This window comes from Populus nigra, chromosome 1 (genome assembly GCF_951802175.1).
Source record: "Populus nigra chromosome 1, ddPopNigr1.1, whole genome shotgun sequence".
Classification (NCBI taxonomy): Eukaryota; Viridiplantae; Streptophyta; class Magnoliopsida; order Malpighiales; family Salicaceae; genus Populus; species Populus nigra.
This window is the reverse complement of record NC_084852.1, coordinates 26,583,400-26,655,488: the sequence shown is the minus strand read 5'-3', so window position 1 is coordinate 26,655,488 and position 72,089 is coordinate 26,583,400. Positions and strand designations below refer to the sequence as shown.

The 72,089-nt window shown below is 31.4% G+C and overlaps 4 protein-coding genes across 11 annotated transcripts; all 4 read right to left on the bottom strand.

Annotated features, from left to right (window-relative positions):
* Positions 1-8,080: 8,080 nt before the first annotated feature.
* LOC133673711 (vacuolar protein sorting-associated protein 26A-like) lies at positions 8,081-15,116 on the bottom strand. Its single transcript, XM_062094585.1, has 12 exons — positions 14,705-15,116; positions 14,480-14,538; positions 14,317-14,391; positions 13,561-13,635; positions 13,382-13,454; positions 12,530-12,574; positions 12,170-12,281; positions 11,296-11,362; positions 10,175-10,219; positions 9,638-9,693; positions 9,366-9,541; positions 8,081-8,615 (listed from the first exon to the last, which is right to left on the bottom strand). The coding sequence occupies exons 2-12, from the start codon at positions 14,480-14,482 to the stop codon at positions 8,437-8,439; spliced, it is 906 nt and encodes a 301-aa protein (XP_061950569.1). The 5' UTR covers positions 14,483-14,538; positions 14,705-15,116; the 3' UTR covers positions 8,081-8,436.
* A 5,816-nt stretch (positions 15,117-20,932) lies between these two features.
* Positions 20,933-28,098, bottom strand: LOC133668051 (CBL-interacting protein kinase 32). 7 transcript variants are annotated; one of them, XM_062087823.1, is made up of 15 exons: positions 28,078-28,098; positions 26,329-26,557; positions 26,017-26,079; positions 25,418-25,489; positions 24,966-25,073; positions 24,778-24,858; positions 24,358-24,411; positions 24,129-24,254; positions 23,958-24,047; positions 23,045-23,167; positions 22,796-22,909; positions 21,966-22,082; positions 21,821-21,877; positions 21,648-21,722; positions 20,933-21,408 (listed from the first exon to the last, which is right to left on the bottom strand). In XM_062087823.1, the coding sequence occupies exons 2-15, from the start codon at positions 26,497-26,499 to the stop codon at positions 21,334-21,336; spliced, it is 1,326 nt and encodes a 441-aa protein (XP_061943807.1). In that variant the 5' UTR covers positions 26,500-26,557; positions 28,078-28,098; the 3' UTR covers positions 20,933-21,333. The 7 variants fall into 7 exon arrangements, with proteins under 7 accessions (XP_061943807.1, XP_061943794.1, XP_061943786.1 ...); XM_062087810.1 differs by lacking the exon at positions 28,078-28,098 and adding an exon at positions 27,711-28,005; XM_062087802.1 differs by lacking the exon at positions 28,078-28,098 and adding an exon at positions 27,483-27,638.
* A 14,036-nt stretch (positions 28,099-42,134) lies between these two features.
* Positions 42,135-47,818, bottom strand: LOC133684251 (COP9 signalosome complex subunit 2-like). 2 transcript variants are annotated; one of them, XM_062106825.1, is made up of 12 exons: positions 47,661-47,818; positions 47,466-47,558; positions 46,699-46,777; positions 45,462-45,702; positions 45,313-45,387; positions 45,073-45,207; positions 43,983-44,170; positions 43,330-43,398; positions 43,136-43,226; positions 42,899-43,033; positions 42,595-42,707; positions 42,135-42,457 (listed from the first exon to the last, which is right to left on the bottom strand). In XM_062106825.1, the coding sequence occupies exons 1-12, from the start codon at positions 47,668-47,670 to the stop codon at positions 42,367-42,369; spliced, it is 1,320 nt and encodes a 439-aa protein (XP_061962809.1). In that variant the 5' UTR covers positions 47,671-47,818; the 3' UTR covers positions 42,135-42,366. The 2 variants fall into 2 exon arrangements, with proteins under 2 accessions (XP_061962809.1, XP_061962810.1); XM_062106826.1 differs by having other exon boundaries at positions 47,466-47,552; positions 47,661-47,810.
* Positions 47,819-65,687: 17,869 nt separating this feature from the next.
* LOC133700170 (beta-glucosidase 12-like) lies at positions 65,688-67,983 on the bottom strand. Its single transcript, XM_062123719.1, has 8 exons — positions 67,932-67,983; positions 67,703-67,780; positions 67,488-67,575; positions 66,947-67,321; positions 66,592-66,806; positions 66,345-66,479; positions 66,122-66,230; positions 65,688-65,996 (listed from the first exon to the last, which is right to left on the bottom strand). Exons 1-8 carry the CDS (start codon positions 67,981-67,983, stop codon positions 65,765-65,767), a joined length of 1,284 nt encoding a protein of 427 aa, XP_061979703.1. The 3' UTR covers positions 65,688-65,764.
* Between the last annotated feature and the right edge of the window lie 4,106 nt (positions 67,984-72,089).

Genomic DNA, 72,089 nt, shown 5'->3' with positions numbered 1-72,089 from the left:
ATGATGTTTTATGTTTGGTTTGAGAAATATTGAATGAGAATATGATGTTTAACATAAAAAGTATGTTTTGGGACTAAGGATAATTGTAATGGGTTTAATGATGACGGAAGTGTTTGGGAATTATTTGTGTTGTGTTTGAGTCATGTTTGATGTGTTGATAAGTGATGGTATAGTTAAATTCTATAAAAAAAAAATAGTGGTGGATTAATACTTTGGTTGTGTTGGAATTGGAAACATGATATGGGAAAGTAGGTTGGGATAAATTGAAACTAACTTTGGAAAATTAACCCCTATTATGGTTGGCTATGTTAGTTAAATAGACGCTGGAATGTTTGGTAAATTACGTGTCTTGATGAAGAAATGGTTGTGTTGGAATTGGAAACATGATATGGGAAAGTAGGTTGGGATAAATTGAAACTAACTTTGGAAAATTAACCCCTATTGTGGTTGGCTATGTTAGTTAAATAGACACTGGAATGTTTGGTAAATTACGTGTCTTGATGAAGAAATGAATGAGAAATCATAGTAAGGGATGTTGGAAATTGAATTATGATATAAGGAATCATTTTGAGTATGCTTTGAAAAACCAAATTTGGCATGTGTAGTCATTACTGGAATTTAAGTTAAACTACATTGTTTGGTGATAGATTAAATGTCTTGGGACATTAGAAAATTATCAGTAATGAAAAGTCATGTCCTTTGGACATTGAAAATCATTGATGAAGAATTGAGTTAAATGGACGTTAAGTGTTATTATAAATGAATGCTAATTTAATGAAATGAAGTGATAAATAAAAAAGAGTTTATCCATGAACTTGTTACGAAACTAAATGGGTATGTGAATTAATAAATTTGATGAATGGATCAAAAAGACTTGAGTACTTATTCGGGATGTTTGATTGGAATGTAGGAGAAGCATTCGGAGTAGCACATGACTTCTCGAGAACATGTATAATAGGAGTTCAAGGTAAGGGTCGCCACCTTGCTTCTTTAAATCATTTAAGTTCTTGCAATGCTAGTATGTGATAGACATTATGCGTATTTTGTACTACTGTGTAACATGAGAAATATTGCTATGTGAACATTGCCTACGGACAGTATAAATATTGTTGCGTGAAAATTACCAACAAGTAGAAGAAATATTATTATTATGTGAATGTTGCCAGTTAGTAAGAAATGTTATCGTTGTGTGAATATTTCTAACAAGAAAGAGAATTATTATTATTATTATTATATGAATGTTGCCAACGAGTAGGAAATACTACTATTGTGTAAATGTTGCCAACGGGCAGGAAATATTATCATGTGAGTGTTGTTGATGGGAAGGAGAATATTATTATTTCGAGAACATTGCCTACGAGCAGGAAAAATATTATCGTGAAAATATTGCCTCCGGGCAGGAAAAATACTATCGTGAAAATATTGCCTCCGGGCAGGAAAAATACTATCGTAAAAATATTGCCTATGAGTAGGAAAATAAAATAAAAATAAATACTATTTCCATAAGAATGATTGATAAGATTAGTTTCGACTAATGACATCCAAGTTGGGATGACCGGGAATGATTGATAAGATTAGCTTCAGCTAATGGCATCCAAATTAGGATGACCTGGAATGATTGATAAGATTAACTTCAACTAATGACATTCAAATTGAGATGACCGGGACTAATTGATATGATTAGCCTCGGCTAATTATATTCATGTTAGGATGACCGAGAATGATTCATACGAAGTAGCTTTACATTCGTGTTAGGATGTCTAGGAATGATTCATAATAGTAGCTTTGCATTCGTGTTGGGATGACTGGGAATAATTGATAAGATTAGTTTGACTAATAATAATACCCACGTTGAAATGACTGGGTCTAAATCAAGATGTCAACTCCAGGCAAAGAGTTTAACTGATATAAATGAGCATCCAATTACAAAAATTAAGAATGTCTAAAATGATTCACGATGATCACCAGAAATTGGTTTTGGAAAATTAATGAATTCCTATAGAATATGAGGATGAGGATATATGTTAATTATATGCATGCCTTTAAATATTTAGATCTTATTTCTTATGTTTTGTATGCTCATGTAAATTAATGTTGAACATGACCTTCTTACACCCAAGACGCCTAATAATCTTCTAGGACATTACTTTTAGTAAAATTATGTAATATAAGCTAATTAATGGTAGTTATAGCAAAAATTCATTACATGTAGAATCTTGTAAAAATAAATGGAATTTACAATGCATGTCATGTATATTATACTTGTTTTATAAAGACAATGTACTTAATTTAATTTGTATATGTATTCATCAAGAAAAACATTTCTGTAGTTAATCTTTAACGTGCTTCTTATCCATAAATATTAATCATGCAAATGTGAGCAATTAATTGTGTGTGATGGTTGATGAGATACAATAGAAAGACTAATTAGTGCAATGAATTTACGATCCAGGATGATTGGATCGGGAATTGCTATGACGGGTGTTGTGTGAAAAGATGTTTATGAAGGGTTAATGCATATTCGATGATTAATGTGGATACTTGGAACGTTAAAATAAAAAAAAAATGCCCAATTTTTTTTAAGTACCAAATCATAGGGATTAATTATAAATGCTTACGAAATCGTCGATCGTTACAAACATGCGACCCAAAGCACTTGGACTTAACAATCAGTCAAGCCCAAGGTAACGTGGGTCTGACAAATATGTCAGACTCAAAGCATTTGGATTCAACCATTGCCAAGTTCTAAGGCTACATGTCTGATTCTAAACAATCCTCTAAAATAAAAGTATTAAAGACATGATAAATCGTCATGTTTCTCAATCTAGAATAATCATTCATATTGATGTAATGATTTCTTTATGCTAATAGGTGTATACAAGGTCTCTTAAAGGATCTACCATACTTTTATCTTATCAATGATATGTAAGAGATATTTGTCTTCTATTAATGCCACCGAAATCAGAGGACTTTGCAGTCCTTCTTTTCTTTGAAAACAACAAGATTTAGGGGGTATAAATACCCGCTAAACCATTTAAGTAAAGGTTCAGAACTTTTTATCTCTTAAGATAAACTCATATAGATTTCAGAGCATTAACCAACATAAAACTCAAGAACAAACATCTTTGTTCCTTGAGTTTAAAGCTTTTTTAAGTCATTTATTATTTTTTCCCATAAATATATTGACTTCATTATTGGGGGTATTTAAATCTTCCAATTGTGACTGTTTTTGCAGGTACTCAAGCTTATACCACAAGCCGGGAACTCCTTAAACTAAAGAGAAGAAATCCAAGTACTCGAACATATTGATTAAACACTATACCAAACACTAAATAACTCATTGTTTATATATCTTGGATTTTAGGACATTATCAGTGGCGCCGTATGTGGGAAACACTTATAAAAAGTCATAAATAGCTTTGTTATTTTGTTGTTTTTCTCTAATTATCATTATCAATGGCAGATAATTAGGACACTCCTGAAAAAGTCGAGTTACTAATCTCCCTGCCACAACAGATACTCTAGCCTCCACACAACCAATTCTTTAACAACTTATGGAACATATACAACTCCTCACTCAGGTAGTGTTGGAAATCAACAAGTAAAAGAAAATCCACCTAAGCAAATCTCAGTCCATACTCAGCAAGTTATTGCATCTCTCCACTAACATTCACGACAACAAGCCCCACCTAGTATTCGTAGATGATTACACTACCAATAAGAATGCAGACAAAATGATCTAGTAGAGGGTCTTCAACCTTAGGGGTAATCGATTGAGACTATTTTTGCAGGTACTCAAGCTTTTACCATGAGCTTGAAATTCCTTAGACTAAAGGGAAGAAATTTAAGTACTCGAACATATTAATTAATCATTGTCTCAAACACTAAATAACTCATTATCTACATATCTTGGATTTTAGGACATCATCAAACACTAATCAAATGTAACTAGAAGTCGCTCTCCATTGCCACATGTCTTCTTCGGTATTTGAGATATAAATCTGCGTAGAGACAGTGAGGATATCGGTGGTTGCATTCAAATTGAGAAATCTTCTAAATAAGAAATCGAGTGTTCATAGATTAAATGGAAGTCTGTTGTGTTTGAATATTTTACAAGATACTTATATTAGTGTTTAGTTACTTACTAGATATCGGCATATGCTACGTTATGGGTTAGATTATTATTTTTTTTAACATAAAAAGATTATCCAAGCAATGTAAATATGTTTTCTCATTAAACAAGTTAATCATAAACTTAAAATATAATGCATATTTGACTATATATTTTTTAAATATTGATACAATGGCATATTAAATGATATATTTTTTTTCAAATATTGAGATTAAAACATATTGGATCGACCTAATTAACTTGTCAAATCTATGATACGGGTCATAAGATTGTGATAACTATATAAAAATAAATTATAAACATCAATTCCTAATCAACCCAATGTTTAAAGATGGAATTGAAAAAAAAACTATTAAATTAAAAAAGGACTAAAAAACCTACTCGGGTTAACCTGTCGAACACACAACTTGAGTCATGAGATCGGGATAATCTCATATAAAAAAAACAATATAAAACTCAATTTCCAACCAACCCAATATTGAATGTTAAAATAAAAAAAAAATCAATTATAAAAGGTGGCTCAAAAAAATAACCCGAGTCAACTCGGGTTAACCTGTTAAATCTGTGATTTAGGTCATGAGATTAGGATAAATTCATAAAAAGCAAGTCATAAAAATTTATGAAGCCCTACTTCCAACATATCTAATGTTGAAGGTTGAAATACAAAAAAAATTAAATCCATGAGATTGATATATAACTCAACACAAAGGAAATAAAAAAAAAAGTTACAAAGCATAATTTCTTAAACAACCTAGTATTAAAGGACATTATTGAAAGAAAAAAAAGTTAAATAGAAAAAAAAAATTGGAGTTTTGAAAGGTTAAATTAAAAATTAAAAAGAATAAAGAAAAAACACAAAACATTATTATAATGAATAGTGTTTTGGGTGTGGCTACAATGATTTAGCCATACCCTTTAGATAGCGTATGGTTACTATCCTGTGATAGAAATAATAAAAATAGTGGAGACATAAATGTGTTTGGTTGAAAAGATAGAAACATAAAAATAAATGTGTCTCTAAGAAAATTTTGGAGTGAATTTTTATACTTTCAAAATAGGAGGTATAGAGAGAGGACATGTCTCTAGAGACAATATTCATTATTTTTTATTTCTACAATATTTGTTATAAAATCTCAATTTCAAAATTGTCCAACTAAGACATGTAAGGATAAAAATGATTATTATCATAGTTTTAAAACTTGACTTAAGTGTCAACTCAGGGCAAGTCACGGGTCACAAATCTGAGGGTCAACACGAGTTGACCCAGATCAATATAAGGATAAAAATTGTTATTATCATAGTTTTAAAACCTGACTCGGGGGTCGATCAGGGTAAGGCCCGGGTTACGGGCCGGGAGGGTCAACTCAAGTTGACTCAAGTCAACGTATGGATAAAAGTGGTTATTATCATAATTTTAACTCGACTTGGAATTCGACCTGAGACAAGATTCAAATCCACGGGTCAAGAGAGTCAACTTGGTTCACCCATATTTTTTTATAAAAAAAATAATCAGAGTAAACCTTATTTTGACCATAAACAAATTACAAAATAATTTAATGGTTGTTTGACCTATGTTTTATCTCGGGTCAACCTGAGTTTTTCATTGGGTCAAATAAAGTCAATTTTTTTCTCTATTTTTTTGTAAACTCGGACCAATCCAGACCCTAAATTAGCTTGATTCCAAGTCAACCTGTCAAGCTAGTCCTGGTTTTATAAGTATGATTATTATAATATTATTAATTTCAACTCTCAATATAAAATAAATTAAAAAAACAATATCTAGTTATTTTTTAAAATATACAAGTTTGATAATAATACATATTAAGAGCAAATTAGACTTATTTATATTTATTATGTCTTATTCATCATAATCAAACAGGATACAGAGACAATCACTCTGTTTTGTACATCACTACCAAATACAATTATGTCTCTGTCTTTTCTTTTTGCCTTGTCTTCCTTCTCTCCACTTTCTTTATATCTTTTGCCCCGGGATAGCAATAACAAGCTACCTTAGTGTTTTGTTAATATTGTTGGAATTCTGAGTTGCAATAAGTTCGTATGTAAGACAAAGTGCATGCAAGAATTATAAAAAACACTAAAAGGTGTGTTTTTTACTATAAATAAACATTGTTCACACACTAAAAAATTATTATGGAGTTATAATTCAATTTTTAATAATTCATTTTTATCTTCAAAGTTTTATTTTGGGTGATTGATCCTAATTGAAGATCAATTACTTTTGATTTCTTAGGTAAGGTTGGAATCGGAAGAAGAGAGACCAAAATGAAAAAGGCATCAAACATGGGTGGCATGCTAGAGATTTTATGAAAAAATACACTTAGGTCCTCCATCTTTAAAAATAATTCAATTTATACAATTTAGATCCCTTTAAATTTCAAAAATTCACTTTTGGTATAAAAGTTTATTTGTATTATTTTCCAGTCCCTGATTAGAAAAAGAAAAGAGAGGTTGTTGGATTTCAGTGATGAGAGAGAGTGCTTGTTCAAGCCATATCTGACCATAAAAATGGTTTTTCTTAGTGTCCACAGGCTCTATGCTATGAGAAAGGTTTGATGATAGTGTTTTAGAGCCTCAATATTTTCTAAAAAAAATTAAGTCAAGGAAAATAAATCTAACCCAGTTTGATTTCGGGTATTTGAACCCTTTTTTAGGTTTTTTCGGGTTTATGAATTGATTTGTAGGTGTTCTAAAAGTGTTGCTACTGGTTTTTAGGTTGAAATGACTTAAAATTAGGTTTTTTATTTAAAAAGAAACATTGCTCTATTTTTTTAGTCACTACAGTGGTGGCTAGAATTTAGGCTTACAGACAACACGTTGCCAGCTTAAATTTTTTTAAAAAAATAAGGGATGACACCTTTCAAAAATAAATAAAAAAAATAAATCAAGCTCAGGCACGCTAACTTGGGCTTGAAAGCCCACCCACACACCTAGGTTTTTCCTTGTAATGGCTTCTTTTTGGGCCCACGCTTATGGGCTCTTTTTTAGTTCTCTTTAGTTTTTTTTTATTATATTTAGGTTAAATATAATTTTTTTAAAAAAAATTTATTAACCTAGTTGAGTTCATCGTGCAGATCACAAATTTGATAAGTTAAAACACAACACTCATGCTATTTTTTTGTAATTTTGCTTTTTTTAATTAATACTTTTTAAGATCTTTTTTTAAATAATTTTAAAATTTATGTTTTGATTAATATCCCTTATCTGTAAAAAATTTTCTTATATAACCTTTTTTGTATAGAGATTTTTTTAAATTATTTTGTGCGTTTAATTTTTTAAAAGATTAGATTCATCTATAATTGTTTTTTATATATTTTATATAGATGAACTTTATTTCTAAAAATATTTTTTTTATTTTTACATAATACTTCTAATATATTCAGACTTACATAATATTTTTTTTTTTTATTTTATTCAATCAATTTAATGTATGTCTATTTTTATTATCACTTGATAGAATAAAAAAAATATTTTAATAAACAAATTCAACAAATATAACTGGATAAATATCTCATTTTGTAAAATTAAATATTTTAATATACATGTCTTTTAATTTTTTCAGTTTTATTTTTAGTTATTATTAATAACTTCTTTTTATTTATTAATACATATATTTCTTGATTTATTTAATTATATATATGTATAATTATTTTTATTTGCACTTAGAATTTTTTTTATCACAAGTGAAATAGATTTTTTTTTAATCTATAAAAACACATCAAAAAAATCATAATATACAATACTTTTATAAAAAATTATTTGACTTCAATTCAAATGACAAGTCAAATAGATAGTTATTACAATCACGGTTGCACGGATATAAAGAAACCTGACTAAAGAAAGGCCAAATAAAAAAAACCGATTTTTTTTCAAATTCAGAGCATAGGATAACTTCCATGTAAAGGGAAACATGAAGCAAGCTAAACCTAGAAAGAAAAATTTCACAGCACATTCTATGAGGGTGAAAAAAAAATGTCAATTTACAGAATAAAATACAAGTTGCATTACACACTGTCAAGGGTAGCCTTGAAAAGCAACCAAATTAGAACAATGGAAATATTGCAGTTCCAAGTATCTCAAACATGGAAAGGTTTTTGCCATCAGATGTGTTTCACTGGTCAAAATCAAGAAGGGCATCATCAACATGAAAACAGGGAAATCTCTCTCCATGACAAATCTGAATCCTTGGTCCTTCAAAAAAGCAAACTACTTGCTAAGATACTGCTCCTATTTTCCTTTCTGTCATGATAAAATTTCTGAGCTCCTCTAAGATGGACACTCATTCAGGGAGTTGGAAGAAGCCGATAAACTGTGATTTCTTGCTGCTTAAAATACCGTCGATCTTCTTCATCAACTAGAACAAGATTCAAGTAGTACTTCACACTGAATTTGTTATTAATGTTGCGATATGTGGGTGTCAACTCGTATGGACTCAGGAACAGTCTTACTGGAATCGATTCACCTGTTAGGGCATCAGTAATTGCATCAGTGTTATAATCCTCTGAAATATGAATAGAGACCAGTATTCAGCACACAAACAGAGATGAATAGATGCAACACATCATCAAATTTTCACATTTTCTCATCAAGACTTGGTGCATAAATCATAAAATAAAGGTATTATAGAAGCGGTCTGCATATGGATGACATGCAATCACATAATTCTGAAGTTGTAAAATAAAGCTTGCATGTGTATTTCATGCACAAGGTAACCATACTTTACAGTTTAGCTAAACTTCCAATAATGAGGTGCAATTCCTTTAATTTTGTTTGTCATTAAAATACGATTTGTTTTCTGTGTCTAGTTCCTACTTTTCAAAATTTTCCATTCTGGCATCTTTATTTCCTAGTGTTTCTACAAGTGTCCTTACTTCATAGGCAAAAAAAAGTTTGCCACATGGTAAAGGAGTGTTTGACAACCTTAAATAAACAAATAAGCCTCAAAGGCATCTACAGTGGTCCTACTCTGCTGCCAGAACATTTTAAAAATCTCGCAACACTGGTAACTTATAACAGATAACTAAATGTGAGGTAAAAGTTAAGCCATATCAAGATCAAGTTAAAATTCAAGCATGACAGGCATGATTTTAATGGTCTATAGGAAAGTTGAAATTCAGATGCGTCACTCAGATTTTCTGGGAGTGATTTGTTAAATGCAATCATGCATATTATTGGTGATAAAAAAAAAAAAAACTAAAATACTATGATGTACCTCTGACAGGAGCACCATCCATCAATTCAAATTTTGCAAGGGTCTCTGTCTCAACATATGTATTAGGCCCTGATCCCGTCGACTCACGGCGCCTGATCTCAAGCTCCATATTCTTAATCTTAATTCTCACCAGAAGAAAGTATATTTTGCCAACGATGACATCCTTCAAGTGGTACCTGATTCATTTGAACTCAATAAGACGACATAAAGCTCCCTTCCAACTTAACTCATCACGTGTCATTTTATTCACTATAAGCTTCATTTAGACTTACTTGCTTTTACTGTATTCAAATTCAATATGAAGACAGTCCTCAATTCCAACTTCCATCTAAAAGTACCACCAAGAATAGCACACAGGGATCAGGATCAATTTTTAGAATGAGCTTGAGTGCTAATTCATGATCAACAGCCATGTTTTGTAAGAATAATTCATATATGTCATGACTTGCCTTCACAAACATCTCAACCCAATATGTCAGGCATCTAGCTGAGTAATTTTCGAGTCAAACATGTGATGAGACAAAGGATGTCCTCAAACAACAATTAGGGAAAAAAAAAAGGATGAATTAAGGCTATGATTCATAATTCTCAAGGCCTAATAAAGCAGAAGAAGAGATGAGTTGTATTGACAAGATAAACAAACATTTGAAGGAAGTTTAATGTGAAAAAATGTGCTTTCCCAGATAGAATTATTACAAGTAAACTGTCCACATAAAGAGCAATCAAACAATTGCAAAGAGTTATTGTTTTGACATGTGGATGTCCACAAAATAATAGACATGCAGAAGAGGAATTATTTCAATCCTGACCTTGATGCTGTTATTGATTGATGGAAGCGGAGTGTAGTTGTGAACCTGAACAAGAGTATTAAAGTTAAAACAAAACAAAACAAGCTGTTATGTGACCCTCTCAAGACTATTTATATTGACAAGACAATCAAACAAATAAAAAATAAAAAGCATTAGAACAAAGACTTGCCTTTCAAGAACCTTACATCAAAAAGAAAAATGAATTATCAGAATACCAATTTGCAAGACTGATTTTGAAACATAAATAGATGATATCCTGTGTATAATTTTAACATGAATATGCAAAACTACCTATGCATTGAGCAATTATTTGACTAGCCAACCTTATTAATTGCTTCTTTATTAGTTGGACGTTGTCTGACTGCACTTAGTTTTTTCTTTAATAGGAGAACGACAATATCTACATAATTGCTCTATCCATTTGTATGGGAGTTTCTCAAACACTCTCACAGCATCCACTTCTGCGAGACCAATAGCAAGCACTGGCCCTTCTCATTCTGTCAGTGAAGATTCCGGAATACTAGTTAATTTATCAATCCTGGTCCTTAGCAGCAACCACTTCTGCTACAATGTCTCTAGCTACCATTCTCCACAATCAGGAAACCAGTAAATTCCTTTCACTGTTTAAATGATCCTTCATGTTACCATTATCGAACAAATTCACACCCTATTCTCCATATGCTTTACAACTATATCAGACAGCCCCAGAATTCAACATCCCCTCCAACACATTCCTCTATAAAACAATGACAGCTACACAGTAAAGATGTCAACTTTGTGAAACAGCTCACCTATTATTTCCAGTAGATACGTTTGCAACCCCCCCCCCCCCCTTTTTTTCCCCTACAGACTGCACAATAATGACGAATGGTCTAACTGATTAACTTCTTCCAACTTGAGGCACATGAAAGTGCTCAAGAAATATGAAAGAGGTGTATAAGACAGAAAATCCTACAAGTTGCTATTCGAACACATTAATGTCACATGTAATGCAAACCATATTCTTAAATCAAGAAATAACACAAAAGCATATATATATATATATATATATATATATTGTTTGTTGCATCACTTGTTAATATGACAACCGTAACAACAACAGAGCAATTATTCATTATTACCACAAAATCCTGGCTCTCGACAATGTTGCTGACATAATTTCGACTGATTGTCACTTTCAATATATACCTGTAAACAACAATAAAGCTTGCGTTGGATTTTATGCTTTTTAAAAAATATAACTTATTTTAGTTTCAAATTTCAAAATTATACAACAAAAGCCATTATAATTTCTAATACTGTTTGCAGTCTAATCTAAAAGTACAAAGAATGAAATGGTGAAAATCACTTTGAACTCACAGGGAGCACAAAAATCAAAATGGCCATATGCCTCTCACGATCTCAAAAAATTTCTACTAATATATTATAGTTTGTTGCCCGCATAACATCCAGCTCTCTTTAAATAAATAAATTCTGCTAAAAAACCTACAGGTAAATGCTCTAGCTCCAGTATTAAAACAGGCAAGATTGATCTTTCTAAACAATGTTTATATGCATAACCAATCAGCCAAAATCTGGTTTTCTTACACGTGTCCGTGTGTGTGTTAATGCCTGGAGAATCAGCAATTGTCCCCACTTTATAGAACTACTAAAAATCATTTAGTAGCAAATGCCAAACTATGAGAATTCTTTCACATTGAATTTATAACAAGAAGAGAGAGGGAGAGAGGATCAGGTAACCTTTGCAAATCATAAGAATCTATAAACAGTGAAGGTGAAAAAGCATGAAAGAAATAGGAAACAGATGAAGAAACAAGGGGTTTACATATCTAGCCTGACAACCATAGGCAAGAGTATTGCTGGGTGCAAGTTTGATCATTGGTCTTCCGATGAAAATTAGGGTTTGATTGCAGTGTTGGGAAACACCCCCAAGCATGCTTACAAATTACTATCAATTACATAATTAAACCAGTGCAATTCAAAAGGATACCCTACCTAAGCCTCACATTCACTCCATTGTAGGACTCATACGGCATTTCCACAGTTGAAAATTCAAAGGGATATGTCTTTCTTTCATATAATTCTCCAGGTACATCAAGTTCACGCACTGCACATGACAGGATAAGAGTTCATCATGGATAAAAAAAACTACCTTCACTAATTGATTAACAACACCAACCACAAAACTAATAGAAGGTACGACAAAAATTTTAACTTACCATGTATTTGAAAAATAATGAAACTATTATACACATATAAACTAAAAAAAAAATCGATGGCTAAACATGTTATACCATATATAGCCCTTCATTAAGTGACCAATTCTACAAGAATTAAAAGTTTAGGTGCACTCACCAAGAGATGTAAAATCATAATAGTTGCCTCGATCAAAATACAATTCTGCAAAGAGGGGAAGAAATATGTCATGCTCTGAAATGTGATTTCCTCATGTGATAAGCCAATAAATGTAGTCCTACAATTTAATGTTAGCTTGAATCAAAGAAATATTCACCCTATAACTACCCCAAAGGGAAACAATCAGTTACAAAGAAAACAAGAAAGGGAAAAGAGTTATATCAAATTATTAATTATGTCATTTTTTTAATCATACATAACGGATGCATTCTACCTTTTTATCTGCTATTTTTGTCTTCTTAAGTCTTTTCTTATATATCATTTTATATTCTTCTCCAAATCAAAATTCTTCACAGAAAAAAATATAAACAATCTTTCTTAAATATTACTATTTTGTGTTTGACAATAAGAGATAGCCACCATTCTTCCCTTGAGTCACCCAACCTTTGGTGGAGACAGCATTTAACCCAAAATCTCAAGTAGAACACAAAGAGACTCTGTTAGCATAAATAGTGAGACCAATGACAAGCTATAGAGATCAGTTATAGGCTTGGACAACTTATGCAGGAAGAAGAAGCTCTCAACACTGCTTTCTTTTCACTTCTCTTCTAACTTTTAAGGGCATTGATAATGCTTTCAAATCCTAAATTAGACACAAGCATTACAACTCCCAAATAATTCAGCATGTAGATTTCCAGCATTGCCTGCTTCCAGATCTTATCTTTACTTATCTCGTTTATGTTAGAATTTTCCACATAATTGAATAGATAATAATAATAACAATATGAACGTGATCTTCCAGATATAAAATACAAGATCTAAATATCAGAAATGGAAGCGAATTCAACACACCTATTTGACCAAGCAGCTCGATTTTAACACCATTGTGTTCAACCTTCTTCCCTTGAACTGGTTCTATGACAACCTGAATATGAATATAGCAATAATAAAATTCAATTTCAGTCTCAATGACAATATCACCAAATATGTAACTTGTAAGATTAAGAAAAAACCAAAAATTCAGTAATTACCTCCCCAACAATGTTTTCTTGACTTTGGAAGAGAGGAACCATGACCGTTTGGCCATTTTCCTTCTTTAATGGAACCTATTGAAACACATAGAAGCAATAGTTATATGCTTGACTAAAATGATTTTTAGACAGCCTCTCAACAAAATCCAATATTTCACTACATGCAAACATATCTAGGAAAAACTCATTAGTTCACTGAACCAAACTCCATGTTCTATCTCATAAAGAACACCACCCAATGTTGTCGCCCAATTGCTTAACTGATGTCTGACCACATATGATGTTTAGAATATCAACCCTTTCATTGAACTCAATATGTTAGTAGCCATTGATGTAATGGATTTTCATACGAAGTTACTTCAATTTTGGGGAAAAAAATATAACCAACATGACTGAAATGATAAACAGGGAAAAATAAAATTACTTTCAGACTTATTGCCCAAAAAATATTTGCCTCATATTTCCTACTATTCAGCATTCTTGCAATGGTGGTTGGATTCATGGGTCACCTAGAAATAAAGTGGCCCACAAGGCCCTTCTTTTATGTTCTTACATTCATATCCTAATCCAGACATCAAAAATCCTAGAAATCAAATTTAGTAAACACAAGGCTTTAGCCTCCATCTCTACACGAATAACAACAGAATTCCTCACATTATACTACAGTAACAATTAACGAAAACGTAAATGTTGGACAACAATAATAATACAGAAAAAGCAGAAGACTTGAGCAATGTTACCAGATTAACAAGGTACCTGTTTGCGTGTTCTTCCATCAGCAAAAATGATAGAAACACTACATGGTGGTTTAAAAGCTCCAACTAAGAAATTCTGAAGCACCAAAAATACATAGCTACTGCTTTAAAAGAAATTAATGCAAACCAAACAAGTACTAAGACAAAACCCAAAATTACTTTACCATGATGATCTTTTGGTCAAATTCAGCACCGTATTGTTACTTTGTCAAACATGAAGGACCTTAAAAAAGATAAATTAATTCCATGATTGAATCAAATCTTCTTATATATCTATTGAACCAGAACAGAAAAAAAACAAAAAAAAAACCTTTGAAACTCCATAAAAACTGAAGTGGTCAGTGAAAGTTGAAAGCTTTATGAGAATAGAAATCGAGCCCAGAAATTACCTGGACTTGTTTTGAAATGGGTTGATGTTGAATTCTTAAATTAGTAAATAAATACAGCAGATCAGCATCGATCCACTCAGCTCAGCTGCTCTTTTCTCTCTTCTTTCTCCCTCTCTTTTTTCCTTTCTTTCTAGCACAGTTAAATGTCAAACTGCTGGTTGCTTTGTTTCTTCCTGTTTAGCGGTAATCCAATCAAGATATTACACGTCACTGGCAAAGGTGTTCTTAAGGAACTAAGACTAACGCTGTTAAAAGAAAAAAAAAAGGTGAGGACTAACTACCAGTCTTTCTTTCTTTTCTTTTGTTTTTCTAGTTTCATGCTTTTGCTAGACTTGGAAAAGGGAAAGTTTCTGTGGGATGACTAGTAGCTTGATGATCCAAGCACTCAACTAAATCTTGCCTAAAGTTATATTTAATAATTATAGAGAAGAGAACTATGTATTGTGAATTTGGATATATATAACAATGTGGACATGTATTAAGAGAATTAGTTCAATTTGTCCTTAAATTTAGACCATGTCTCCAATTTGGTCCTATAAATTTATTCACTTCTAATTTGTCCCTAGATTGTGGATCATTCTCTAATGTATCGTTTTGTTAGGCTTTTCATTGAAATTGGTGAAATTACACTTATGTGAGAAACTCAAATCCCATTTGATTTATTAGAAGAAAAAAAAATGAATTTTAGCTCCAAATGAATATTCATTTTTTTCAATAAAAAATTAGGTTATGCTAAGTTTCTCAATATTTTTATCAAAGTAATTTTCAAAGGGATATATCGACATGTTGGAAGTATTTAGAGTTATCCTAAAACATTATGATAAATTAAATCAATTAATACGTTTTTAACAACAATTTCTAAGAGTTTAGGATACATATAAAATTTTAACATATTTATTCCATTATTTTTTATATATTTAAATGACAAAATTTCAAATAAAACAACTACATAACATATTACAAAGTATTTGCAAATAACAAAATCATGTTTTTCATTTTTAGATGGTCTAAACCTTCTTAATCCACTAAAACTTTTTTACATAGATCTCGATCTTTATTTTCTTCAATCTTCTTCTTTATCTTTAATTCAATAAAACTTTTCTACACGGATAATAAAACCTCTATAATATTGTTTTTTTATATTTTTAATTGATTTAAGTATCGAAATACATCAACCTTTCAAAATAACTTATTTTGTAGTTATATCAGTACTACAGTAATCATTAACGATGAAATACTCCCACGCTAATTGTTATGAGGAGCATACACTTATCTCAAATCTTGTCATGGAGTAGATAATATTATCTTTATAACAAAGTATGTGTAAGCTATTAAGAATATATCTAATATGATTAGGAATAGGGATTTTTTTCAGTGCTGATAAAGAATTATCACACGTTTATGTTAATATTTTCTTCTTCAGAGTTCAAGACACTAGTGATTGGTGATAGAAGACTCAACACCTGCAAAATAGTTCTTTTTGTGGGATTTGAGGACTCTCTCATTATGAAATTAGTGACTTTGTATAAAGAATTGTAATAAATGAGAGAATGAGATTTTAATTTTTTAAAATAAGAGTGTTTGTTCTTAGTAATGTATGATAAATGCTCTATAAAATAAGAGTATGAATAAAAAAATAGAAAATGTGTGAATCCTTTACTGAGGTAGCTTAGATGGTATATATAGCCTCTAAACTTTGTCATATTTCTTGAATGGAGGGGTTAAAACATCATTTTCTCTTGATAACATTAATAAGGGATAAATATCATTTACACAACATTAATGAATGATAGATATCCCTTGCAGAAAATTAATATTGATAGAAATACACTAGGTTATTTGGTGACTTCTATGCACCTAGGGGTGTAGAAAAATTATTATTCTTGACTTTTAACATTTCATGTTAAAAACCCACGAGAATGAACGAACAAAGGTCTAAAAAGATTATTATCTCTATATGTATTTGCATTTGGAATGACTTTAAATCCAGGGGTGATAAGTCTAGCACCTAGCTAAACTCATATACATTTGAGCTCAACGTATAGCTGAACCCAAGGTAATTTGGCCCTGGCGTCTTGCCAAACCTATATGCAATTGGGTTCAACGGTAATTGAACCCAAGGGAGTTGGGTTTGACGTCTTGTCAGACTCACATGCATTTAGGCTCAACACGTAGTTGAACCCAATGCAGTTTAGTCTTGGCGTCTTGCCAGACTCATATCCACTTGGGCTCAGCGCATAGAAACCTAAAATAGTTGAGTCTGACACTTTGCTAGACCCATATACACTTGGACTCAACGCGTGGTTGAACCTAAGGATGTTTGGGTCTGGTGTCTTGCCATATCCACATATACTTATGATCAGCGCATAGTTGAACCCAATAACGTTAATGTCTAGCACATTCTGAGAATCATATGTACTTGAACTCAACGTATAGTTGAACCCAGTGATGTTAGGTGTTGCACTTAATCAGTCCCACATGCACTTGAGTTCAACACGTAGTTGAACTCAAGACAATTGGGTCTTGGCATTTTGTTAGGTCCAAATATACTTAGACTCGACGCGTAACTGAACTCAAGGAAATGTGTGTTTAGCACCATGCTAGACCTAGATGTAATTGGGTTCATCACGCAATTGAACCAAAAGATGTTTGGGCCTAACACATTGTCAAATCCATATGTCTTTGAGCTCAACGTTTTGTTGAACTCAATGATATCGTGTTTGATACCTAGCCAGACTCATATGTACTTGAGCTCAGCACATAGCTGAACTCAATGGTATTGAGTCTCGCATCTTATTAGATCTATATGAGCTGAATTCAAGAAAGTTGGGTTTAGCATCTCACCACTTATATATATTTGAGCTTAACGTGTAGCTGAACTCAGAGATATTGAATCTGAAAGTAATGCTAGGTCCATGATACTTGAACATCGTATCCTGCGAAGCTTAAATACATTAAATTATTATCTTGTTTTTAATCCTTTTAATTATGGGCTTTTAAACAAACATTAAAGATATATTGATACTGTTGATAAAATATTTATAGGCGCATGAAAATATTACTATTTACTAATTTCGTAAACTCTGAAGATATATGATATGTATAAGAAAATATTTATCATACACAAACTTAATGGATATTCAATAGTTTTGAAATATCCTTATTTCATAATAATAGTTTTGGTACACAGGAATTTTCAGATGACAAGATCGAATGAAATAGCTTCTCGAGTAGTTCTGCTTAGCGTGCACGCAAAACATGATAATAGTAAAAAAAAAAAAAATCTAATTTTTACCCATTTTATATTCAATTTTTTGTCTGGCATCTGTCAATCTCCAAGAAATAGCTTGTGCCCTTGATGGAGCCTATGTTTTGTCCCCTTGATATATAATATTAGACCCATTTTTGACAGAAATTATGGTCGACGGACATAGAGCTAGTGAGGGTGCACATTACCTGTGTTATTATTATATAAAATGCCTTTTAAAATAATTTTCAGTTTTAAAATATATTAATATATTTTTTTATTTTTAATATTAACACATCAAAATTATAAAATAAATAAATTTTTTTATATATATTTTTCTCATGTCGAACATGCTTTTAAAAACAATTTTAGACGCCATCTACATCTCGTTGAATGTGAAAGAATAAGGGTCGAGTTGCTGAGGAGTTATGTCAGCGTCGAGATGGCGCTGATCCGATTAATGGGTCTATGGGCCACAAACCAGCCCAATCACTCAGCACAACTCAAAACATCAGTTAATTTTGGGTCGGACCAGGTAGGAAAGCTCAAAATAGAATATGGGCCGAAGCCCGTTTCCCATCTAGGCCAGAGGCTAGATAATGGGTTAAAATAGAGGCCTGTGAAAGAAAGATCTAAGTACGAGGCCCAACCCATAAAAAATTTATATTTAGCTTTCCGAAAATGTTCTTATGGAAGGACTGCTTGAGGGGTTAAATCTCATTGTGCAAACTTCAAGAGAATAATTGAGAAAATCCCTATTAATTTTAGCAATCAAGTATATGTTGGAGAGTCTAGTGAAGAGTTTGGATCTCTTGATTAATTAAGGATTTTAAACTAAGGTTTGGCAATTTGGGATTTTTTTACCTCAAGATAAAAAAAAATAAAAAAAATAAATGATGATGATTTTGCTGCTTCTACCTGTGAATTATGAAGATTTTAAATAAAATATAAAAAATAATCTATGAATCTATGTACAATAAATAAATTTTTTAAAAAAATAATGAAAATAAAACACTCAACTTCATATATATATATATATAAAGAAAAACTATTTAATTAGACATCAAATGCTACTCATAGATGGTGGTGTGACACATAACCACGACAATAATAATAGTAATAAAATGATGTTGTTGGCAACCATATCTGCATGGAAGGAGTGTTTTAATTAGAGATAAAATAAATCCAGCCTGGGCTGAATTGCATGATTCATGTGGGTTAATTTAAGGGTTGCAAACGTCGCATCAGTCAAATCATGCTTTTATTCTAATTCTAAGTTGATGATTCAAAATTCAAATCCAATGGTAATAACATTAACTAGGGTTTTTATCTCTGGAATCTTTTGTTTAAATTTTATAATTACCCATTATATTGAAAGTTTATATAATTATTAATTTTAAAATTTATAAAATTAGTTAAAATACATTACATTAATTAAAAAAAATATCATTCAAAATTTATCTCTTGATTTTCTTACCGTACTTTTAATCAGAGATAAAACAAATCCGGCCTGTGCTGAATTGCATGATTCATGTGGGTCAATTTAAGGGTTGCAAACGTCGCATCAGTCAAATCATGCTATTATTTTAATTCTCAGCTGATCATTCAAAATTTATCTCTTGCTTTTCTTACCATACTTTTAATTATTCGGAGAACAATGCCCTTTAATATAAAATTTATCCATATTACCCTCATCTTTTTTTTTCCTCCCTATAAAGTCAGAGAAATGAAGAAAAAAAATGACTAGTTGTTAATTTAAAGAAAATCAAGAATTGAATTAAATCAAATAAGATATTTACTATTGATACTGTTAAGTTTTTATTAATATTTAATCAAAAACAAAACATTATTATTTTAATAAAATATTCAATATGAGTTCTTTATATTAGTCAACGAATAGGACATGGCACCCATAATATATATATATATATATATATATATATATATAGTGCATATTCTAGAAGGGATGGTGTCTTATTTTTCTTACTTTGCGTGAAACATGATGAATCCAGTATACATTAAATTATTATAGCTGATTGTATGCTGACTGTATGAGACCGGATATATCCTATACTAAAAATCTTGATTAGATTTTGATTTGAAGGTCATAACATGTTCTTGGATTTAAAATGGATTATTTAAGATCATAACTTTTAATACATTCACAAGAATTTATTATTTTGTTTACATTGTATTCTTGGATTTTAACGAATGTTATGAGACTTGATTAGAAGATTATTCAGTAGAAAAGGATGGATTTTTGGATCTCTAGGTTAATTTAGATTAATTATTTTTATTAAAACGATGTTATTTTATTTTTTTTAAAATATTAGAATTGACTCAATAAAATTTTGACTAGATACTAAAAACCAGACTAGATTAATAAAGTTTCATAAAATTAATATCTTTTTCTATTTAATTTAAAATTTGATTTGAATTAGTTTTTGGATCTTGAATTTCTTGGATCAACCTCCTCCTCCTCCTACTACGAGTAAAGCCGAGTTTAATATCTAACATTACAGGCAGCCATGAATGATAAATGTGGGAATAAAAACAAAGCAGGCATCTCAAAGTTATCCTGCATGCGTTTTCCAATTCGGTGTAGATCTATCCTTTAATTTTAATTAATCTGCATGATTAACGTGAGAGGAGGACTGCTGGAGAATTTTGCTCGCATCAGCCACAGACAATAACGATAACGTTTTCCATCCTTGCCTCTTCAGGTTACCATCTCTTCTCCTGTCGCTATTGCTTGGTCAATTTTTTGCATTAAATTGGAATCAATGCCTACACATCAAGGATATTATCATGCGTTATCAAGATCTATATATATATATATATATATATATATATATTCATGGACCACATGCTCTAACATGCTAGTTTGTTTTCCAACTTTTTTTCAAGTTAAACAATATGAACAATAATTTACAAGCTCCCCTTGGGCAAGCTCTAGCACATAGAAACTGGATGGCTTGAAATTTGGAAGGGAAAGAGTTGTACTAAGAACATCAGAAAACATGGAGAAAGGAAACAACAGTAAACACAGTCTTCTTCTGAGAAAAGTTTCCGAGAAAAAGGAGCAACAGGAATTACAGTACTTTCATCAATTTGAAATCTTCCTATCGAAGAGGAAAACAAACCACCCCATGAAAATAAGAAAAACAAACAGGACTATGAGAAGCATCCATGTTTCCCAACATTAATAACAAGGAAAACAAATGGAGAAGCCATGTCCGCCTAATTCTATGGGAATGAGAAAATATTTCCAGGGAAAGGGATGAAGAAAAAACTAAAGGAACAAAGATGTAGGGCACATATAGCACATTTGCATCGGTGCCGATAACGGATGTACTTGTACACTTCAAAATTGGCACAACTTTTACTTCGTTTCTTGCATGTCCTCCTCAGTTTTCCAGACAACATCATCAAGGCACGTTGAAAGGTTTTTATAGAACTGCAGAAGACAAGGAACAAGAAAGACGGAAATATAAATCGTTTCTAACTTGAAAGAGAGGAAAAACTGTAGATGTTCTGGTTAAGTACTAGCTCAGGATAATCATCCAAGACATTGTCAATATATAATTAAAATGACAAATCATGCATGCATCTATTGGTTGTTGGGTAGCATTTTGTTTAACGAGAGCAAAATGCAAATGGATGAATTAAATGAAAAGGAAGAGAGGGAAACTATACCTTATGGAACTCCAAAGTGTCTCCCTTTGCTTTACGCACTTCAACCATATGAAGGGAAGGTGCCACTTGAAATATCTGATTGAAATGTATGAAACTGTGAATTAATACCACAAAATGACTATGGACTTGACTTTGGCAGCATTAGTAAGTTTAATCAGTAGTTAGTCGCAGACCTCGGTAGCAACATTCAGGTTTCCCTTTCTCCCAGCCTTCACATTCTCAAGCCTCATCTGAGAAAGACAACGATAGCCTTAAGCATTACCTCAGACCTTTTTAATTTTTGTCAAACGAATAATGAATACTTTATGCATTTGTTACCTTGTAATTTTTCTTGTGGACATCAAAACCAAGGGGCTTGGCAGCTTCTTCGATCTTGTGAATTATTTCATTGGCAGGGCATCTAGACGTGAACCTCGTTTCCCTCTTAAATTCCTGCTGCAAGACATATAATCACAAACTTACGAGCTCCAATATTTAACGGAATTGCAAAAAAATTGACATTATAAACCTATCATATGGCCTATCACCTACAAAAGAAATCCTCATTTAAACAACTCAGATGCTGTTAGGTAGCCAATGCTACTTTGTTGATAGTGCAGAATAATACTGCTTCCATAACAGAGGCTTCTAATTTCACAGTCTATAATAATCTCTCACTGTAATTGACAAAGCTGGATATCTCTAATTGTCTGGAAGGAACTTCAAAAAATAATTAATGATCCATTTTCTTGTTTACGCCTTGAATGGATAAACACATGGACAATACTAGAGTCTCATTGCAGTAAGAGATCCTGGATTGGTTCATACTCTGAAACATTGATTAATCCCTTCATAGGTGATAACATTTATCATACATATCGATGATTGGTAAGTTGATGTATCTCTGAAATATTTAAATGACAAGGGAAACAAGGAAGGCATACAGCTGCATAAGCATGCAGACACAACACCAAAGAAACAGACATACTCCCCCGACTACCAGACCATATCCGCATAAGAATGTGACAATATGTCACCATCATCTCTTATTTCCACAGAAGCAGGAAGCTGATGTTTAATGTACTTGCATTAAAACATGCATCATCAACTGGAATACAATAAATCAGGTTTTAAAGGTACATAAAAGAAAGGCCTTTCAACAAACAAACCTGTTCTCCATCAAACAAATTCCCAAGATTTAGTCCTTTAGACATAGAAATTAACTCAAATGCATTCATAGCTGTTGGTTGCTCCTCTTCCTTCTTCTCTGTTACATGGTGTTCCTGTTGCAAGGACAGCAGTAAGATTTAATAAACAATATTGTCAAGAAGCGCAAGAAATTGTTAACACTTCCTTCAAACGGTGTACTACTCTTTTTTTTTGCTAGTTCAAGTATAAAAAGCTCGTCTTAAACTCACTTCTGAGTCCTTAAAAACAGCTTCAACATCATCCAAGTTGGTGTCCTCTTTCTCTTCAAACACAGGAGGCTTATAACCTTTCTTAAACCATTCATCTACCAGGATTTCAGGTATGGTGATGCGCTGCCATAAAAACAAATAGTAAATTGAGAAAAATTATAAAACAATATGAAGTTGTGAGTAATGTTAATATTTCCATGCATTGAGGCCAATATAAAGTACTTAAAATCCCAGACTTCTTGGAACATACTTAAAAAAAAAAAGAAGGTCTAACAGCATATGTATGATGCGGCCACTGCATAAGCAGTACACAAAGAATCAGGAGCAATATCTGACCTAGGTAATGCAAACATCATGACATTTTTTACACATCACTTGCAGATTAGAGAAGTTGTCCAGGCATCCTAATGATATCCACTGCAGTAACAACCTTTCAGTGTTCCAACCTTGCTACCTGATCAAATCTCTAGAAGATTTAATCTCAGTTATGCAACATTCACATGCTAGACTCTGGGAAGCTTTTACATAAAGTTCTATTTAAAGTATTGATGCAACAAATTAGCATGATAACTGGATAGGCTCTATTTGTCCAACAACAGTGTTATGGCAGCATTGGGATCAGAGCAGCTATTCCTTGTGCCAATTATGATGAAAAGAATAAACATAACTTAAAATGCACATGGCGTTCTTTGCAGTGATTCATCATATATAAATTTCTGACTCATTTGATGAAATTTTGGTAGCATCTAAGAAGAGAAATTTTGGTAGAATTCTCTCTTACTTTTTGAAAAGAAGAGTTGTCAACCACTAGTTAATGTAGAAATCCTTTCTTTTTTCCTCCATTCTAAGATGCAGGAAATGTATTATAATCAGAAGCTCAAGCAAGGAATGTTAATAAAGCATAACAACTCACAGTCATAGGGTTGGGATCCAAAATTCGAGTTATCAATTTCATGGCACCAAAAGAGAGCCAAGGGGGGCAAGTAAATTCAGCTGCTGAGATCTGTATTTGGCAGAAGTAAAGTGAAAACCAGATGGTACAGGCAAGGGGGAGAACAGTTCTATCAATTTGTAAAATGCTCACTTTTTTATACAGGTTCATAACATTTGAATCATCGAAAGGCAAATACCCTGCTAGCAATACAAAAAGTATCACTCCACATGACCACAAATCTGCAGTAGTCCCATCGTAACCTCTATCATTAAGAACCTGAACAGCAACACAGAAAATAATTAGAGGTATAAATGTGCCTAAGGCTTAAAAGGCAAACATATATGATCAAGAACTGTAGCTTATAAACCGTCATCCAAACCTCAGGAGCGACATAATTTGGAGTTCCACAAGTTGTATGAAGCAGGCCATCATCCTGCCAAAAAAACCGGTTAGTAAAAAAAATTGCTCTCCTTGCAATAGTCACAGAAGAGACTTTAAAAAACAACAAAAATATTATTTCCATGAAAAAAAAAGTAACTGTAAGGAAATAGTTCTTATCAGTAGCCTTAAACAGGATTAATTTCTGCCAGGCTTATTTTTAATGGCAAAGCTTGTATTTGAGAATAAGTATAGCATAGGCCTCTTTCCTTATTCATAAGCTTCAGTACATCCCAGCCTGCTTTAATGAAGGTCGTTATTTTGAACCAATCAAATTGATAATATCCATAATAGGGACTTGGTTGGCAGAATGATGTCTATAAGAAGACTTCAAATGAGATGAAGAATTGATGGTAATTACCCTGACTTGTTGGGACAGCGCGCTCAACCCAAAATCTGAAACTTTGAGGTTCCCATAAGCATCCAACAACAAATTTTCTGGCTGCAAAACCCAATAAAAAAGCAAAAGAACAATGAAGGTCATGATGAACAAAATATATACATAAACAACCTATTTACATGTTACAAGGTGATTAAAGTTCTGGGTACCTTAAGGTCTCTGTGAAAAACACCCCTGCTGTGGCAATAGTCCACTACATTGATAAGCTGCTGGAAATATCTCCGAGCTTCATCTTCTCTCATCCGTCCATGGTTTACCTTCGTAGAATTAAAACAAAAAAATTATACATGCAAAGAAATGCTCCGTAATTGGTATGAAAATAAAGAGTCAAAAGAAACTTCCAGTCCTTTTAATGTTTTGGTTCCAATCAACACAAGATTGCATTATTATAAACAAAAACAAATGCAAATATGATTACAACTAAGATTGTAATTGTCAATGATAAGGAGATAAGCCTTAACAGGTGTACAACAAATTTCTAGTACTTGTAATAGCATCCAACATATAATTCCCATAACTCTACCAAGGATATTGAGCCAGTAAAACTGGTGGAGCATAAACTAGTGGAAAAAAAAAGGTTTGATAACAATACAAAACTTACAATTTTGTCAAAAAGCTCTCCCCCGGTGACAAACTCCAAAACAATAAATATCTTTGTCTTACTTCCCATCACCTGAAAATCAACATTTGTTTTCTGCTAAAGCTTAGAGGAAGATTTATATCAAAATACTGCTTTACATAACACAATTAAGATAGCTACTGACTCTTTGAAATAAAGTTTAGTTCGAGGCTAAAATAGGCAAAAAGATCACAAGGTCAAACCTAACAATTATTTAGAAATCAAATGTCAGTTAAGGTAACTTTTACAAGCATGCTTGATTCCGTCACTATTTCTATACAAGACAATCCTTCACTCTTTACACTAATGCTAGAACTTAAACTCATATGGAAAAAATGGGACAACTGGATACTGAACAAAATTACTGTTCATAGTCTTGGCCAAAAACATGTAAGAACAGAACCAGAAAATCTGATGTTGCTCCCATTTGGTAGAGAAGGATGCAAAGGAAGACTAATTATAAGGATAAGCATAAAGCATATAGCTCCCATTTGGTAGAGAAGGATGCAAGGGAAGACTAATTTTAAGGATAAGCATGCAGCATATAGCTTGTAATAAATGCTGAAGACTAAGAGAGGGACCTCATATAATCGAACAACATTTGGATGCTTGATAAGCTTCATTGTCTCAATCTCCCGCTTGATCTGTCAGAACAACGGCAATTTTAGAATTCTGGGACAATATTGGAACACCTTTTCTGGTGGTAGCATATATATAAAATAAAAGAAGTCTATAGGATCCAAAAGGGAAAAAAGGGCCAGAATCTTCCAGAAGTGTACGAGAAAGCAATTGAAAAACAAACATAGATAATGCATATAGTATCAGTTTCTCTTGAGACATGTAAAGCAGTGAGAAACAAACAATTTGTCATAAAAAGAATTGACTAACCAGACCTGTTCAGCCATCTTGTGTTTGAGAACCTTCTCTTTATCAAGGATCTTCAGGGCCACAGGTTCCCCTGTCTCAGAATTCCTCGCAAACTTTACTTTTGCAAACGTTCCTTCACCAATTGTCCTTCCCACTTCATATTTACCCACTCTACGCTTGATTTTAGGTTGACTCATGCTTTGTTTATGGGTTCAACACTCTTATTCTTTCAGTTATGCAAACTTCTAACTCTTCCTGAAATGCATAAGAAAGTGTAAGTGCCAGACCAATACAGCAATAAAGTTCAATAAACATGGGATCTGTTGAGCATATCCCCAATTGTGAAGAAATGGTCAAAACTTGGCTGGTTCTGGATGATTTTAAGGTTTGCATTACATATTCTGGAGATTACAACAATCAAAAACCTTTCCATAAAGTATAGCTCAATTAATATAGCAAATCAACCAATACAAAGAAACAACAAAGACTAAAAATGCCATAAAACGTGAACACAAGGAACTTACAGCATGATAGAAAAAAACAAAAGCCATACTATGCAGAAAAGATCTACATCAACAACCTAATGAGAAAGCAAACAAACTAATCCAAAGTAATAATAACCAATGAGAAGCTAGAAAACACCCTGCCAAGTTGCCATTTTATCAGTACAGTGAATAGATCAGGTTGCCAAAACATAACCAGAAACAAAACCAGGAGGAGGTGAAACAAAACGACAAAAAACAAGTATCTAAGTTGAAAATCTTGAACTGGGAAAACAAAGAACTTAAAAATGTCTTCACCAATTAAGACAGATACTGAAAACGCAATCAAATCAAGATTTAGTGAATTAACCTCAAATCCAATTGCAACCAGAGCCACCAAAATGCCCACGTAAGTGGAATTTAGACCAGAAACATCTCAGTAGTCAATCAAAGACTGCTTATAAAAGCAACTAAATAAATACTTTATAGTTTATAATTAACAAATAAAAAATGAGTTTAAAACAACTAAACAGAATCTTCCTCTGAAACACCATGTTAAAAATAAGAAACTGTAGCTGAAGTTAAAGAAACTCAAGAGAACTCAAAGTTCTTGCCAACTTTACAAATTCCCACCTCCAAAAACAAAAACCCAAATCAAATTGTACAACAACTAACACATTAAAAAGCAAAGATAGGACCTTTTCCAAAAACAAAAGCCCAAGAATTATACTGGAAAGAAGGAAAGAAAAGGCCTCTTGTGGTAATAAATAGAAGGAAGCTTTTAGCTTCAGAGAGACCAAAAAAAAACGTAAAAAAGTCAAAGACGAGTTTCAAAGCAAATTCAACATAGAAAACATATCTTACACAATGGATAAATAATGACAATTAAAATAATAACAATGATTAGAAGGAGAGAGAGGATATACTTGAGCAAGACTTTTTAAATATGGGGACTGAGAGAGGCAGAGAGATAAGCAAGAAAGGCTGGAAATTATTGCTTTAGAATCGGCTTTTGAGATGACTGAAAAGGCAGGGTAAGGCAAAGGAAACGGCAATGATTGAGAGTGGTTTTGATGATTTATAGTAACCTTGTTGATGACGATCACCTCCTGGCCTCTGCAACCAGACAAATGGTTGCCTACTACTGTACTCTACTCTACTCTACCTGTCTTAATTTTACTGCCATAATTTACTTGCTTACAGCAACACAAGCACGTGTCTACTAATGGAAGGAGTGAGAGCAAATGGTTGGTGTTGGCTGGCTGGCTGGAGTTTAGAAGGAAAGAAATATACCTCCTATCTGTTGATGATTTTGCCTTCAGATTTTTGCTTAATTGGGTTTGCCTAAGATGCCGACTTGGGGTTTGAATCTAAATTATAATGGAAGGCAACGGGTGTCTATGACTCATGTGTATCTACTATATTTATATTCTACTCTTAGTCGTTAAGATGTTTAGATATATATTATATTCATCTCGGAACAAACTTTTTTTTTAACCTAAAAAAAATTGGGGGGGGGGGGGTTTGTTAATCAAATTATGTCTCAATTAATTTAATAATATAAAAAAAAAATAGATAACAACAACAAATAAACTAAAAAAAAACTTGTGACCCGTAAGATTAACAAAATCCTGATAATTAAAATGTTGAAAGGTGAGATCGAAAAAAGAAAGTTCTAATAAAAAAGGACTAAAAACAAAATAAATAACAATAAAAAAAATAAGATTAAATTTGATATAAAATAAAATGAACTAAAATATTGAGGGATGCAATTGAGAAAATGATTCAATTAAAAGAATGATATAAAATATTGAGAGATGCAATTGAAAAGATAATTTAATTAAAAGAATAATTTTAAAAAATCAAAATCAAAAGAATAGAAACTAAATTTGAAAGCCGAAAAAATCAAAGGAGGATTGAATTGAAAAAAAATCTCAATTATATGAATAATCTAAAATAAAATAGATAACAATAAAAAAAAAGCTAAGTTGAAAAATATGTAGGGGTTAGCTTTTAAACCAAGGAAGAGAGAGGAAGAAAGGAAAAAAAAGAAATAGCCACTGACACAAAACCCAACATATTTTTTTCACATGAACCGCTCAGGATTGGAGGTGATATCATGGGGATTAAAATGTTGTTGTGAACACTGGATTTTGGCTACTAAATAGTATTGTACATGTCTTTTCAAGACTGAAAAAAAACCCACACGTGTTTGCGTGAATGCCACTCACAATCAAATTTTTCAACTTAAATAATATCTTATTTATTCTAAATTGCTAAATTGCCTCTGATTAAACTCAATAATTATATATAAGAAGACAAACTAAAAAGAAAAAAAAAAACTCCTTGACCCAAAAGCAAAGAAAAATCTCATCCAAGAGCTTTGTGGTAATTTTATGGTGCAAATAAAATGAAAAGATCAAAACCATCCCTATCCGCCAAAGCATAATTTTTTTCATGAGTAGACTAAAAAAGGAGGGATTATTTAAAAAAAGATTGAGAAAGATAATTAGTTAAATATGAAAAAGTTGATTTTAAGTTATATCTATGGTTAAAAAAAGAGAGAAATTTAACTCAATCCAAGTTTAATTACAGAGAATTTCATGTTGTCAGCATTCTCCTCAGAATAAGAGTTTAAATAAGAAAATAAATAAATATTCTAAGTAGCTCAAAACTCACCAATCATCTTAATAAAAAAATATAAAAGTTTGCTCAGTGAAATCATGTTGGCTCCAAAGTGCAAATGAAACATTACAAGTTTTGCAGGAGTTCTTCTAATAATTATTCTGGTTAAAAAAAAATCAATTTAAATTAATTTAGTTTAATCAAGTTGGTTATGTCAACACCAGATTTAATTTTAATTTTTTTAAAAATGATATTATTTTAATAATTAAATAACTCAAATCAACCTAATACTATTTAGTTTTACTAACACAACAATAAGGGAATAAATACAATTTATTATTCATATCTCATCTTAAATTTTAAATTTTACAAGAAGCTAAAAAAACAAAAACTCACTCTAAAATACAGAATTTAAAACTGAATTAGTCTCATATTGTAAAACTAACCAAATGAGACATGGAATAAATATTTATTTACATAATAATAACAAAAAATGGATGCATGGTGTGTTACTCGTGCGATAAAAACAATGCAATAAAAAATTAAAAAAAAAAAACAACAGCACAACGGTTGACTCAAAGGCTTTTTTCTTCTTCGATTATTTTTTAGTTTGTGAAAGTAACGTAATGTATTAGTCTTATATGATAACATTAATTAAATTATCAATGGTGTGTTAATCGTGTAAATTGTAATGTAAAATGGGAGGCCGGACCACGTGGCCATGTGGTTGGTTTCCGTTGTTGTTGGAATTAGTGGATGGACTGAAACCGCTGCAAACAACCATTCATATATATGAAGTCATGACGACAAAGGCATTTCTTTATTACCGAACCTCTCGCGGTCATGTCTTCTTTGGGTTAAAACGGCATTCATGGCGGTCGTATGTCTATCACTCCTTACATTTGGGACCATTTTACTCTCACGCAATCCGACACCACCTAGGCGTATGTTTGGTAATGTTGTCTAACATCCGTGGGAAAGATACGTTTCGTATATAATAATGTAAATATATAAAAATATGGTGGTCATACAATCATTATAGAGATGTGAAGTGTATATTAAGTAAATATGTAAACTTGAAAAAAATATAGAAAAACAATCTTAAACTAAACAAGTATTGAAATTATACTTTAAAAAAAATAGTTTAGAGTATTTGTTTATTGAAATCCTTGGAAGATATTTAATCTGAAATTTTATTGTGGTCAATAATTAATTATTTATTATTAAATTATATTTTTTAAAAAATAGTTTAGAGTATTTGTTTATTGAAATTCTTAGAAGATATTTAATCTGAAATTTTGTTGTTGTTAATAATTAATTATTTATTATTAAAGTTTTATTATTCCTTACTTTGTGCAGAAAGACTTTCTTTAATAAATCTCTTGGGATTACATTAACTCATTCTTTTTAGGTGTACGTTTAAACAAGGTTTAATGAACTTAAATAAATAATAATCAACATCTCTCTATGAAAATTGAACTTAAGCTCTAGAGAAGAAAAAAAGAATGGAATGACAAGGCTTTAGAAAAACATGTAAAGAAAGAGGAAAAAAAGCTCAAAAAGATTTTTGGATAATTTCTCACTCATTTAAGACACCTCTTGATAGGACTTGTAAACCAAAATATTAATACTCATAATTCTGGAATTTTCATAATTCATGAATGTTTTATTAATGATGATAGATGTTCATATTTCAAGAATTAATATTTATAATTCATGAAAAGAATTCATGAATGTTTATAAATTCATGAAAGAATTCATAGTTCATGAATATCCAAAGCATTTATAGTTCATCAATTACTTATAATTCATGAAAAAATTCATAAATGCTCATCATAATAACAATAATTTTTATGACATAATTAATGGATTGCTTAATATACTAAATTTTTTTATATTTTAGGGATAAAAATTTTTATTGATCAAACAAGGACTAAATAACAAATGTTTTTTTGTTTTCCAAAACCAAGCCCAAACTCATAGCAAATATTTTCCTAACTCGTGTAATTTTCCCAAAACCTTTACCAAACTGTCATTTAAAAAGAATATATCATGCTTTTAACCCCAAATATATGTGGACCTCACATATAATTTTTTTTAAATAAACTAGTTCTAATAAGTAATGTGATGTAGAGTGTTTTTCAAAAATTCTTTTTAATTGAAAATATATCAACATGATTGTTTTTTAGAGTGTTTTTTTTTATTTTTCACATCAAAAAATTAAAACATCGAAAAAATCCTAAAAAACATAATTTTTATGTTTTTTTATGTAAAAGGCAATTGCAAAAGCATTTTTAAAAGTAAAAGCTATAGCAGTACCAAACCAACATTGAATCAACTGGTTATTAACAAATAGGATTTGCTTACTATTGTGTCGTATCTCAAATAGCGTGATTAAACCTGGCCTAACCCAATAGGTTAACCCGAGACTTGGTTTGCCTAGACCTCACTTGGATAGAGTTTTAAAAAAAATTCAGATGGTAGTTGACCTGATCAAATCTAGATGACCCAACAAGTTAACCCATATCCTAGTCAATCTGGTTGACTCGATCAAAATCCAGTTTAACTAAAAATAATCAAAATAATATTATTTTAATTTTAAAAGTAAAATTTTGAATTGATTTGAATGAACCTGCTATAACTTAGATCAAATTTAATAACTTTGATAACAAGTTCAAGGAAAGAATATAATGCACAACAGAACAATTCATGAACTTACAATAATAGTCTGAGTTATTCTCCTCACTATTCAAAAGATATTGATGGAATTACGCTGTAATTGAAGTCACGGTTTGAAAGTTCAAAATAGCTTTTGAATTTTAATAATTATTTTATAGAAATTATATTATTTTCTCTAAAAATAGATAAATTATACTATTTTGGATAAGCTTTTGAATCTTTATCCGAGTAAGTTGAAGAACATGTTTAGAATAATTAATTGTTATAATTTTATGTTTTGATAAAGAAATTAAATTGCTATAATTATGTGGATTTATGGTGTTAATTATTAAAATGATGCAATTTATGATTAAACTATATTATGAAGCATAAATCATTAATGGATAAGTGTTTAATTTAGAAATGGAAGAAACAAACCCCTCCTACTTTTTTCGTTATTGGTCTCGGCAAAAGGAGAAGTTTTAGGAGATTGAAGAATTTAATGCAATTATTTAGGAATTGTGGGAATTTATGTGCTTATAAATGTTAATAAATGAAATGGTGAAAGAAGTTACAAAAATGAAATATTTACCCTTTTTACTTGAAGGAATTTCAGCCATGACATATAAAAAGAAAAAAAAGAATACCAAATGTTCACATGTTATATAAATATATTGTTAGGTACATCATACCATCGAGCTGGAAAGTAGAAGCATAGATGAAAATCCTTGTTTAAGTTAATTTTTGTATTGGAAATATTAATATTATGTTTTATATCACTTATATGTTAAGAAATTTTAAAATGGTTAAATTATTCTTTTGCATAGTATGTAATTAAGAAGAATGTCCTTACTTTAACTGGTAATATAGTTTTATTGTATTTATATTTGAATGTGTTTGTGTCCTAAGAAATTAATATTATTGTAAATAAATTAGTTTTAAATATTGTATATGAAATCATATAATGTTAACTATATAAAAAAATAAATGAAACTACAGGGGATATGAAAATTGATGTGTTTAGTAGAATTGCAATGCTTATTTATATTGGGATGAGTTTGTGATTATTATTTACAGGTTTTGATTTTGAGTCGATAATTTGGTATTGAAATTACAAAGGAGACTCTGCCAAAATTTTTAAAAAATATTTACTTGAAGAGAGACCAATTAACTATTTTAAATAACCTTTTTTTAGGGTCTTGACAATTTTTGATATTCTTATAAAGTTTTTCAAATGATTAAGTTTGTCTATTCTATTTCAAAGATATTTTTCAATTGAAAATATATTAGAATGATATATATATATATATATATATATATATTATTTTTAATATCAATACATTAAAAATATCAAAAAAAAACATTTAAAAGCATCAATTTAATATTTTTTCAAACGAAAAATAATTTTAAAAACACTTTAAAAAAAAATAATTACCATATAATATCAAATGAATTCTTAAAATACGAGTTCATTAATTATTAATATTATTTTGGTCGAATGAAGATTGTGTTTAAGCTAGCAAACATGTCAATTGAAACTTAATTTTTTAATATGATTTTAATTATGTACTCTTCATATTAATCTAGTGTATAAACAAAATTAATAAATTCTTTTAAACATTTGCATTAAAGTTTAAATCTAGAAAATTAAAGAATATAATATATCTCCTTCACAACTAATCAATCTAAAAAGAGAAAAGTTGATGATTGAATGCAATGCTATGCTATTATGGTTACTCTCTTATGGTGGAAAACCTGATTTTTTTTTTTACTAAAATAAGGGTTATAATAAATTTAATGATGATAAATTTAGAAATTAACTATTATTAACTATTAGGCTAAAGTGTATTTTCACTATAACAATTCACAGTGAAAATCCCACTTTATTTTTCTATTTTTATTTTTTTTGACGCAGAGAAAAATAAGATTATCTATCTTCTAAGAAAATCTTACATAGTATTAGGTGACCTAATATTTATATGCTTGGCAGAAAAAATTCAATATAACATCTTTTTTAGTAGATATATGGGTAAAATGCTAGAATCAATATAAAAGACCTTTATTGAAACAAAAAGCAAAAATTTTGCCCATGAAAAATGTTTTGACCATCAAATTATGAATTTGACCCCCAATAATTATTTATTTTACCAATTTCATCATAGTAATTCTATTTTGATCATGAAAGGAAGGTTTTCACTAATTTGAAATGGAAATTTAGTTTTGACTAAAAAATGGCGATTTACCTTAGTTTTATCATAACATTACTTTTATTCTAATTTTGACTAAAAAGTCGGTTTTGATAGGAAAAATGATGGGTTTGGCAACCTCGGTTTGACCAGGAAATTATGGTCTTGGCCAATTTTGACAAGAAAGTCGGTTCTGATAGAAAAATAACGGGTTTGACCTTGACAATTTTAGTTTGACATGAAAAATACGGTTTTAGCCCATTAAAATAATATAAAAAGTGAGGAAACCACGATTCACCCACATGTATTGCACTGTAAATTATAATAGTAATTCATAATGTTTTGCTTCTTTTTATTATTGATTTTTTGTTATGATTTTTTTAAATTTATTTTTGTCGATCTTACCTTTTAATATTGGTTTGGTTGAGAATTTGGTTTTGTAATTTTTTTTTATTTTGTCTTTCTATAGGGTTTACTTGGTTTGCGGGTTTGTTAAAGTAACCAATGTTGCCCCAATTTACTAGTTTAATGGGGTGTTTTTTTTATTCTCTATTTTTCTCTCATATATTCTCGAAAAAATAGTTTCAGATGAAAACTATATTATTAAACTTTATAAAATCCATGAACCTATTTACAAGTTTGGCTGTTTGACCTGGTTCACAAGTCTACCAAGTTTAATCTTTTTTTTTTTTTTTCATTATTTTGTTTTGATTACATCCTTTGATGTTGGGTTAATTGAGAATTTAGTTTCATAATTGATTTTGTTTTGCTTTCCATGATATTAGGTTGGTGTGAAATTTTACGATCGTCTAGTTTTATTATCAGATAGTTAAATAAGACATGGTTTTGAAATAAAAACATATTATAATCTCAGTAGATTCCACAACTTGGTTCGCAAGTTTGGTGTGTTATCCTTGATTACTTGATTCATAGGTTTGACGAGTTTACCCACCGACCAAATAAGTTTTTTTTCTTTAATTGTTTTTAATTTATTATTTTTTAATTCCGTCCTTCAATATTATATTAGTTGAGAAATATAATGCATGATGTATTTTTATTTGCTTTCAATAAGATTATCATTATCTCAAATAAGTGTCTATTTTTAAGTTGATGCTTAATTTTGGTTAGCATATATTTTTATTATATAATTAAATAAAAATAGTTTGTAAAAAATATTATTAAACCCAATAGAGTTCATGACTCAAATTGTGAGGGGACCCAGGTATCTAATTTGTTATTGTCTTAATATTTTTTTAAAAGTTATTATTTTGAACTTTTTTTTTTAAGTTAAGTCATGTTTTTACCAGTTATCATGGTTGCATTTGAATCTACAAAATCGATTGATTTAAGTTGGGTTAGATCCCATACGGTTTAATTAAAAACTTGAGTCAAACAAAAAGCTAAGTCGGGAGGTTTCAAGATTAACCAACTTGGCTAAATTTAATAATAACATCAAAAAATTATGTGCTCTCTTAATATTTTTTTCACATTTGAAAAAAATAATCTGTAAACTTGTTCTATGTACCGGACGTGCAACTTTCCCTATCAAAAAATTTGGAAAAAGACTTGGAGCTTAAAGTTGACTTTGATTGCCGAGGCATGTTCGGGGCTCCGGAACATACTTACTTCCTTAATGTTTACCTCTACTTGCAAATTCCATGAGCATATTCTTTTAGATTCAACTTTTTTTTTTCTTTAATACAACTTATTTCTTTGTTGGATAAAGATATGATTAGCTTAGCTGGATGTCTAACTTTTTGTATAAAAAATGCCTTTCTTAATTCATCGAATTCATATTAATTGAGAAAAAGAAAGGAAATATGTTAATAAAAAAACCAAATACCCGTGCATTTTTTTTTAAAAAAGGATTTTTAATTATGGTTTTTAAATGTTTTGTTAAAATTATTGTAAAATTAATTTTTACATGTCAAATAAATTTTTACTTGTAAAATAAATAAAAAATATTTTTTTGAATAAAAAATAAGTTATTTTAGCTTTTACAAACAAAACCAAGATTTAAAATGTAAATTATATATAAAATCCAGCGTAGAAACCTAAACTATTTAACTAATTAAATATTTTTTCTCAAAAATGAAACTAAGTGATACCAAATGTTTTCTAAACATGAAAGGAAGAAAAGATATAAATATTTCCCCTTTATTATTACTAATTAGGTGACCTGCGCTACATCACAGGCTAACCTTTATTTTGACATAAAAATATTAAAAAAATAAATATTTTTTTAAAAATAAAAAATATAATATTCAAGTAATTAGCTCGAGTGAGTTTAATAAATTCTGTTAATTTAATAATATCATTAGAAAATAAGATATCAACAACAAACAATGCAAAACAATGATTCAATGCAAAAGATTAACGCTTGCCAATACTATGGAAATATATCTTCACAATATTCTAAAAACATCTTAATGATCTTATTTGTTAACAAAGTAAAAATTAAATGAGAATAAGATAATTTCATATAAAAAAATAAAAAAAATAAGACATAAAAGTCAATTATTGTTAAGCTTTTAAACTGTGACACATGTTATAAAACCGAAAGCACTATGTATGAAAAAATCATGAGGGTTAAAATCACAAAAAAAAACAACACAAAAAATTCAAAATAAATAAAAATAATGAATGCTAAAATTGCAATAAAAAATAAATCAAAAGGCAACAACAAATTTTAAATTTGAGAGTTAAATTGAAAAAAATAAGAACATTAATAAAAAGACAAAAATCAAAAGAACAAAGACAAAAAAAAACTTGGATTGAAGGACAAAAATAAAAATAATAAAACTTTCATAATAGATTCAAGGAAAAAAACTAAAAAAACATAAGAATAAACATCAAATTCTAAACATTAAAACATAATAATAATAAAAAAATATACATAATTCTTCAACGTGTTTTTTTACACTAAAAAAATACTCCTAGATGTAAATCAAAAAACTTATATACATATCTAATTAAACAACCCAATAACTATGGTGTTAAGCAATGAAAATAAAAATTCATCAACAATAAAAAAAAAAAAGAGAAAATCAAGATAAAAATAAAGACCAAGATATCTAACATTGCAATGCAAGTAATTTACCTGATTATATTTAATGAATTCCTCTATCAAAATAAATTTGTAATAGAAAAACATATAAAATTTATTATAGAAACAGATACACACATAAAATTTATTGAACAATAATTAAAAAAAACAATGCAAGTTTACGCATGTGAAAAATCTTATAAAAAATCAATATTTTTTTTTAATTTAATCTATATAAAATTAAAAATAAATCACAAATGAATCATACCTAACTCTCTAAAACTTAAACATACCCAATATCATTTAAAAATAATCACAATCTAATTAAAACATAAACCCAAAATTTATTTGAAAAATATACAAAAATAATGCATTATTAAAAAAAACTAAAAATAAAAAAGGAACTAGGTCAGGCGTTGTTGGGCCTAGTAAGCCAGGCTCCATGCCTGCCCAATAAAGCAATGGTCCGCACGCAAGCCTACAAGGCTAGACCCAAGTGCGGGTCTTATTTAAAAAAAAAGGTTTAATGAGGCGAACAACGCGTGCTCCCCAATTATTTTTTAAAAAGGACGTGTTACTCACGTTAGCAAATAATACATCGCCTGAGAAACCTAGAATTTGGCCACTATGGTGGTTGGAAAAATGAGATTTTTTGTTTTTTTCACCAAAAATCTCATTTTCAACCCATTTTGACCTCAAACACCTAGTAAACACCCTAGAGACCTTGTTAAACCAATACATGGCCACCAAAAAGCTAACGACTCCCTCTCTCTCCTTCCAACAGAAAATGACTATAAAAAGAAAAATTAAATTAGGTACCAAAATATATTATCTTCAAATTCAAGGGACTGATCACCTAATATTTAAAAAATATGAAGATTAAAATGAACGTTTTAACGAAACTTTCAACCTGCCCCCATTTTACCCGATATTTTCACCTCAGCTTCTTAGCTTTCAATTCAAACCTCCCTCCTAAAATAATATGTAATTTGAAGTTAATTTGAAGTCGAAAGAGTCAAATCACGCAAAGAAAAAGTTTAAAAATTAAAGTGAAAATTATCAAAAAAAAAAAAACTACTAGAGTCCACTATAATTCCAGTACAATAAAAGGCTGATGCCTTACAGTTAATTAATTTTTTTTTCTGTAACAATAGAAAAGATGGTTCCTTCAATCTAACAGAAAAAAGAAGAAACAAAAACCAAAGAATTAATTTCTTTTCACCGTCATGGACAGACTTTCGACAAGTGAATTTAGGTATCTTATAAAATTAAAACCTCAGGCGCAAGCTTTTTATTTTTTTTCATATAAAAAATTCAAATTAAAAAATAATTACTACATGACTTGACTACTTTACATTTTCAAGAAAAAATTACTAAATTCTCATCTTAGGTGTGAGCTGGATAATAGACCGACATGGATTTCATAACTTTCTCTCTTTAAATTCTAAGAAGGTTGGTGTAGATGGTAAGAAAAAGATGATTTTGTTGAGTCTCTTCACCAGCTCTGTTATTGGTCTCCCCTGTAAAATTACCTTATGTTTTGGCTTTCACACCGAAAGAAAAAGAACATCGCCTTCTTTTCCCTATTCCTATTGACGTTGATCAAGAACATTGTTAATGGAAAAAAAGAGGTTTTCGTTTTCGTTGCCTGATATTGTGGTAGTTTTTATGGTTATGGTTTAAAAAATTTATTTTATAAAAAATATTTTTGACTGAGATTGGTTTGATATTTATATATTTTTAGTTAAAACTGTGGTTGAAATTAAGATTGAACAAAAAGTAGTTTAATGCGTTTGGTTAAAAATGCTTTTTAAATTGAGGTTATAAAATAATTTTAAAAAATACACATTGATATTGATAGTTTTTAATTTAAATATTGTAGATGTAACTATGCTATTACATCATGAAATAAATAATACTTTATATAAAATAATTTTTATTGTTCCATTAAACTATCTATAATTCCATCACGTTTGAAATACATCCGACAATGACTACAGTTTTCTTGGTTTCTTAATGCACAACAATATCAGGTAAAATATAATCAGGAATAAATTTGGGATTGTGATCAAATTCTGCAAATGCTACGTCATCAAGCGATCTCCGTCTAATTTATGTAGTGATACTTTATAATATTAAACACTAGTTTTTCGAATAAAACACGATTAAAACATAATTAAAAATAAAAAATAAAATTTAATTTTTTTAAACACTAGTTTTTTGAATAAAACACAATTATAAAAATAAAAAATCATTTTTTTATTTTACTAGATCGAACCCGGTTCAATACATTTAACAACAGTAGAGTCACTCTCCACTCACAGAAAGAAGAGGAAAGCAGCGTTGAGATGCTTTTAACAGCCTTGCGTTTTAAACGCAATTAATTGTGGAGTCCATAAACAGTAATATAGTTTCACTTATTACCAAACACTGATTTTCTGTGGTTTGCACGCAACCACGAAACAAACGGTCACTTAATTCATGTGGCTATAGGACATGGTGGCCCAACAGTCCTCCAAGGGGACATGCCTAACCTTTCAACTAACGCCAGCAAATGCCATGTCCAAGCTTTTGAAGGATGGAATGTTGTTACCACAAGGCACCCCAAGCTTTCACAACCTAGCCTTCGAGAAGTTGTTAACAATAAATAAATAAATAACTTAAAAAAATAAATCTATGTTAAGATATTTAATCATATATTTGCCTCTTTATGTCTATCAAATTTATTTATAAAAATTAAAAAATAATATTGATCAAGATATTTGATCTTGTAGAACAATATATTTACCCGTTTGTATTTACCAACTTTATTTATTAAAATCAGTAAAAGATAATATAAATAGAAACATATACGAAACTGATTAAATAAATTAAAAAATTATTATGTAAGGCCAAATATATTAGAAATATTATTTTAAAATAAATATTATTTTATAAAATAAATCTCATTAGTATAAAATAAAAAAACATTCTTCAAAAATTAAATACAAACAAAATATAAAAAAACCTCTATTAAAAAAGGGCTTGTAAAACCCATGGTTTAAACCATAAGACCATGATAAATCAATAAAAAAGAAATTGAAGATAACCACAAAATTATTATTTTTTAAATAATAAAAAATGATAAAATCATAAAAGAAAGTGAGAAAAATAATTCTGAATCGCATGAACTTTTCAAATTTATTACGCATGTCATTAGATCAAAATCACAACAAATAAAAAAAATTATGAAACTCATTCTCCAACAAATCAAACGTTGAAAGATAAAACTTGAAAAAAAATCAATCACACAAAAAATTATGATTAAAATATTCAGGGTGAAAATCAAAATAAGAAATAAATTAGATGGTATAAAAAAATTTAAATTGGAGAGTTAAATTGAAAAGAAAAAAACTTTAACAAAAAAAAATTAAAAGAATAAGGGTTAAATTGAAAACAATAAAACATAAACTTTGATTGTAGGATAATATTGAAAACCAACAAAAATTTAACAAAAAAGCCAAGAAAAAAAATCAGAAATCAAGAGAATAAGGATTAAATTGAAAAAATAATATATGAAAAATTATAATTTAAAGACTAAATTGAAAACATAAATTTTTTATAAATGGAAAAAAGACAAAAAAAATTAATAAAAAATATAAGGATCGAAATTGAAAAATCTAAAAATAAAAAGGATAGACATATTTTTTTAGAAGAGAGAGAAAAAAAACAATTGCCGACTACAAACTGCCTATCATTTATCCTATAAGCATGTCTTGATTTTTGTCTTGTAAAAACATATTTTTATTGTCCTCTAATAAGTAAGAAACCAAAAACACTCTTGGTCAACGGATATATTTTGTTTAGATGAGAGGTAAATAAGTATTTTAATTTTTTAGAAGTTTTTTAAAAAACTAAATAACCCTCCATCAACAGCTCAAAATTTTGTTTACTTCAAAAGGTTAAAAACTAAAGAAACCTCATGCATCTCCTAACAATCTTCTAATACCCAATGTACCTCTACAAAAAAACTACACTACCCTCAAAACAAAACCTCTCAATTTTTCCATTTTTCCACTCAATGACATAGTAAAAATTTCACCGCAGTAATCTATAATGAACTATATCCAGCTGCAGTAAAACTCCTCTCTCATGATTCCCGAGAAATAAACAGGCCGCCTAGACTCGTCCGGACATTTGGCCGCATGATCAAACCACCTTGGCAGCAAGGAGAGTCGACTATTATAATTGCTGCATGCACCGGGGAAGGACAGGTTACCATCAAACTTTCCGCATCTCATCCACCACGTATACAGACTTTGTCCCCATCCATATCGACTCATCGGAAAGATACCGTGAAAAAGTATATTTCCGATGCAATTCTATAGGTTCCAGGAAAGGCTGTGCCTCAGCTGGAGAACGCCATTCCAAAGTAATCAAGCGTGTGTTTAGAGCAGCTGGTTGAAATTTTTACTTAATTTTTTATATATATTCTTGGATTGTTTTGATATGTTAATATTAAAAATAGATTGTAAAATATAAATATACTTTAAAAAACAGACACCACAAATTATACATCATCTTGCTTGTTAACTGTTTTATCACTCGATATTCATGCCCAAAATGGAAAACAGTACCCAGTTCATCCAAATCTTGAGCACAGGCTGCCTGAGCCTCTCAATCCGGCAAATCCATTATAGCTTATGAGATTCTTAAGATCCTCTACTTGGTCCCCAACACCACTGATATACAAATCAAGGCCAGCAGCAGCAATGTGATATTACGGAAGGAGATAAACCAATAAACCACCAAATAAATAATAATTAAAAGCTCTAAAACTGTCTGATAGCCTGATATGGTCATGCAAGTCTTGAATTTTCCCAGTTTCAAAATTATCAGTAAGCTATAGGTTTATACACTCTCCACTCGCATTTTTCTTCAAAATGTATCGTCATTAAACATAGAACTCATTCAGGGCCAAACTGAGGGAAATCACAAAAGAAATGAAAAGTTTGCTCTTGAATCCACCAAAATACTGATACAATCAGAGTGCTTAACTTGAGGGAAATCACACAACCTGCTAAAATCTCAATACACTCGGTTGCTGACAGTTCGGTAAAGAGACCTAAGCTGTGTGTTCCATTTCTCAATGGCAGTATACTTTTTCATTCCCTTTGACCTGCAAGACATTTGACAGTGAGGAGGATGGCTGGCAGAAATAAAAGCCTAACATTTTGAACAACTATAAAGAAGATGCAATTACAGCTGCCAAGCTAACAGGAAACCAGGACAGAAAGAAAGGAGAAGAAACTTTACCTGTCACCACGCTCTAATAACCTGTTCACTTGATCAATGTGTCCGTCAATACGATTATCCAATATTAGTGAAACCAGCAATTGTTCTACATCTTTTTCTGGCACATTGAGTTCCTGCCAGTCAACCAGATTTGTAACGGGCAATAGAAGTTTCTAGGGAATATATAACTAAAAAATTTCAATCAAGTTAAAATTCTCAGTCAATGTTAAAAGGTCCTAAAAAATAATAACAATAAAACATAAACAAAAGTATTGCAGTAATTGTGCACAATATTGCAACGCTAAGAAGAAACCACTGCCTTCACCTTTGATATGAAAGGAATCCTGATTCTTGTGTAAGGTTTAATAAGCTTAAGCAGAACTTGAGTCCTCACATTCTTCAACAGATCTTCAATATAATTTCTTATGAATGGATCATCCATTATTGTCCTTCTGTTACTCTGAAGAAAGCCCAAGTAGCAGCTTCAATGCAAGCAGAGGGACAACAACAAGGTTTACAACTGCGCAAGGATAAAGTTGCCATCAGAGTCCACTAACCATACCTTGAGAATTTTCTCGAACTCCAATATTTCATTTCGTTGATATGCAGCTATGAGATTTGTCATTGCCAAAATCTCAGGGTCATTTTTATATCTGAAGAGTAATTAACATTAGAGAATGCACAGATGAGCTGGAGAAGAATTAATAAGACCATATTTTGAAATTTTAGGGTAAAATATATGATGAATGTACTTACGGCTTTGCCTCTTGACCGTCAAAAGGATTAACTTCAGATTCCATCAGCATATTAGCTAGAACCAGGTATCTGTCAACCGTGAAGCTTAGATGGTTAAATGTTTGACAAAATGCATAACAGCAGTTCTCATCCAGGAAGAGATCTCATTGATGATGGACTATTGATGCAATGTAAAGGCAAGACATATCTTGTGAGAAAACCACCCAAATGATTACATGTCACATTGATGATGTATATAATCCATTTCTCAATCCACATTTTGTTACTTTATACTTGTATCCAGATGCTGCGAATTAGTTGGCAAGCCATGACAGTGCATATTGCAAAGTTCTTTTACTCCTCTGGAATTTAGGTGAGTTTTTCTAATTTGTATCTTAAAAGATTATTTAGGTGAGTTTTTTCCTGGAGGAAGTCCTTCAAATGTCTTGATGCATTTTGTTTCACTCAATAAACCAAATTTTGTTGGTAAACATAGAACAACAGGATGAAGAGAGCTGGTATAACTGAACCAGCTAAGCTTATAACTGAGACTTTGAAGAGTCAAGATGTAGATGATACCGAAACAAACTAACACTTTGAGCGAGGGAGAGAAGATGATGACATGACACAATAAAATAAAAGAAAAAAAAAACTAGAAGAGAAGGCAGACATACTTTAAGCATTGTATGCGTCTCTGGTTCCCAGCTTCATCATAGTTCTTAAAAGCTTCAAAAAAATCTGTTGCTGCCTCAGCCCATTGACGCTCTGCCATATGCATCTTACCTCCACATTCACGGATTATTCCCATGATCCTCGGATGTGGAATTGCTGACTTGATAGCCAGTGCCTTTTGGTATAATTGCTGGAAATTTTTCATAAACAATTACATGATAAATCAAAAGAATCTAATCCTCATGTTAAATCATCATAAAAAAGTATGTTAAGTCAACCAAACAGAAGAAATAAAGTGCATAATGTGAAAATTAGAGAAGCAATATTAACAATAATATGACTCTCAAGCAATCTCGACATCCTTTATTTTTCATTCAAAACAAGCAATATATTTACATGAGAAATGCCTAATGTACGTTAGTATATAATCCATACAGGATACCAAAATTGAACTATGTTAACAGAGAAACCCAGATACAAGCCACGTGCATGTTGAGTTTAGTATCAACACCATAGCTTAAGAAAACATAGTATCCTGTTCTTAAGACTCAAAAGTCCTGACAATTTTGTCAATTTGGCACTGCTAAATAATAAAAAACCATAGCATTGTGTTCGAATTCCACAAATACCATGAAATCCTCCTCAATCAGGTTAATATACAGGTTGAGGAGTACTTCCATTGCTGTTTTTTCAGACTTCCCTACAAGCTAAACATGCACCTTGAGAAATATTCATTAATGAATTATGAAAGCAGGACATTAGCTCATAAAATTACCTGTCCTCTAAGCCCAGTATAAATCAAATTTAAAATTTCACGTTATCAGCTGAAAAAAATAATGAATTTACTTGTTACATGAAGATGGCACTATACTTCACAAACTTCACAAAAGCATATGGTCAACGAAGCTGGTAGAAGGAAAAAGAAAACAACCCTCAAGGCTAGAAAATAGTTCAAACCTACATGTTTGTTTAAGTGGTATAAAACCCTCAAAGAGATCAGGAAAGCGCCATACAATTATTGCAGTGTAGACTATATCATCCAGTTCTAAATACACAAGCAGAAACACAAACTAAATACTGGAAAATCCTTACCTTGAGCTTTTTGTTATTCTTGGTTTCGGTATACATTTGAATCTCAATTGCATACACTTCCAAAAGTTGGCTACCTTTCTTCTGATCATCTGTACCATCTTCTCTTTGACAAGATTTGTGGAGTTCCTTCAGAATCTGTTGTGTACAATGAATCAATTACATAACTAATACTACAGATCAATGAAAAAGGAAAGCTAGAAAATGAAAAAGGAAAGCTAGAAAATGAAAAAGACAAGGCACCTTACTCATCCGCCCATATTCACCCATACCAAACCAAATCTTGCAAAGCTTAAGATTTGTCTTGAACCAAAGTCTCTGAAGAACACAAGAACAATGTAAACAAACATCTTGACATAAAGGGCACTAAGAAGATTATGATGAATTCCAACCTCATTTTTTGCCTCTTCAAGGGCCTTCAAAGTGGTCTGATAAAATTCTTGCAGGAGACTGAAGTTCTGACTAGCTGATCCAGAAACAAAGTCCATGATATTGTTTATACATTTCTCACTGTAATTTCGAGTCACTGCTGATTTGATGTATGTTAGCATCTCCCTGTATGCTTCCATCATTTCTTTATATTTCCCCAATCGATAATAAATCTTAACCGTTTGTTTTAATGCTTTGAATCCCCTGGTAACAAGATGAAGATTTGTTTTATTATCAAACATCGGCTTAAAAAAATAAATAACTCCAGGAAATTAGTGGAGCAGGCAAGAAAATATAAAGCAGTCTGTCTCATAAGAACAAAGAAACAATTTGAATAGCAGTACATAGTGAAAGGTTAATAACTACTTTCATGACATCTCTCCAACTGAGTAAAGTATTTTGAAATATCAAGAGCATTGACAAAATATTAGCAGACAAAGGAAGAGATGTGACTGTCCAGTTATCCATTCATGCCATTTCTCTTAAAAAAAACCCTTTCAACTTCCTCTAAAGTTAATTAGACTGCGGCATATTGAACTGGCATAATTTATTTATATTAAGTGAGAGAGTACATGCATGCATGACATATATGCACCTGTATATCACACTCAGTTAGAAGTAAAACCCACTTGGTCTCTGGATGGAAAGGAGTGTCTCTCATGTTTTTCTGAATACTACTTGAATGAACTCTCAAAGTGGTTTTCTCTAGAAAAGATAGCTTCAAACCCACAATACCTCTGTACAATTATGTATGGTGAATTAGTTTTAAACAAGTAGGTCTTTAGCCAAGTCATCCACTTGTCTGCTAGCTACAGAAAGCTCATGCTACACAAAGATTCTCACTTGTAGATATAAAGTACAAGAAACACCTTAGCTTGATAAGATTTCACTAGTGCAGTTGTAACACCATGCTAGGACAAGATCAACAAAACACAGGACTACGCTGATTTTTCCACATCACCAAAAGCTCAATTGCAGAAAATGTTTGCCAACTTGATTTGCACATGGGATTCCTCCATCCTTCTAATGATTATTAATTTTCTTACAAAATCTGAATTAAAATGCACGGGATAGAGTGAAAGGTAAAATGGAGAGCTAATGCTCAAAATAATTATAGCAGTATCAAAAACATTAAGTAATTGCATTCTGCATATAATATTGAATCCGATTTCATTCACAAGATGGTTCAAAACCACTCACCATTCTGCCTTCTCTGGTTCCATGCTAACTACCTCAGCAAAACCTGCAAGTGCTCCTTCTGGATCTGTTTCAACCAAACCTTCGCATGGAAACAAAATAAAGGAAAAGCAAAATTACAACAGGTACAAAAACCTGATGAGAACAACTAATAGTTGACTACATGAAGACTACTATTCACAAGTTAGCAGATAAAGCTACATCTATGCTACCTAATTAAACCTACTAAAGAATGTAAATATCATGCAACAAAGTTGTTCAACAAAGAAAACAAATAATAACGAGAAGGGAAAAAAATCATGGTTTGAAATACGACAATGATAAAACCAAAACATACAGCAACCACTTGTTTATCTACATACAGGCTGATGAGACTTTGTGACTATAATTACCCTTTCAGGACTGAAAAATCATCCCGAAACTTCTTTGAGACCCAATGGCTTAATTTAAACACAATAGTACCCAAAGAAACATCCTAAAGGTTATCACTTCGAAAGCAACCAAATTTCTACTAACCTTACCTAGAATTTTATTTTTTTTTTGTTTTTAAATCAAATCCAACCCAAATTTAAGAGATAAAAAAACCAATAATTTGCACAGATAAACTTCAACAAGCATTATCATCCAACATCAATTTCTCGTAAAACCAACGAAACCCATTACTGATTATCAAGAAAAACACTCGATTATGCACCAAATAACAATAACAACTAACAATAAATTAAAGACCCATGCAATAGAAAATATATAAAGAAAGGAAAAGAAAGAACCTTTAGAATTGTAGTATTGGTTCTCAATATCAACATCCTGTTCCTCAGGCTCTTCGTCTGAGTATTCGAACCCATAATCCTCCATATCTGCATCTGAAAATACATTCGCGACAATTAAAAATAAAAAAAGAACATAATTTATACATGGGGTTTTGCTAATTAAGTGACTTGGATGATATAAAATTGAAAACGCACCTGAACCCATTATTGATTGAGCAGAAAATTCCAAGTCAGTGTGGTTTTACTGGAAAGAAAGCATGCAGTTTTGTTAGATTTTTTGAAATCCAGCATAAGGAAGGGTACGGGGCTTTTTGTACGTGTTTTACTTTAACACTGACGAGCTCTTTTAAAATGTGAGGAGTTAATTATAACGTAATCCCTGTAGTTTTATAAGATTGGACACGTAGTCCTTGTAAGGTTTCTCATCAATTCCATATTCTTTTCTATTTTATTTTAATTTTTATCTTTGAAAAAAAAAGAGAAGTAAATAAGATGGGAATTTTTTAATAGGAAATAGGCAATTTTTGAAAGAAAAAAAACTAAAGGTTGAGGAAGCTTAATCTCATACTACATGTAATAATTAATTAATCCTCTAATAATAAAGGACCTGGTTATAAGTATCTAAATCTTAGGGATTGGTTTTAAAGGAATTAATTATAGCTTAGTCCCTGTAGTTCACGAAAGGTAATTAATAGTCCAAGTTGTTTCATCATTTAAATATATAATTCCTATGTTCTAGATACATTTATAATTTCTTTTCAGACTTTTTATTTTTTTAAATAAAAAAGAAAGTAAATAATATGAAAAGATTGATGAGAACTTTTTAATATAAAATGCTACTAAATTAATAATGAACATTACTAATAAATAATAAAAGGCTATTCAATTAATTTTTACTAAAATAATTTTTTTTAATTTTAAAAAATATATAAATATTGTTAACCTGTTTTCAAGAAGAAAAAAAAATTAAATCATGTAGAAAGTGATGGTCCAATCAACTTGACAAGACTAAAAATAACATTAACAATAAGAAAAAAAACATAGTTTCACTAAATGTTTTTTCTAAAATGACATTTTTTTAAAGAAAAATATTTTAAAAATAATATATTAGATCAATTAAAGTCAATCCAAGTTAATATGTAAAATCTGTGATCCAGGTTATGAGATCATAATAACTTCATAGAAAAAAAAACATATTGAAGTATAATTCTCAACCAACCTAATGTTGAAGAATAAAATTAAAAAAATTAATTAAAAAAAGAACAAAAAACCCGAGTCAACCTAGGTTAACTTAATAAATTTGGATCATGAGATCAAGATAACCCAATAGAAAAAAATCAAAATAAATTATGAAACTCAATCTTCAATCAATCCAATATTAAATGTTGAAATTGAAAAAAAATCAATTAAAAAAAGACCCGAGTCAAACTAATTTAACCTGCCAAGTTCTTAATTCTAGTCATGAAACTGAGATAATCTTATATAAATAAAATGAAAATAAATTATAAAATATAATTCCTAATCAACCCAAATGGTAAATGATGAAATTAAAAAAAATCAATTATAATAAAAAAACCGAGTTAACTCATAAAATTCATGACTTAGATCATGAGACTGAGAAAACCTCATAAAAAATAAATTATGAAACTCAATTCCTAAATCAGATAACCAAATACTAAATAAAATAATAATAATAAAGTACTCTTTATTTCGGGATTGTATTGTTCACACACACACACACACACATATATTCAACAAACATAATTCAAATTCAAGATAAATTAATTATAAATTATGCAATACAAACACAATGCTAAACAAATATAATTTCAAAATTTAAAATATTTCTAAATAGTCAAGATTAAATAGATCTTTAACTTAAAGTAATTCAACTTAAACAAAATATCAAAATATTATGAAAGTAAAATATTTTAACACAAATATTTTAAATATAAAATTAAGGTTAATGTTATCAAGGCTAATGGAATCTAAAGCATCCTTTATTTTTCTCAAATTCCTACAAAGTATAAACATGAAAAAAACAACATGAATATAAACCATACATATTACTGATAAATCTAATTTTAAAAAAGTTAATATCATTGTTAATGAAAATAGTAATAATAATTTTTAATATTATTTTTAATATCATTGTTATTGAAAATAGTAATGAAAAAAAGCTTTTTATACTTGGGTGGTGTAATTAATTAAATTGAACAAGGTTCAATTTGATTCAATGGCTTTTCAATAGCGAAACAGAACATATGGAATGAAACCGGAACATTCCGGCCGAAATTTAGCCAAAAAACCAGAACGGACCGAGATTTAAAATGAGATGAAAATTGTTATGTTTTGTTCCGTTTTTTGAATTGGTATGGAATGTTTCGGTCATTCCGGGCGAAACAAAATGAAATTGACAACCTTGGTTTGATCAATAAAAATGAGTTACTATGTCTAGTCACATCAGCTAAGGCTATGAGCTTAAAAATGGAGAACAACTTTGAATAAATTATACTAAGTTTTTGTATATTGACCTTTAATTGTTTGGGATTCAAAAGTGAAGGAAATTATTTTATCTACTAATAGCAGGTAAATTGATGTATTGTTTTTATTAACGTGTGTGTCCGGGCCAGCTTGTGCGCACCTCGACTAATCTCACGAGTCCTAAAGTAAATTGATGTATTTTGAGAATACATCTTGACGACTAATGGTTAACCATGATTTTGATAGGAGATTTCTATTTAATTTCTATTCTTTTTTTGCTTACATATTTTTCCTTATGAAAAAGAAAAGAAAAGAAAAGGAAAGGATTAGATTGTTACTTGATACTCATTTTCTTGAAATATCTTCCTCTTGCCATTATGGAAGTGCAAATTCAAATTCAATTGCGAATCAACAAAGACCTAAAAGTACTCATGTTATATAAAGCATTGCTACCATTTCCTTTGTAGATAAAAGTTTGAAAATATATGTCGCGGGGGGCGTGACGTCGTCTGGCGACGGTGGAGGCTTTTTGTCGTGCTTCCTGTGTGAGGGGTGTTGTGTGTTGAGAATGTTTTTTTGGATTTAATCATAAAATTATGATTACTGTTTAGGAGTCACCACCTAGTATTATGATCACTAGGAACCTATGGTCTGCGAGAGTCTGAGTAAGGGACTGGTTGTGCAAGGGGAAGACACATCACCCCCAGTGCACCCTACCTAAGGTAAGTTACATTGTTGTTTGATTATTTTTCTAAGTTGAGTTTCTATTCGTTGGTCTTTTCTAAGGTTTAAGGCAGATCTCCCTTTATGAGGGAGTCTCTACCTTATTGGGTTAAATCATAATCGTTCTAAAGTTTGAATTTTAGCATTGCATTTATTTATACCTTGTATCTTTAATACATGAGGGTGTACTTTATCATGTAATTTAACATCTCAAAAATATTAAAGTCTACATTTAGACCTCTAAAAAAAAGGTTGGAAAAAGATTTTTGATATTTTGGCCAAATCCTAAAGGATAATCATAAACTGGTCACGATATCCATTTTTGATTTTTAAACGTGAAAAAAGATGCATTTTTTTTATGAAAAATTTCGGAGAAAACTGAGTATTTTAATACTGGATTTGTATTTTACAGTATAAATATACAACCCGATATTATGCAAAATTAGTAGAAAAATATTTGAGAAAATCACAATTTTTTTGAAAGGATTTTTGAAATTATTATTATTATTATTATTATTATTAATTAATATTATTTAAACATGTGGGCTGGGCCAAACACATGCCCAAAAACAGGTGGGCTGTCATTGGCCCAAAAAAGTTGGGCCGAACTCGGCCCAACATATTGTTTTTTAATTTGGGGGCGGGCTGGACCCGGCCCAGCCAACTGGGCTGGGCTGGAACAGGTCCAGCCCAAAGCAACTTAGTCACTGACAGCCCAGTGACTAAGTTGCATGAGATAGTGCAACGTGAATTATAATTCACGTTGCAATGTTCTCATGCGGCAGTAGTAGAGAAGAAGAAGAGAGGAAGGAAGCTTATCTGGCGTTGAGGGAGCTGGTGGCCTGATTGTGGCTCACGGTGTGGCTGCGGTGGTGAGGCCGGTGGCTGGCTCTGGTCACCGCTGGAAGAAGAAGAAAAAACAGAGGCCTGCGAAGGAGAAGGGAAGCTCGCGGTTGGAGCTGTCAGAGTGGCTGAGGAGAGAGCTGCTACCCTAGCTGCCTTTGGAAAGGAAAAGAGCTTCTGGGCAAGGTGGTGGCCGCTGCTTCAGCTGTTGCCGCTGTTGTCGAGGTCACAATGGCAGAGAAGAAGATTTTTACAGAGGAGAGAGAGAGAGAGAAGTGGTGTAACCACCGCGTGAGATGGTTTGATGGCTATTGGAGGTGGGGATGATGGTGAGAAGACGGGTGATGAAGGTGGTGGTGGCTGAAGGCCACGGTGGAGACAGAAAGTAGAGAAACAATCGGTTGCAGGAAAAATGAGCAGGGAAGGCTGGTTTTTGGCCAACTTTGAGTTTGATTTTCTTCTCCCTCAGGCCATGAAATCCTCCTCTATTTATAGGCGGTGGAAGAGGCCAATCTTGTCTACACAGAGGAACAAATTCCAGCCCTTGATTCAATTAGGAAGGATCCCAACCGTTGGCTCAAAGTAGGCATGGTGCATTGTTAAATTGCTGTTGCAGGCTGCCTGAGGTGGCCTCTTTGGAGTGGTGCCACGTCCGTTTATGTGCCAGTGAGCCGGTGACGATCATACCCAGACATAGAGGGATGTCTGGTGATTAGTTTCATGCACGGTTTGACAAATTTGGTGGATGTTAAGTGCCTTAAATGCACCTGCAAAGAAGGTGACTGGACCAATTTTTCCGAAAAAATAAGGAAGATAATGAATAGTGACTAGTGGTCCTTTTTTTTTTAAAACTCAAAACGACGTTGTTTTAGGTTTTAAAAAGGGATTTCTCTGAAGTTCAAAGCAGTCCTCCAACTTTTACTTTTATGCAATTGTACCCCTAATTGACCCAAACTTTTGATTTAATGCAATTACACCCTTGCTGAATTTCAATTGGAACCCTGGATTTACGCGCTTTTTGCACATTAGTCCTTGGTCTCGGATTTTTGCAATTTAACACCTAATTGACCATTAAACTTTTAATTTCTTCAATTTAGTCCCTGGTTTTTGTCAATTAGGCCCCTATAGTCTGGCGCCTTCTGCAAATTGGTCCCTGGCTGCGAATTTCTTCAATTTAACCCCTAATTGACCCCAAAACTTCAATTTTCTTGCAATTTGGCCCCTAATTTCAATCAAATAACTTGGTAAAAATTAAATTTGGTCTCTTAAAATTCTAATCTTCTCAATTAAGCCCAAATTAGGCCCCTAAACTTAATTTTTCACCAATTAAGCACCAAATAAAATTAATTTGACCCATTTAAAGTATAATTAAGTTCTTGCACTTAATTAAATCCTTCAATTGGACCTAAATTGATTCTTAAGCATAATTAAAATTTAATTTGGCCCATGATTAAATCAAATTGGCCTATTAAAAATTTAATTATGTCATTAGACTTAATTTTTATGCAAATTCGTCTAATAATCATTTAATTTGACCTTGAATTTGTATTTTTTTTCATTTTTGGGCATAATGGGTTACAATTATCCTTGAATCTCCTCTAAAAATTGCAGCTTGATTTCCTGGCTTGCTTTCTCCACGTTATCAACCTTTATTTATTTTTTGATTTTTATTTTGAAAATAAATAAATAAATAAATAAATTTTTGGAGAATAACCCAGAATTGGGTTATGACAATATATTAGACTAGTTTGTAAATATACTTAGTTTACCATAATAAATTGTAATTAAAAAATAATTAGCATGGACTAGTAGTTTATTATCATAGGGCATGCTAAACAAAAAGATATTTTAGAAAAGACTATAGTTTATACATGTTTAAACTTATAAACTTAAGACAAAGAAACTTAAATTAACTATGCTTAACTTAAAACAAAAAAGGTACTTCTTTGTTAAAACACTTTAAAGTAATGAATCTTTTGTTGTTGTCAATGATGAATTCTTTGTCTTTAAGGGTTTATTGCTTCTCACTTGTGCAACTAAGATGTATGCAATATACCTCCCAAGATTTCAACACCACCACCTTGGTTTAGATATATTTCTAAACCAAGGTCTTTGAACCAAAGAATATGAAATCAAATATATCTCAATAATATGAACCTAAGCTTTAGATCTGGAAGGAAAATCAAAGCATAAAATGAGAATAAAACACTAAAATATAAGGTGAGGAAGAGTGTGTAAAAATCTGAAAAATTCTTAGTTTAAACTCTTTTTTCACCCTTTTTTTTATAGTGGATTTTGAAAGGTAAAATGTTGAAGAATTATTTTTCATCATTATCAACCATTGATTAGCCATCATAAATCAAGAATTAAATATAAAAAAACCAAGAGTTCTTTGAGTGGAAAAACCAAGGGTTCTTTGAGATTAATTTCTCATTCACCTATAATTTGTTTATTTAAAACAAATTTTCAACAATCTCACACATGAATGGAAATTGTCTTACCAGTTTGAAAATGACTCAAAGATTTGTTAAGAGATTTTGCTTTGGTAGATTACTACATCAGATTGGTAGCTTTTGGCTTTGAACCTTTCTTAGTGAAATAATATCAGATTTACTCAACTAAATAGTTAACGCAGTGTCTTGAACTATTGAACTTTTTATGTAAACCAAGATAATAGTACTCACATAATTCTCTACCTAGAGATTTCATTTGGTTCTCATTATTGTGTGTATTGTGGCCCTAGACAACTCATGGATTCATGAGTGCTTTAGAGAATTCAGCCTTTATCGAAATTCTCAAAGAAATGACCATATTTCTCACTCATATAGGTGATCTTTCATTAAGAGTATTCTACTATACTTCATTTGGTGTACTAAGATATAAAAATCATTAAGAGTTATCGCACGTGTGTGACGTCGCGACAATTGTTCACTCTCGTATGTATCTGATAAATATAGGGAAACAAGAATTCTTGTTTTTTATCAGTGGTAAGAGGGAATAAGAGTCGCCACCTAGTATTTTGATCACTAGGAACCCTAACTGATCTCAGAAATTGGGTACGGGAAGTACTTGCGTAAAGAAAAGGTATTAGCATCCCAAATACACCCCACTTAAGGTAAGCTGCATTGTTTGATTGTTTAATAAATGCTAAGGTATGGTTGTGTTTTCTAGTTGTTGGTCTATCTAAGGTTTAAGAAAAGTTATTCTTAGTAAGGAGATCCTTATCTTATCGGGTAAAAACCTAATCGTTCTAATGTCTATAAAAGAACTACATTTTCAATATTAGGAATATGTTTTACATATAAATTCATAATCCTAGATATGAAAACAAAACAAAATATTTTTTTTAGGTGTTTTTGAAATACTGGCCTAGTTCTCATGACTTTATTAAACTGGTTATTAAAGCCAAAATGCATGCTAAACATATTTTTGAATTTTCATTGTAGGAAAATACGATATGATTTTTTTTTAGAGACTTGACCATATGCAAGACATTTTTTTTGTTTTATAATTTTTTTTTGCAATATTTTAGAGAAAGTTGGACATTTTAATACCGGATTTGTATCTTTACAAGTTAAAAATACAAACCAATATTAAAAAAAAATTTGATAGAAAAAATACCGGGAAAGCCAGAGATTTTATTGGACGAGGCCGGACTCAACCATTTTGGTATGGGCTAAAGGTGTTCGGCCCAACAAACAATGGAGAAGCTCTCCATTGATCACATGAACAGTGGAGAGTGAATTAATTCGCAATCCATTGTTCACTTTGCAGAACAATGGAGATGGGGTAATGAAACCGAAGAAGAAGAAGAGCGGGGAGCTGACTTGCGGTGGCGGTGGTGGTGTTGTGGTTGTGAACTAGGGATCTGAGGGTGGTCGATCGACAATTCTTCTTTTTTATGTTATTCCTTTTTTCCTTTGTTCCCTTCTCTTCTCTGATTCTTCTTCTGTTTTTGATGATGTTTTTCCCTCTAACGATGGTGGTGCTGTCGTTGGTGGTGCTAGTGGTGGCGGAATGGTGGTGGTTCCAAGGGGTGGTTCTTCTTCTTCTCTCCCCTACTTCTCTATGTTTTTCCTTTTTCTCTTTTTTTTTTCATTTCTTTGTTCTCTCGTCTTCAATCTCTCTATTCATTCCCTCTATTTCAAACCGTTACCTCAACCCTCTCTTTAAGTCTTTCTTTGTAATCCCCGTCTCGTTTTTTTTCTTCCATCTGCTTTTTAACTCTCGTTTCTCTTCTCTTTATATTGTCGCCCCCCAAAATTTTCTCTCAAATCTCTGCCCCCTGTTCGTCTCTGTTTTCAACTCTCTCCTTTTCTCGGTTTTTTTCATCTCTATTTTTTTCTTCCCTTCTGTTGTTTTCGCTCTTCCTCCCTGGTTCTCAAACATACGTCCCCCTCTGTTTTCAAATCTTTCTCTTTATTTCCGCCCCCATTCTCTATGTCTCTCTCCCCTACTATTTATAAGGGTGAAAAGGGGGAGAGAGGGCTACTACTCCTGTCCAGTCATAACACGGGGGTAGAGTGGTTAGGTGGCCACTAGGCAACCGCTCTAGAGCCGCCACATGATTTGTCTCCTTTGCATTTTTGTCTTGGCAGTTCAAGAGGTGTGGGTTTTGTCAATTTTTCAAGTCTTGGGAAAATATAGGGAACATACCTCTTCTTCCCCTACCTTTACGTGTCTAGAGGAAGAAGCAGCACAGTACTGTTCAAAACGACACTGTGTCGTGTTCCATTCTTTTTTTAGGTTGGAAACAAAATGAATTTGAAAATAACCCAAAAATGAGTTATGACAAGAGCTTAGCTCACCCTTTATCACATTACAACTAGCACTTATTTCATCATAGAAATAAGTAGAAAATAATAATTTCCTAATGCTACAAAGAATGTTACATGACTTAATTTTCCATTTAAACCTTGATCTTGAGATCTCCAATCAATTAGGTATGATTATCATCATTACACTCTTTCATATTTTAAAAGCTTGAAGCCCATTCCCTTTAATGAATTATACACAAACTCTCTCAACAAATCTTTGGTTAGCGAACCTACAATATTTTTCTTTGACTTTACAAAGTCAATGTAAATAATTTCATTTGAGAGTAAATGTTTAATGATATTATGTCTATGATGTATATATCTAGACTTAACATTATACATACTACTTTATGCCTTTTTTATTGTTGACTGAATGTTATAATAAACATAAATAGCTGACACTGGTTTTGACCAACATGAAATATCCTCTAAGAAATTTCAAATTCATTTGGCTTCATTTATAACTTTATCAAGAGTAATAAACTCTAATTCTATCATAGATCTCGTGATACATATTTGTTTAGAGGATTTCTATGATATAACTAATTCACCGAGTGTGGAGATATTTACTTGTGGATTTCAAATCCTTAGTGTTGGATATCCAATTAACATCATTATACCCTTTTAGTACTGCTAGGTAATCAGTATAATATAGCCTATAATCAAGGGTGCACCTTTATTATTTAAGTACCTTTCATATTACTTTCTAATGATCCATAGTTGGATTACTTAAAAATCTACTCAATTTGCTAATTGAGTAAGAAATATTAGGTCTTATGCAATTTATAACATACATCAATCTCTTAATTATCCGAGAATTTTTTAATTGGTCTATTCCCTTGCTTTTATTTTTGGACAGATAGACACTTATATCCATTGATGTTTGTATAATGCTATTCTCACCTTTAAAAAATCTGTCGAGAACTTTCTCAATATAATGGGATAATACATATCTATCAGATGTCCTAAAAATAGTTATTCCTAGTATGGCATCTGCAACACCCAAGTTTTTCGTGTAAAACTTGTTAGTTAACATTTTCTTAGTAGACTTGATCATGTGATCATTACTACTTAAAATAAGTATATCTTCCACATAAGAATATATAATGACATAACCTTTATCTGTGTTTTTTTTTACATCAATATATTTATCAACTTTGTTGACTTTAAATTTATGTGACAACATAACTTTGTTAAGTTTTTTATGTCATTGTTTAGGTGCTTATTTCAAACCATATATTGATTTGACAAGTTTACAAACTTTCTTTTCTTATTCATTGACAACAAACCCCTTAGGTTATTTCATGTAAACCTTCTTATAAAGGTCATTATTTTAATAAAGTTATTTTTACATCCATTTAATGTATTTCAAGCTTATTAATAACTGTAATGACTATTAACGTTCATATGAAAGTTATTCTTGACACATGTGAATATATGTCAAAATCATCCACACCTTCTTGTTATTTAAAACTCTTTACAACAAGTGTAGCTTTATATCTTTCAATAGTGCCATCAACTTTCTTGTTTCTTTTAAAGATCCACTTATAACCTAATTGTTTATTTTTTGGAGGAAGATCCACTAGTTTCTATGTATAATTGATTATTCATAATGGATTCAATTTCACTATTAACCACCTCCTTCTAATAAGAAGCTTTCATATATGACATTGCCTTGAAGGAGGTTTGAAGTTCATTTTCTAACAACTATGTTAAAAAATCAAGAGCAATTTTTTTGTTATTTTTTCCTTTTTACTCTTTCTAAGCTTAACTTCATCATATTCTAATTAATGATGATTACTTGAGCTAACCTCAATCTTTCTCTTAAATAAATGATTTTCTCGTGTTTCTTTCTATGGAAACACATCCTTAAAGAATATAGCATTTCTTGATTCCATAAGAGTATTATGATGAATATCCGTAATACTTGACTTATGAATAATAAATCAATAAGAACTACTATTATATGCATATTCGATAAATACATAATCCACAATCTTAGGTCTTATGTTGACCTTTTTTGGATCATGTATTGCTACATTTGCAAGATACCCATACACTTTAAGGTATTTGTAGGAAGGTCTTCTACCTTTCCACAATTCATATGGTGTCTTATCTAACTTTTTATGGGGTACTTTGTTAAGTATATAATTAACAATTAAGATTGTCTCCCCCTATAAGTTCTGAAGTGCTCCTAAACTTATCAATATAGTATTCATAATTTATTTTAATGTTCAGTTCTAACGTTTCGTAATGCCATTTTATTATAGTGAATAAAGAGTAGTATTTTGAAGGATAATACCATTTTAGAAATAGAATTCACCAAATGGTGCTTTGTATTCTCCACCTCTGTTACTTCTTATTACCTTTATCTTTTTATTAAATTGATTTTCATCTTCATTCTTGTAATGTTTAAATTTTTTAAAAGCTTTATCCTTGCTCTTAAAAAAATAAATATAACAATACCTGGGTAATCATAAATAAAAGTAATATAATACTTTTTTCCACCTTTAGTTTGCACAAACTTTAAATAACCAATATTTGAGTGAATTAAGTCAAGAGGTTCACCACTTTTTTAATTATTTGAAAATAAAGTTTTGTGAATTTTGATTCTACATAAATTTCACACTTGTGATTTTTTCAAAAAATCATACTTGGTAATAATTCATGGTTTATTAACCTTTGTATATAATTATAATTCATATGACCTAACATGCCATGCCACACATCACAAGACTCAAACAAATAAAAAGAAGATACAATCTTATTATTATTCTCATCTATAATTATAATGGTCATTATATTCATTTTAAAGAGGCTATCACAATGATACCCTTTTTCTATAAACATCTTAGAAACAGAATTCACCAAATAGTGCTTTGTATTCTCTACCTTTATCACTTCTTATTACCTTTATCTTTTTGTTAAATTGATTTTCATCTTTATTCTTGTAATGTTTAAATATTTTAAGAGCTTTATCCTTGATCTTAAAAAAATAAATATAACAATACCTTGTGTAATTATTTATAAAAATAATATAATACTTTTTTCCACCTCTAGTTTGCACAAACTTTAAATAACCAATATTTGAGTAAATTAAGTCTAGAGGTTCACCACTTTTTTTAATTACTTGAAAATAAAGTTTCGTGAATTTTGATTCTACATAAATTTCACACTTGTGATTTTTTCAAAAAATCATACTTGGTAATAATTCATGGTTTATTAACCTTTGTATATAATTATAATTTACATGACCTAACATGCCATGCCACACATCACAAGACTTAAACAAATAAGAAAAAGATACAATCTTATTATTATTCTCATTTATAATTACAATGGTCATTACATTCATTTTAAAGAGGCTATCACAATGATACCCTTTTTCTATAAACATATCACTCTTAAAGAGTATAAATTTATCATTCTCAAACACCATCTTAAAACTATTTTTGCTCAACAATAAGTCAGATACTAAATTCTTTCTAATGTCAGCAACATGAAGTATATTATTGAGGGCGAGAGGCTTTCTTGATGTCATATTCAGTATAACCTTTTTAACACCTAATACCTTGGAGGTTAATGAGTTCTTCATGTATAGGTTATCTCCATCCATTTCTTTTAAAGTGGAAATTATCATTTTTTCAATACATACATGTCTTATAACACCAATATTAACCAAAAACTACTTAATATTTTATGATTAGGTTGACTTTAAAAATAACAAACATTTTTATTTCTACAAAATGCATTAGCAAGGTAATCAATCTCATTGATATTGGCTTCAGTAGTTATTTCATTCTTGAGTTGCTTTATTTAGCCTTATCTTGTTCACCGTGATTTGTTCAATTATCTTCAGTTCACTTATAAACTATTCCATATACAAAAATAGTATCGTGTGAACAATAATTTCACTAAGTTCCTAGGAAATATTAGAGGGATCTCAAACGATTTCGTTTAAAACTCAATCTCTTTAGGCATAACTTACAAGATTGTATCTATTCACCACACTAACTTTTTATATATGTAAACAATAACATATACGTGAACAATATAGCATACATGAGCAAATCTTACCAAATAGCTTTTATGTCATTCTTAGATTTATAAATTTACCGACTATGAACCTTTTTATAATGACAACTTCAACCCTGAACTTTTTATTAAAAGCTTTTCAAAGCACCTTTGTATTATTGATTCAACTATACACATCATATTGTGTATTGTTTAATCTATTCAAAATGTAATTTTTTTAATGCATGAAATCACTATGATTTCATACGTTCAAAGCTATCATAATTATGAAATTAATTTTATTATTTGAAAACTTTAATATTTTTCTTACAAGAACTTAACCAAGTTCGAGGTCGGCACATAAATCAACACTTTATATTGTCACCATTTAAATTTCAATCTATTGAACTTTTTAGGTTTCTCACTATGCACCACAAAAGGCGATGGTGGAATTTTCACTACCGAAATAGTACTTCCTGAAGTAATATTGGTTGGAAAAACTAACTATCGAGTTTAAAATATGATATAAATTATAAAAATAATAGCCAATAATATTTATAAATAAATATTTCAGATCCAAAACAAAGAAGTAGAATAATATAAAATTTGAAATAAAGCAACTTGATTAGTCTTGGATAAAAAATAAAAATAAGAGGGCAATCGTCTGGTCGCTGATGATTTTCTTAAAAAAAGTCTAGCTCTATTGCCACTTTATAAATCCTGTTTCTCTCTCATCTCTTTCCCAAACAAGATAATAAATATACCCTTTCACACCTTGCATTTTGTACTCCTACCTAGATAAAACAAAGGCTCTTTTGCAGGTCTAAAGGTGCTGCTACAAGAAGCCAAACCCATACCCCAACCAACCAAGCTTGCCAGTGTACTCCCATTGTCAGCTCTGAAACACTATAAAGGCTAATCCTCAGCCTCAATGGATGGATTTGATTCATTCTTTGACGTGAAAGGGTGAGGATGATCCAGCTCATGGCCTCTAAATAATCCCTATTACCCTTTAAAAACCTATGCAAAAGACCATAAAAAAGGGAGAAGAAAAGGAGGAAACAATCTTAACAAACAAGATACTCTCATACTGCTAAACCTAAAAACCCCTTAGCCAAACCATTAATTAGCCAAGAAAAACAACAAACAAACCTTTGACAGGCCACAACTATAAGTCTAAAGCTAGTTTAGAAATCCCTATCTAAGAAGCAACTTTGTTGGACAAGGTATGTTCTAACTTTGATGAGGGGGTGAAGCTCAATAAGCATACCCTCCCCATATCTTGTCTTTTAAATTGCTTCTCAATATGTTTATTGGGTATCTTTTGAAGTTTTTTGTTAGTTTAAATGTAATGATTGTGTGTTTTTAAATGTTTAGTTATGCCATGATGTAGTATGTATATGCATTTTTAAATTTTGTTTGAAGTTTAGGACTGTTATTAAAATGATAAATGACAGTTTGACTCACATTTTAGCATGTCATTTTGGAAAAATATGTTGAAAGTTGGTTGCGGATTGTTTGTGATGTTCTTAGACCATTACTAGTTGTTGGCTAGGATTGCTTAAGCCAAATACATGTTGTTTATGGTTAAGGATGTGAAAAATAGCCAATGAAACAATGTTGAAATGTTTTTTTTGGTTTGTTGTCAGTGTATAGACTTTGCTTACTATTTTGCTTTTGATTTTTGTTCCTTGTTATTTTGATGGTGCAATTAAGTTATGTTGAGCATGTTTAAGCTTTGATTGCTAGGTTTAGGTTGTTTTATGAGCTCTTTATGCATTTGTTTTATGTTTAAGACACTTATGGATTTCTGGGTTGATGTTCATCTGTTGAAAATTGCCTTAGGTCACTGTTTTTCATGTCTTTTTGGTCGATTGATGGTTCTTACATATGTGTGTATGCTTTTTAATTATTAATCAAGGATCTTTATGGTTTTTAATCTTAAGTTCTTTCATTTTGTTCTTCACAAAAATCAAATAAGTATGATATTTGTTTGATTATTGTATTAATCCAACCCTAAAATCTTGTTTAAATGTTGTTTTTTCATGTTTCGGTGCCCTTAATTTGACATGATATGATCTGAAACGAGATTCATGTTGCTAGGTTTCTTTAATGTGTTCTTTGTGTTCTTTATGAATTTCTAGCAAAAACCTCTTGTTTGATCTTTATTTGTTTTGTTTCTATTTTAGGTTGTGTTTCTAGGCTCAGACCTCAGGAAACTCAGCCCACGTGGTTGGGATGAGCTCATTCTTGAAATAAAAACAAGTTTGACTAGTCAAAATTTTACCAAAGAAAGAAAGAAAATGTTTTTTTTTTGTGTTCTTAAGGTGTATTTGCCAAACATAACCTTAAGATAATTTTTAAACCTTTGAATTTTAGTTAATGACATATTAGGCAAACATCCCTTGCTGATTTTCCAGCATTACTTGTTTTATCTTTTTTTTTTTTATGTTTTTGCCAAATAAGCCCTAAAAAAATCTCTAAATATTTTGAAAAAATACAGGGACTATTTTAAAATTATTAGTGGGTCCATTACATGTTTTTCCAACAATTTCACTTAATATTGGGCTGTAGACTTACACTATAAAATACAGACTTGATATTAAAAATACATACTTTTCTTTGAAATCCCAAAAATTCAAAAAACATTTCTTGATTTCAAAAATACAAAAATATATTTTTGTTTGCGTGTATACGAAAATTCTAAAAATTTTCATGCATATTTTTATGAAAAATAAAAATTATATTTTTATCATACTTGAAAAAATACAAAATCAGTCAACAAATATAATAACCTATTTATGGTTATCCATTAGAACTAGGCCTACATTTCAAAAACACACAAAAAAAAATATTTTATTTATTTTAATATAAAGAATTATGAATTTATAGATAAGATTTATTCTTGATATTAAATAAAAAAAATAGTTTCTTTTTATGTTTTGACTCTTGAATGGTTAGACTTAACTCTTAAAGCTATGGTCCACTCTATTGAGATGGGTTAAATTTAATCATCAAATAGACTAACAATTAAAAAACAAAACATTAACTTAGTTTATATAAGAAAAATCTTATCTCAGATAAGGCATACTAGTGGTACAAATATTTTCTTTTTTATGCAATCAATCCTTATAATATCTATCCTCTTTCCACTACCTATTCTTTGAATAAATCCATCATGTAACATCTTTCAACCTTCCACAATGCTTCTCCATGTAAAAGATGGATTATGTCCTAACTGAGCAAATAAGAATGGTGTGTGAAGGAAATACTTGCCTTTCAAAACCTCAAAACATTAAAGAGTTTTTATTCTTAAACAACCATTAACATTGTTTAACTAACAATATCAAATTAAAATATTAAGGTCTTTAAATCCAAGGCTCTTTTTCTATTTGGGTTTTTATAATTGTTCCTATTTAAACCAATAAATGCGTTTCTCCTATGCTTTTATTCCCACCAGAATCTTGCTACCATTAAATTTATATCTTAATACATTGATTGAGAGATGGAAAACACTAATATCATAAATAAATATATATTGTTTAAGCCATTAACTTGATTAGAACCTTTCCATTAGCTTGAACATGGAATTTTTTTTTTTTTATAATCATCGAGAGTATATTGATAAGGCCATAAAGTGAATAGCTAAAGAAAAATACAAGAGATATATATAAAAAAAAAAACTGAACATGGAATTTCTTGTTCCAATATGTCATCTTCTTTGTAACTCAATCAAAACTTGCATATTATCTCTGGTCTTTAAAGCACAATGAGGAGTGCTTTATGGTAGCTTTTATGAGGTTCAATTCTGGAATTCTTCTTGAAGAACCCACTATTTAATTATACCTGAGTGAGAGGAAATGGGCCTCTATCCTCTTCTTCATCTTCTCCCATTCAGATATCTTGGGCTTGCCTTGTCTTTTACAGGTGTGCTTTAACTACTCTCACTGCACAAAAGCATAACCCCTCAATCTAGTGGTGATAAACTTCATATTCATCCTCTTTAGGAATTTTTCATACTCAAATATTCGTTATACATCATAAAGATAATTGATAAATCCTTGAATTTGCAGGGTACTTTTAAACTTAAAGAGTGTCATCTAGAAACCTAGGTCTTCATGGTGATCATCTTGAACATGAGGTTGTCTTCTCTAATTGCACACATGATACAGGCTCTCAAATCTAGATATAGAGTCACGACCATCCATCCTACGAACCCTCAAATCTTGATATCCTAAACGACAGGTTGTCAATTCTATAACCTGTCTTTGCAAATCCTTAATCATCATTAATTCTTGAACATAACGTTGAGGTAAAACCTCCTCAGTTAGAAACCATTCTTCTCCATCGTAAACGAATCATTCTAACTCAAACCATGTTTTTTCAACACCACATAAATAAAAACTATAAGGAATCATTGTATTTTGACGCTAATTAACACAACTAGAAACTTGATTGATTAGGATTGAAAGAAAACACAGGAAAGATTGAACAAAAAGTGCTTGAGAAAAATCAACTATTGGTTATTTTATTTTTTTTCTATTTAGGAATCTTTATAATGACTCCATAATTTATTTATTGATTAGGATTTTTTTAAGATAAACCTAAATTAATATAAATAAGGTTATTTGTCTTATATTTCAATAGACTTTGATAGTTTGATAAATTTTAATAAAGAGAATATTCTCTCACACTCAAAAATAAAATAAAATTACTAACCATAATATTTGATTTGCTAAGATAAATAAAAAAAAAAACATAAAAAACAACTAATTTCCTCTAAACCCTCTTGTATCAATAGTGGAGGCTTGAGAAGTTCAAATTAGACACACAAGATATCAAAACTTTTAGAGGAGATAAACTCTAAATTATGTGGATTTTTAACTTAAACCACATGCTTATGCTTAGCTCGAGCATGTGTTTGAGTTAATTATAAAATTTGTTTTTTTGCCTAGAATTATTATTTTTTACTAGCAATTCAGCTTTAAAAACAAAGGTTTGAATCCTTGATTACAACATTGTTGTTATTTTCTTTTGTTGGTTTGAAGTTCATCATCAAACAAATCTATAAATATTGTTGTAATTCTTTTTTGTTATTTACTATTGCAAATAATTTTGTGTATTGTTTTGAATTTTTTACTTTGCATCAAATAACTTTTTGTAATTTATTAATTTGATAAAATTCCATGTTATGTCAATGCATATAAAATTTAATTAAATGTATTCATATGTTAATCTTTACTCTTCTTATAATTATAAGTTTATTATTAATAAGAATTTTTATTCTTAACCACAACTTTGAATATATAAACTGGAGACCAAATTCTGTTGAATAACTGCTGAGAGCTTTATGTTTCACCCATGAAAGCCCAATTTGCAGATGCTAACATCTTTGACTTCAAATCCTGTTTAAGGCATTCAGGCATTTCTTGGCCTTTTAGCATCCCGAACCAGATTATCTTCAACCTTGATGTGGGAGTCTCTTCTAAGAAACTGCTTGAACCACTTGACTGATTTTTTAGGATATCGTTTCAAATCATTTTTGTAATCAACGTAGTAGAGGCCGAACCTCACAGCATAACCACTTCCCCATTCGAAATTGTCCATCAAAGACCAAGCAAAAAATCCCTTAACATCAACACCATGCTCACTGCAATAAATAAATATTGAATCCCAGTAAGATGGATCTGGTAACTTAATAATATAATTGTTGCTATGGATTAAAAAACTCATTATCAATGATCATTTGTTAATAAATGCTCAAAATTAACTCACTTGATGGATCTCAAGACATTCTTAAGGTGGTCTTTGTAAGATTTTTCTCTTATGGGATCATTAAGAGCTTCCTTTAGTGATGAAGCATTGTTATTTACGTCATCAACCCCTGAAAAAAAATCAATAAAAAAAAACATTAAGAACATATATATATACTTAGTGTTAGAGAAGTACTAAGAAACTTAAATGTAGCATAATGTATGATCGTTCATTTCAACCATACCATTCTCAGTAATGTAAATTGTTGGGTTCCCGTATAGATCTTTGGTGTAATTCAAAAGCCTGCTGATGCCTTCGGGATAAATATAAAGCCATTTTACACCAGCCTGTGGACCTATTGGGATTCCATTTCTCTCTCCTACAAAATTAAGAAATAACAAAGTAAATTAATAACTGATAATTTATAAAACATCATCTAATTGAAAAACAATAAGATGAATAATAAAGAAAAGATATCGATCATTGGTTACCTGTCCAATTAGCACGAGCATCTGACATGAATCCAACACTCTGATAATTTGCATCGATGTTTTGAGCATAATATGTTGTGTAGTAATTAATTCCAATAAAATCATACGATCCCTTCAACATCTTAGATTCCTCGGCAGTGAACTTGGGCAATCTTCCACCAACAAAGTCATGCATGTTACGTGGATAGTCACCATTAGTTAAAGGATCCATGAACCTGCCACCATGAAGAAAAACACTGATTACCTTCTGTTTATACATACATATCAGGTCTTCTCTAGCTGAATTCAGAATTCAGAAAGTACTTTTGAATTCAGAAAGTACTTTTGAATTTGATATATATAAAAAAATACTAACCAACCAAGCATGAAGTCGAGGCTTCTTTTGGTTGCATTTTGATCATCTTCACTGTTTGAGTAAGGTTCAAACCAATGAGAAACAAGTGTTATCCCAATCTGTCCACCTTGAGATGACTGATATTTTTCCTTGTATAGTTTCACTGCCGCAGCATGAGCAAGCAACAAATGATGGCTAACCGTATACACTTCAGTGGCGCCAGTGTTTAAGGATCGGTGTGGATCATTTACAACGACAGAAATCCTACCCGGTGCCATCGTGCCCATGTCATAACCTTGAACACTGAACATCCATGGCTCGTTCAAAGTAATCCACTTCTTCACTCGGTCTCCAAACTTTTGGAAACAAAGGTCGACAAAGTCTCGGAAATCATTTCTGGAAATCAATGTTTCATGTGATAAAATTTATAGGAATGTTTTGAATTTTAGAGAAGCATATGTCCACAAATTAAGTCTCCAAAATGACAGATTAGATTATAATATTTCGAAGCTACAACAAGTTTGAATATTTGAAGCATAATTAACGAAAGGTTGCTACTTACACAATGTTAGGACTTAAGAAACCACCATATTTATCTTCTAAAGCTTGTGGAGTATCCCAGTGAAAGAGAGTAACGTAAGGCTGCAAACCTATATATCACAAAACATCATATAATCAGATGGAGCGCACAAGATAAACCTTTTGTTGTATAAGAATTTTCGCATGAATTTTTGGCAAAATAGTATGATTAATTGAAGGGAAGGGAAAGGTTATAACCATTCTTCAGGAGGTCATCAATGAGATCGTTATAAAACTTGATGCCTTCTTCGTTTACTCCAGCACTTAATCTGCCATCTGCATTTTCCAAAAAAATAAAAATCCAATGGAAAGCTATTGTATATCAAATGGAAATTCACTCAGTCAAAACAGATGTCAAAGTCAAATCCTGTTACTGTCATTACTATTACTATGTCAGGAACAAATTTAAAAAAAATAAAAAACTTACGTGGTAATACTCTAGACCAGGAAATGGAGAATCTGAAAGCATCCATTCCCATTGTTGCTACCCAATTTTTGACCCATGTTTTGATAAATTTTCAGAAAAAATCAAAAATAGCGAAAAACATTGAAAATCCAAAAAATACATTTTTAATACATTTGCATCGTTTTTAGTATTTTTTAGCATCGTCTCAAAAGAATTTAAATTTTCAAAGACATTTGGAACGCGTTCAACTTTTAACGCGTTATTTTTAAAATCATTGATTTTCCACATTGAGTCGACGTTGATATTTGCTCGCTTTCAAAAATACAAAAAAAAATAAGAAAAATCAAAATTTACAAAAAAAAGAGGAAAAGAGAAGGAAAGGAAAAGTTGAGGGACTAATTTGAAAACCTAGCAAAACTTTTCCTATAAATACCATGCTACACTGAATTTTCAAGGGGGGGGCAATTTTGATATTTAAAGGAGGAGACAACACAAAAACAAACCCTAAATCTATCTCTTCTCCAAGCCGCCGTCAGCCCCCCCACGCCCCTTTGGTTTTTTTTATTTTCTCCTCACAGCTCCTCCCCTGAAACCGGAGCAGCCCCCCTCAACACTGCCTTTTCTCCTTTCCTCTCAGCAAATCGCCTCTCATCTTCCACCATTTCCCCTCTTCACCGTTTCCCCTTCTCTTTGAAACCGGCAACAAGGGAGAGCTCCCTCTCTTTCAAAACCAAAACCGGGGGCAGCCCCCCTCCCATTCCCCTCACAGCTCTCCCAAAACCGACACAGCCTTCCTTCTCCCTCTTGACAGCAATCAACGTCCAGAGCACATCCAACATTCCCCTGCATTTCCTTCCTTGTTGCAGCCTCCCTCAAGCTCTTCGATTTCCCTCCATCAAGCCACACAGCAACAGCAGGAGTCCCGTTCATAGCCTCCTCCCACCGAAGGACCCAGCGGCGGCCGACAGCAGCAGCTTCCCCCACGGACCCAGATCGGTCCGCCGCTCCTCCCTCCTCTGCTCCTCCAGCCGCTCACTGCACAGACCCGACGATCTCCTCCCCATCAGCACAAGACCCGCCGACCGAACCAAGCCTTCATCTCCCACAGCCGGCCAGACTCAACAGAAGCACAACTGCCGACAGCCCCGTATTGAAACAGAGAACAAAGGGGAAACGAAGAAACGGAGCTTGCTAAGAGAGAAGCAGATCTGCAATTGACTGTGTTGTGCGTTTTCTGTTATTGCAGGTAGTGGTGTTCTCACCGCCGTTAGGGAAGGGAAGAGAAGAAGGAGACGATCCCGATCCACCAGCTTGCTGGTCTTCGCCGGCGGCGGCGCGTGGGTCCACGCGCCGCCGCTATTCAGACGGCACCAAGGCTGTGCAGCACTGTTCCCGATGATTTCTTTGTGTTTTTGTTGTAACTTTCAGATGATGTGTATATTTAGATATTATTATATTTGATTTATTTTGAATGTTTGTTATTTGTTTTACATGTAAAAATTGTGTATGTAAAAAACAAAAACAAAAAAAGAAAAGGAAAGGAAAAGAAAAAGAAAATATAGTGAAAGTGTATGTGCGTGTTTGTATTTGTTTCATGGATGTTTTATTTTTGTTTCAGATAAAATTGTAAAGATTAAAGAAGAATTTAATATTTTGATTGGATCACGGTCAAGAATTATTAACTTACATGTAAGTTGTATTTCTAATATCCGATGAAAAGACAATTATTAAAACTTCTTTAACACATCAAAGTCACGAAGCAGCTTACCTCAGGTAGGGTGCGTTAGGGGTGCTAATACCTTCTCTAACCACAACCAGTCCCTTACCCGCGAATCTCTGACAAGACCAGTATATCCGGTTTCCTAGTAGCCTTGAATGAATTACTAGGTGGCGACTCCAACGAACCAACCAATCAAATCAAACAACGAACAACAGAAGATCGCCAAGCCGATGCCGCGCGGATTTTATGACGTGCGACAGAATGGCGACTCCACTGGGGAAGGTACTGTTTCTGACAATATTGGACTAAGCTTTGTGTATTTGATGTGTTTAAGTTTTTGCATTTTTGTCTTGTTTTATTTTTGTTTTATCCATGTATTTTTAGAATTGTTTCATGCATCACCTGTATTTATTTTTGAAAGCACACACAAGCTTCTAAGTTAGGTGGTGAATTAGCGATCTGCCCTATGACTATTGGTCAGGGTTCAGATGCGTGAAAAACCGAACTCATATCTGAGTGCCTGCTTGGTAATGGTGGGTAGACGTACCTTAACTATTCCTTGCAACGCCCCCATACTGTCTTTACGAAGAACGTCACTGGGCAGATATGAGACCCTTTTGAGACCAGGTAGAGAACCTACCCATGTTCACATAGTGAATAGAACCTGTCCTTAGGTTGTATGTGCTATTTTTATTTTGCATCAGGGCAAACCCTTCTTGAAGCATCTTGAACTCAAGACTTTTGGGTGACCCAATGGCCGTCACTCAGAAAATTTTCATTGTAGAGTTTGGGGCAAGAATCAAGATTCTTGTTTCATCATACAAGAGTTACGACCATATGTCACCCCTCGAAGGGCGGGTTCTTCATATAGATTACATGTTCATACATTTATCATGCATGTACCGGGAGGAAAAATAGGTTCCCCCATCCAAGCTGTGCTACACGCGATTGAAGATGGAAGCAAAGAAAGATGTCAAATAGAGGCTCATTATCAAAATGAAGTTGAGAGCATCAAAGGGGAAGTAGCTGGGCTCAGATCTGCCTGAACAAGTGTCAAGCGTCAAATTGAAGTCTGCACAGTCTTCTGTGGGAACACTGTTTGTCCACGTCCCATTGAAGCTGCACCTCTCCTTTTCAGTCATGAACAACAACAATGGCTTCAATCATCAACTAATGACAACTTTTGTTCTTGGTCAGCTGCCCTGTTAATTGTTAATCGCCTCCACATTTTTCAATGGCACCAAATAACTGCTAGCCTTCTGTGCATGGTGTGTTAGCCTTCTTTGACGTTACCCCAACTGTTAGCTCATTCTAGTTCAGTGGCACAAGAAAAAAAACCCCCGAAAAAAAGAAAAAAAAAACCATGATTCGACCCTGAACTTCTATGTTGCAGAGCTCTCTCTGTAGAGATTTGTTTGGAGATCTGCCAGTGGGGCATGCAAAAGGGGATGCAGTACTTTCACACGCCACAAAAATTTGTCTCATCAGTTTCAGCACCAAAACATTGGAGTAGGCCAAAGAGTCAGACCATGTCTGAAAACATGAGCAGTCATCGAACTTTGACGTGGCAGAGCTCTCTCTATAAAAACCTATTTGTGGCTCTGCAAGTGGGGAATCCAAGAGAGGATGTAGTAGTTTCAAACGATATGAAAAGTTACCCCACCAGTTTCAGTATCGAAACACTGTAGTAGGCAGAAAAGCCAGACTTGAGCTAGAAAACAGGAGCAAATATAGAACTTCACCGTGGCAGAGCTCCCTCTATAGAAATCTGTTTATGAATCTGCAAATGGGAAATTCAAGAATGAATACAGTAGTTTTAGATCCTCTATGATTTTCCTCCTTACAGCGTCAGTTAAAATGCAAAAGTAGAGAGAAGAGACATGCCTAGACTGAAAAACATGAAGAAGACTGAAACTTCAACAGAGCAGAGCTCCCTCTACAGGTGTCTGTTTGATGCACCGTCAGTGAGGGATCGAAGAGGAGACAAAGGAGTTTCAGATTCGTCAGTTTCTTCTCCAATAAAAACAATGCATCATTTCACACATTGACAGTGATAGCGCTGCATGATTCTATGCGCTGACAAGATTACCTAGCTGTTGGAAGGTTTCCAACAATCCACAAACGACCACAACAACATGGGGAGATTGACATGATGTTGTGAAGATTGTTGAAAGAATTGAACGAGCCATGAAGAAGTGAAAGATTGAAGGTTCTGCCATGAATTCCAGAACAATGAAGAGAGATGAATAAGAAGATAACTTTGAAGGCGGACAACCTTATTCATGTGGTTTAGCCAGGTCTCACTGTAGCATCCACTGCTCAAGTACTTTTGTCAGGATTGATTTCCCTTTGCCATTTGAGTTTATTTACCAGCATCTGCCAGATTCCAGACTTTTGCCTGACTCTGACAAATCCCATGCAACCACCGTTTTCTAGGTGGTATAATCCAGACAAGAGAT

What these genes read in the sequence shown, in the direction of transcription:
- LOC133673711 (XM_062094585.1), bottom strand. An exon ending in ATGGAAGAACACGCAAACAG is followed by an intron (nt 13,636 to 14,316) that starts GTACCTTGTTAA and finishes GTGTTTCAATAG; the next exon opens with GTTCCATTAAAGAAGGAAAA. An exon ending in CAATCAATAACAGCATCAAG is followed by an intron (nt 9,694 to 10,174) that starts GTCAGGATTGAA and finishes TGGTACTTTTAG; the next exon opens with ATGGAAGTTGGAATTGAGGA.
- LOC133668051 (XM_062087823.1), bottom strand. Translation starts at nt 26,499, where the DNA reads ATGAGTCAACCTAAAATCAAGCGTAGAGTGGGTAAATATGAAGTGGGA. An exon ending in AACACAAGATGGCTGAACAG is followed by an intron (nt 26,080 to 26,328) that starts GTCTGGTTAGTC and finishes TTGTTCTGACAG; the next exon opens with ATCAAGCGGGAGATTGAGAC. An exon ending in TTTTTCACAGAGACCTTAAG is followed by an intron (nt 24,859 to 24,965) that starts GTACCCAGAACT and finishes TGGGTTTTGCAG; the next exon opens with CCAGAAAATTTGTTGTTGGA.
- LOC133684251 (XM_062106825.1), bottom strand. An exon ending in GAACCAGAGAAGGCAGAATG is followed by an intron (nt 45,703 to 46,698) that starts GTGAGTGGTTTT and finishes TCTTGTTACCAG; the next exon opens with GGGATTCAAAGCATTAAAAC. An exon ending in GGATTCCTTTCATATCAAAG is followed by an intron (nt 42,708 to 42,898) that starts GTGAAGGCAGTG and finishes GTTGACTGGCAG; the next exon opens with GAACTCAATGTGCCAGAAAA.
- LOC133700170 (XM_062123719.1), bottom strand. Translation starts at nt 67,983, where the DNA reads ATGGGAATGGATGCTTTCAGATTCTCCATTTCCTGGTCTAGAGTATTA. An exon ending in TGCTCGTGCTAATTGGACAG is followed by an intron (nt 66,480 to 66,591) that starts GTAACCAATGAT and finishes TTAATTTTGTAG; the next exon opens with GAGAGAGAAATGGAATCCCA. An exon ending in AATGTCTTGAGATCCATCAA is followed by an intron (nt 65,997 to 66,121) that starts GTGAGTTAATTT and finishes TATTTATTGCAG; the next exon opens with TGAGCATGGTGTTGATGTTA.